The 72,089-nt window shown below is 38.9% G+C and overlaps 4 protein-coding genes and 1 long non-coding RNA gene across 6 annotated transcripts; 3 read left to right on the forward strand and 2 right to left on the reverse strand.

The window, feature by feature from the left end:
- The first annotated feature begins 9,548 nt into the window (after positions 1–9,548).
- LOC104118574 (uncharacterized) lies at positions 9,549–13,508 on the forward strand. Its single transcript, XR_001973705.3, has 2 exons — positions 9,549–9,753; positions 12,994–13,508. It is a non-coding gene; the product is annotated as an uncharacterized lncRNA (long non-coding RNA).
- A 6,739-nt stretch (positions 13,509–20,247) lies between these two features.
- Positions 20,248–21,635, reverse strand: LOC138892263 (uncharacterized). Its single transcript, XM_070175968.1, has 4 exons — positions 21,542–21,635; positions 20,968–21,056; positions 20,536–20,841; positions 20,248–20,475 (listed from the first exon to the last, which is right to left on the reverse strand). The coding sequence occupies exons 1-4, from the start codon at positions 21,633–21,635 to the stop codon at positions 20,248–20,250; spliced, it is 717 nt and encodes a 238-aa protein (XP_070032069.1).
- A 9,034-nt stretch (positions 21,636–30,669) lies between these two features.
- Positions 30,670–31,185, forward strand: LOC138892264 (uncharacterized). Its single transcript, XM_070175969.1, has one exon. The coding sequence runs from the start codon at positions 30,670–30,672 to the stop codon at positions 31,183–31,185; it is 516 nt and encodes a 171-aa protein (XP_070032070.1).
- A 10,327-nt stretch (positions 31,186–41,512) lies between these two features.
- Positions 41,513–42,105, forward strand: LOC104108818 (uncharacterized). The gene has a single exon (XM_009617945.4). It carries the CDS (start codon positions 41,652–41,654, stop codon positions 42,012–42,014), a length of 363 nt encoding a protein of 120 aa, XP_009616240.1. The 5' UTR covers positions 41,513–41,651; the 3' UTR covers positions 42,015–42,105.
- Positions 42,106–42,637: 532 nt separating this feature from the next.
- Positions 42,638–46,496, reverse strand: LOC104108817 (replication protein A 70 kDa DNA-binding subunit A). 2 transcript variants are annotated; one of them, XM_009617944.4, is made up of 3 exons: positions 45,993–46,127; positions 44,664–44,869; positions 42,638–44,572 (listed from the first exon to the last, which is right to left on the reverse strand). In XM_009617944.4, exon 3 carries the CDS (start codon positions 44,551–44,553, stop codon positions 42,916–42,918), a length of 1,638 nt encoding a protein of 545 aa, XP_009616239.1. In that variant the 5' UTR covers positions 44,554–44,572; positions 44,664–44,869; positions 45,993–46,127; the 3' UTR covers positions 42,638–42,915. The 2 variants fall into 2 exon arrangements, with proteins under 2 accessions (XP_009616239.1, XP_009616238.1); XM_009617943.4 differs by lacking the exon at positions 44,664–44,869 and having other exon boundaries at positions 45,993–46,496.
- Between the last annotated feature and the right edge of the window lie 25,593 nt (positions 46,497–72,089).

Raw genomic sequence — 72,089 nt, forward strand, 5'->3', positions numbered from 1 at the left:
TCCAACCTCTTAACATACCTTCATCGTTCACAAATATGGAGCAATCTGCCTCAAGAACCCTCTTAATCTTCAAATCCCTAGAATACTAAAATCTCCATATACGATCACAACTACACTACTTAAATAACTGACGTATTCCTCACATACGGCCAGTCCACAATAAGTACTTCCATAATTCTTTCGTGCCATAAAGCAAAATCCGGACATCAATTCTAGATTGACGATCAATTCACCAAGTTATAACAGAGGCACAAATTTGCATGTTAAAGCAACACAATAAATCACATAGAATGCATGACTCACACAAGAAACCACAATCGTTCCAACACCAATATAACAACAAATAACCAAAAACAATCAAAATGCAGATGAATGATGCCGCGTGGCTTTACGTAGTTCCCTTACAAGCAACACACACATAAGTCTCACCTTATACTGTCGCATTCACATAAACCCCATGCCTTATAGCCCCGCATACGCGTCAATATCACATCACAATAATAACTCGCACTACAAGTGACCATATATCATAATTTTCCAACAATCAATAAAATCAATGTTTTCACAATATTAGCTTATGGCTCTACCACAGCGGGTACAACAATATCAACAACAACAATGAATATAAAATGCCCAACAAGGAAGATGTTTGAACAATAATAATTTTGCCTCAACATGATAACATCCTCTACAACCTCAACACCAATAACTCAACAATGAGCTAATGTATAACCACGATATTAAATAAAAATAATTCATAATGGAAGAGATAACATATAACAATAACTTCAAATAGTGGAAATCAACAAGGAAAGAGATAACATGAACAATAACTTAAAGTAATGATAATCAAGAATAAAGGGGATAACACGAACAATAACATCAAATAATAATAATTAACAATGAAGAGATAGCATGTAATAATAAAAGAGGCATCAAGTTCAACTAAGGCATTAGAGCAATTTATCAAGTAGGATTTAGAACAAGTTTTAAACAACACAATTAAGGAATGTACGGATAGACTAATACAAACAAGAATATATTAACTAAGAAAATTTAGAACATGATATGGCATTTTAACTAAAGCATGGAAAATAGTCTAAGTATCCTAAACCGGCAAAATACCACGTACAACCTGTGTACCCACCCGTCACCTTGCGTACACGGCTTTCACATAGCACAAATGAATCATTCAATACCAATCCTAAGGGGTATCCCCCCCCCCAAAGTAAGGATAGACACTTATCTCAACTAGGACAACTCAACCCTCCGAAATAGCTTTTCCCCTAAAATTCACCTCCACACGGCTCAAATCTAACCAAAAATGACTTAATAATATCAAACAATGCAAGAGAAATCATTTACAACAAATAAAGCTATGGATTCTGAATCCAAGCTTACCTAGCGAAGCCCCAACCAATACAAGCTCATACGAATGAAATCTGACTCAATCGGAGTCTGATAGCTCAACCAATTCGCCAAAATATAGCTCTTGGTTGTTCAGAATCCAAGAGTCCAACCCACACTAGCTGGGTCCCATATCTCTCGAAATACTCTTCCAAAACTTGCCAAATTCGAATATGTTGTTCTCCTTATATAGGAGAACAAAACCCAAAAGGAATCGGTAAATAAATGCCTCTAACTCATTTTCAATTTTTAAAAATTAGAAAATAACCCTAGGTCTTGATTTAAAGAATTAAATGGGTTTTCAATTAAAATCATGGATTAAAGCTTAAACCAAGGGAATGAATCAAAGGGAAATACTTAGGTTATGGTTTAGACCCTACCCCATGAAAGAAACTTGAAGAACTTTCTTGAATTCTCCTAATCCCAAATTTTCTCGATAAGAAAACCTCCAACAACATTAATAGCCAAAAATACCTGAATATTCTACCTCGTTTCTTGTGCCAAATAATCTCGAAACTCGTTTTTGATGTCTCCAATGGAATTCGCATGAAATTTCAGTCGATCTAGACTTTTGAATCACATCATTTGTCCGTATAATAAAAGAAATATGTTGGTTTCAATATTTGGAAATAGTGTAGATTTTTAAATACGAATTCAGTGGCAATTTCGTAATTAATTTAAACAAAATCTAGCAACCCAATTCTTAGTAAAATGACCATAAGTTCCTAGTACGATTTCAAACCTTGATGATTTCAGTTGCTATGGTTCCAAAATTATTATACGGATATAATGGTTTAGTCGAAACATGAATCAAAAGTCGTTTGCTCAATATGGTAACCTTTATACTCAAATCGATGTCGAAAACAATCACCATACAACCCAAAGTTCTCCAAAACTCATCAGAATTTAACCAAACTTTGTGGATATGTCCAAAATTATCATACAATCTTATTGGAATAATTAAAACCCGATTCTGTGTTCGTTTACCTAAAAGTCAAACCTTGGCCAACACTTCTAATTTAAAGCTTCTAAAACGAGAATTATTCTTCCAAATCAAATCCCGAACCACTCAAAAACCGAAACCAACCATATACACAAGTCATAATACATAATATGAAGCTACTCAAAGTCTCAAACCACCAAATGGAACGCTAAAGCTCGAAATGACCGATCGGGTCATTACACTTAGCTCTATCATGCATGTCCCTAATTGCCCTAATGTAAGCAACCAGCACACCTTAAGCCTCCAAGCATCTCCAAAGAACATCTAGGAACCTTTTCATACGCTTTCTCTAGATCAATGAATACTATGTGCAAATCATTCGTCCTATCCCTGTACTGTTCACCAACCTCCTAATAAGGTGGATAACTTCTGTAGTAGAATGTCCCGGCATGAACTCGAACTGGTTGTCAGATATAGACACCATCCTCCTTACCCTTACTTCTACCATCCTCTACCAAAACATTCATGGTATGACTTAGTAATTTGATACCCTTATAGTTATTGCAACTCTTAATATCACCTTTGTTCTTGTACAACAGAACCATCGTACTCCACCTCCACTTATCCGGCATCCTCTTCATCCGAAAAATAATATTAAACAACCTAGTCACCCACTCCAAACCTGCACTACCCACACACCTCCAAAATTCTACCTGGATTTTGTCTGGCATGATAGCTCTACCCCTGATCATCTTACGCATAGCCCCCATGACCTCCTCAACCTTGTTGCATCTATAGTACCTAAAGTCACGGTGACTCTCGGAATGCCCCAACTCGCCTAGTACAATATCTCGATCCCCTTCTTCATTCAGACGTTTATGAAAGTAAGGTTGCCATCTCCGCTTAATCTGGGCCTCTCCCATCAATACTCTACCATCCTCGTCATTGATGCACCTCACTTGGTCCAGATCTCGAGCCTCCCTCTCTCCCGTCTTGGCCAACCGGAATAATTTCTTCTCCTCGTCTTTTGACACTAGTTCCTCATACAAATGACCAAACACCGTAGTCTTAATCTTTGTGACCGCCAGCTTTGCCTCCCTTCTAGCTACCTTATACCTCTCTCTGTCCGCTCTCCCCTCTTCCTCGCATGTGCTCCCTACTAACTTTAGGTACGTCACCTTCTTTGCTTCCACTTTACCTTGTACCACTGCTTCTACCACCAGTCACCTTATGCCCACCATAGTAACCCGTCGAGACTCCCAACACCTCTCTTGCCGCCACCCTTATACAATTCGCCATCGTCAACCATATAATGCTCGCATCCCCACTATCCTCCAAACTCCCACAATCGATAACCTCCTTCCAACTCCTGAGCTTTATTCTTAGTCAAGGCTCCCCACCTAATCCTCGGATGTCCTCGTGAAGTCCTCTTCTTCCTCCTTGTTATGATACCAACGTCCGTCACTAAGAGCCTATGATGCGTTGCAAGGGTCTCACCCGGGATAACCTTGCAATCCTTGCACATACCTTTGTCATACCTCCTAAGGAGAAGATAGTCAATCTGAGTCTTTGCCATCGTAGTTTGAAAAGTAACCAAATGCCACTTCCTCTTTGGAAAAGTAGAGTTCAAAATCACCAGCTCAAATTCTTTAGCAAAATCCAACAAAGAAGTACCTCCTACGTTCATATCCCCAAAACTGAAGCCGTAATGCACCTTGCCATAGCCAAATGAAATCAACCCAATATGTCCATTGAAATCCCCTCATATAAATAACCTCTCAGCAGGCGGAATATTACGCACAATCTCATCCAACCCCTCCCAAAAGCGCCTCTTAACCTCCTCAACCAAGCCCGTTTGCGGCGTATAAGCGCTAACGACATTTAGGTTGCACTCTCCAACCACTAACCTAATAGACATCAACCTATCATACTTACAGATTCTCTAAGTTCTATATCCACCAAAATACTTAAATCATTCTTACCCTTTAGGACTCCAAAGTAACACAGCTTATACCCGTCTACATCTGTAATGACCCAGCCGGTCGTTTTAAGTGTATTAGCCTCGATCCCCTATTTACTGCCTCCTTTATGTTATATTGTAGTTACGTGACTTGCCGAGGGTTTTGGTTTTGGTTTCGAGTGAGTTCCGGAGTGAAATGGGACACATAGTCACGAAGTTGGAAGGTTAAGTTGTAGGAGTTGATCGTAGTTTGAATTGTGTGAAGACAACTCCTAAATGGAGTTTTTATGGTTCCAATAGCTTTGTATGTTGATTTGGAGGTCCGTACATCGTTTCGGCGTGATTTGGCGAAAGTTGGAAATTGGAGGAATTTGAAAAGTTTGACCGGGAGTGGACTTTATTGATATCAGGGTCGGATCCTAATTTCAAAAATTGGAATAGGTCTGTAATGTCGTTTATGACTTGTGTGCAAAATTTGGTATCAATCGGAGTTGTTTTGGTATGAATCGACGCTGGTTTCGGAATTTGGACGTTCACAATTGCTTAAGTTTGAATTTGGGTTGCGATTCATATAATTCATGTTGTTTGATATGATTTTTGGCCTCGAGTAGGTCTGTTACATATTTTGGGACTAATTGATATATTCGGATGAAGTCTGGGGGGCCCAGGTGTGAATCGGACTAAAATCAGATCATTTTTTGACTTAATGTTCTGCTGAAGTTGGGTTGTTCTGGTGTCATCGCACCTGTAGAGGGATTGACCGTAGGTGAGGGCTCGTAAAAGCGGGTTGGGGAGCGCAGGTACAAAAATGGCCTAGCCTAGCTGGGTTCGTAGGTGTGAGGAGTGGACCGCATCTGCGCGTCCGCAAGTGCGGAGATGTGGTCGCAGATGCGGAAGAGGGGCGGCTGGTCGTCCTTCGCAGAAGCAGAGAAATATTTTGCCGGTGCGAGCAATGGTCCACAGAAGCGGAATTTTGGGACTTAAGTGTTTTCCGCACCTGCGATCGTTTTTCCACAGGTGAGGCGTCGCGAAGTGACCCATAGGCCGCAGAAGTGGAAGTCGCTGGGCAGAAAAGGGGAATACGAGAGTTTGATTTCATAATTCATTTTGGGACTTTGAGAGCTCGATTTAAGGCGTAATTCGAGGGATTTTCAAAGGAATTGTTAGGGTAAGAGTTCTTGACTCGATTTTGGTTAAATTATACTAATCTATCATTATTATTATCATGTAATTAAGGATTTGAGTTTAAACAATTGGGGAAAGAGTGTAGAAGTTCTTAGACTATTCTTTTTGAGTTTTGAAAGGCGAAATGAGATCGGATTTGAATAATTCATGTATTTTTGGACTCGATATCGAATGGGAGTTCGGTTTTTATAATTTTGGTCGGGTTTCGAGGCACGTGCCCAGGTTGACTTTTTGGGGCGATTATTCAATTCTTTGCTAAGGTTATAATTTAATTATTTAAATTAGTTTCCTATAATTATATTTATAGTATGAAATTGTTTTGGCTAGATTTGAGCTGTTCAGAGTTGGAAAATCAAAGGAAGGGCCTTCTAATTAATTGATTTAGCGTGGTTTGAGTTAAGTGACTTGTCTAACCTTGTGTGGGAGAAATTTTCCTTAGGATTTGGTTTGTTGTGATAATTGTGATATGTGGAGGCCGTGTACGCAAGGTGACAAGTGCATACACGGGCTAAATATTGAGATCTCGATTTTAGCTACGTAGTTTCCTTTTCATGCTTTAATTGAGTTACTTTAGCATGTTATAGTCACCATGTTTAGTCTAATTTCACATGTCTACTTATCTTATCTCTTATTTGCAACTTGTATTACATGTTTAGTTCAGTTACTTGCTTTCTTAATTCCGTATTCATTATTTAACTGTGAGATTCTTTACTTGAAATTTGCTATCCTTGAAATATCTTGCTGTTGAGTTTGGTGTTGAGTTGCGAAGGCCGTGGTTTCTATTGAGGCAAAGTGTAAGTTGTGAAATATAGTTTTATTGAGTTGTTATGTTTTGGCATGTGTGTTATTGTTGAGAGAATTGGTTGGTTGTTTGCACGAGGTTTCTGTTATGTTGTTGTTACTATTTACACGAGGTTTTTGCCACGTTGTTGTTACTATTGATACGCATGTGGTGGCATAAAGTCTGGGTGTTGAAATACATGCAGTGAGATAAGGTGGGCTTGATACGCGTGGCTAGTAGGGAATTACTAGATGCCATGCAGTGTGATAAGGTGGGCTACAACGCGGGGTGTTATTTCGGGTAAAATGATATTCAAAACTAAATGTAAAGGCTCTCGCGGTGATATAAGAAAAGACTGTGAGTTACTTTTATGATTTCGGACTACGAAGCGGTACCTCGGTAGGCCCCCCCGTTGATCTTCTCTATTTGCTGTATTTGTTTGGTTATTGTTTCCTTAACATGTAAAATCCTTATTTTCCTTTGGTGTTGTATTAAATGCCTTGATTCCGTGTTGTTAACTTTTCGTAGATTCTTTTTTTTTTTCACTTTCTTTGTCATTATCATTATATTCTTATGTCTTCTATCTTATTTTCTTATTATCTCCATTAGGGCCTTGACCTGACCTCGTCACTACTCTACTAAGGTTAGGCTTGGCACTTACTGGGTACCGTTGTGGTGTACTCATACTATGCTTCTACATATATTTGTGCAGATCCAGGTACATCTTATCAGTCCCGGTACTAGCGGGCTGAGCTTGATTTAGGAGACTTCAAGGTATACATGCCCGCGTCCGCAGGCCTCGAAGTCCCCTTCTATCTTGTTCATCCTTATTTCATTTTACTTTTATAGACAATGATGTATAATATTGTTTAGCACTGTACTTAGATCTTGTGACTTATATCTCACTAGGTTTTGGGAAGTGAATGTATTTAGTTTACAGATTTTATTTATGAAATTGTTGGAGTTTTGAAATTCTAAGCTTTTATTTAATGTTTATGCAGCCGACACGACATTATACGGAGGGAATTTGGGGTCGTGATAGCATCCCTCACCTTCGATCCTACCCACCTAGTCTCCTGGACACACGCTATATTAACCTTCATCTTCTGGAGGATCTTCGCCAGCTCTATAGACTTACCCGTCAATGTACCTATGTTCTATGACCCAATCCTCAACCTATAGGCTCCCTTGTGCTCCTTGCCTCCCGTCCCGCCCCCTGCTTCCTGCCCCACCCCGCCCCACTAAGTCACCCCCGAGGACATGACCTTACTCTACCATCGAGACTACAACCATTATACCTACAACAAAATAAGGAGAATCACTAACACACAATAGGCAAACAGATCAAACTAGGAGAAAACAAGTTGTAACTACAAGCACGCTAATTGTATACTTTAAACTAATACAAACTAAAAAGGCAACAATATAATTAACACAAGAAAGAGAAAACAGGAAAGCGGAAGGTACCAACTCTCGAGAATAGAACCTGGAAATTTTCTTGGTGTACACGACATTGTTGCGACACATGGCGCGTTCACGTCCAACTTTCCACCGCCCCTTACTGATACTCGCCTAGCTGCTCTTCTATGCTTACGCGTGCGCTTCTCGCTCGTCTCCACTAGCCACTGCGTATTACCTGAAAGACACACAGAATACCCAAGAACCAAACAAGGTGGTTGTCTCCGTTACCAATGGTAGAGCCCCAACAAAAGCAAATAAGAGAAAAATAAGAGAAAACTAGAGGGAAAAAAATGTTGGGGGGGGGGGGGGGGAGGGTAATTTTCGAATAGTCTAACATGCAAGTACAAAGAAGAGGAAAAGAAGTAAATAAAAGGAGAGGGACAAACAAGGAGGGGACTGCAGCCGCCGGATTGGAGGTCATCAACGGGATAACAGTCGCCGGAGTAAACAACTACTGCGAATATTGGGGGTGAAGAGGAGGGGAGAACGAAGGAGGAAGAAAGAAAGAAGGGAGAGAAAGGAGTGGTATAAGAGAGAGGAGTGAGAGAGGTGAAGGGGAAGTCGAAAATCATACCTTGTTGTTGTCGTCGGCACTGGTAGGGTTCCGGTAGAAGATGACCGTTGGGGTTGGGGTTGGGGTTGGGGTTAGTGTCGTAGAGAGGGAGAGAGAGAGAGAGAGTCGGGGAGTGCAACTTTCGTGTTCTTGCACATCAGAATTGCATCCAATTTTTATTAAAGTGCAAATATTTAATTTCAACTAACAATATTAAAATAGGATCGGATCAAGTAATAATTAAATTACAAATACCAAAAAACTGAAATGTTAAAAAACAAAATTTCAATGATTTTAAGTTTTATGAACAATGGTATAAAACAATATTTACAGTATCAAAACACTTATAAGGTAATAGAAATTAAGTTCCTATGATAATAATTAATTAATATTAATAATTTGATAAAAGTAATAGATACTAATTAACTTAAATTTAAATAACACTGATAATATTAAAAAAATTAACGTCGTGACTATATACAAGTGAAATCATTTTTTTTCAATATAAGAGCTTGTTTGACCAAGCTTCTAAAAGGTCAAAAGTATTTTTTTTTTTGCCAAAAAAATATTTATTTAAAAATATAAGGTGTTTGGCCAAAACAGAGAAGTGCTTTTAAGAACCAGCGAAAATAATTTTTCTGCTCCTTGGAAGAAGTTAGAATTCTTTTCTTCGTCTCCTGTTACTCTTTGAAATAATAAGGCTAATCACCAAATCCAAGCACTTTCTTGGTAAGGCATGATTTTTTTTATGATCTCCACTTTGTAGCTTTATTTATATATTTTCTTTGCGTGCATGCATATAATATAGTTGACATAATGCAATACTACCTAGTTTATTTTTCTCAAAAATTGATAGTATTTTTTATACAATGTAACTTGTAAGAACATGTGTTCCTACTAATATTATTGTTTTTATATACTTATATTATATATTGATTAAAATATTAATATATATTACTTTATGTTTTATGCTTTAATATAATTACATAAAAATAAAAAAATTAATTAAATTCTTTCATAATAAATATATAAGATATCTCTTTTTAAATACTACTAATGTAAACTAATCTTTATTGTCCTTTATCATAATTTAATACTCAAAAGTACTTTTTTGAAAGAGATTGGTCAAATACAATTCACTTATTAAATATCGCAAAAATACTTCTCAAATGAATTGATAAAATACAAACTGCTAATCTCTAAAAAATAACTTTTTAAATTTTTTAAAAATAAATAGTTTTTTCAGCTTGGCCAAACTATGGCCAAACGGGTCTAAGCAGGGGAAGTAGCAAATCTAGGAAACAAAAGAGAGTGGGTCGAAACCTGACTGTCAAATCTACATATTCTCTCTCTCTCCCTCTGAAGATTCGATTCAGTCGCCGATCATTATTCATCTCTGCTGTTTCAATCTCTTTCCTTTGCCTCTCTCTACCACAATAATGTTCTCAGATATTACGTTCTAGGTACGTGAAAATTGAAATTATATATAACTTTTTGTCTCTTTAAACACCATTATTATTTGGTATTTACACGTTTTCTTTTTTCTTGGTGGCTTGTGAGAAAAGAACTTACAAATATAAACAAATAATTCTTGTTTACTTTTGGAAGTTTTCTGAGTTTCCAAGATTTTAGATTAGTTAAATTTGTCATAAGCTTGAAAGTATTGATATTTATAACTTCTGGTACACTGGACTTTTTTCTATGTTCTTGTTCTTGGGAAAATTTCTAATGTAGCTTGAGACTCTGAGTACAACTCTTTCTCCCTTTTTTTTTCTTCTTGTGTGTTGGGCGTGGGTTTATCTGATATCTACCTTTTTCTTTATACTTTTTGTGGGAATTTTATGCTTTTGCAACTGTAAAAAGACTTGTCTGTAAAGTTTTCAACTTTGAATTCCTTGTCTCTGCTTAATGATTTCTTAATTCTCTCTGATAATAGAAATGTTTTTTCCTTTTCTTTTTTTTTCCTTTTGCTTTTCTTTTTTCAACCCAGCTTTTCAAGTTTTCTTATGCAGCTGCTCTTGTCCCCCCCCCCCCCCCCCCGGTGGTGATAAATTTCTGTGCATTTCTTGATTGGCAAATGGTGTCTTGAAAGGCTACTCATATGAGAATTACAGCCAAATCTGAACTGCAAAAAGTTGAGTGGTCATCTTTTTTCTAATAACATTGTCTCAAACAGTTTGTGTCGCACGTCGATTATATCATTGGTTAGTTGCGAGTCCAGTAGTTCTCCCCCTTTTAAATTTTGATTGTGAATAGAGATATAAATTCCGGCATGCTTTTTAAAATGGTTTAAGAATATTACTCGTTATACTATTGAGTTATCTATACCCCTGCAGTCATACTTTGGGTTCAAATATACCCCTCATTTAAATGGATGGACACGTGTCATCGTCCTATTGGCCAATTCTAAATAGCTCATAATTAATTAAAAAGACATATTATTTGGTATCCGAAAAGTAATTTTCTAAAGCAATTTTGTTTTTTGTAAAAACGAAAAAAAAACGGCAATATTTGTTTTCCAGTTTTTACAAAAAAACTGTTTTAAAAAAAACTGAAAAATATTTTCTAAAATAATATTTTTGTAAAAACTAAAAAAAAACAGAAAAATAATTTTCTAAAGCAATTAAAAACTGAAAAAAACATAAAAAATTTTAAATAAAAACTAAAAAAAAGAAAATATTTGTTTTTCAGTTTTTATAAAAATATTGCTTTAGAAAATTGCTTTGTAGTTTTTTTTTAGTTTTTACAAAACAAATTGCTTTAGAAATTATTTTTCAATTTTTTTTAAAATAGTTTTTTGTAAAAACTGGAAAAACAAATATTGTCGTGTTTTCCGGTTTTAGTAAAAAAATAATTCAGTTTTTAATTGATTTAGAAAATTACTTTTCAGTTTTATTTTTCAGTTTTTACAAAAATATTATTTTAGAAAATATTTTTCATTTTTTTTTAAAATAGTTTTTTTGTAAAAACTGAAAAAACAATATTGCCGTTTTTTTCAGTTTTTACAAAAAATAAAATTGCTTTAGAAAATTGCTTTTCGAGTATCAAATAATATGTCTTTTTAATTAACTATGAGCTATTTAGAATTGGCCAACAGGACGATGACACGTGTCCATCCATTTAAATGAGAGATATATTTGAACCTAAAGTATGACTCCAGGGGTATTCACGTAGAGGAGTATGGGGCACGTGAACCCATGCACCCCTAATTTGTGTATTGCACTGGTATTTTTCTGGTAAAATACTTATATTTTTATGTGGGAACCCATGCTCAAAAGAGCATTTAGTGTAGTGGTTGCATAATGCCCCTTTGATTGACCCTAGATCAAATCCATGCCCTATCTTTTAATTGAAAGCCAGTTTTCTATTTCTTTTTTTTCTTCTTTCTTTTCTATGCCCGATCTTTCTTTTTTGTTTCAGTTGAAATCCCACACCGTATCTTTCTTTTCTGTTTCTTTTTTCTTCCCTTTGTTCTTTCTCTATTTTGGTTCACTCTTTTACCTATCTTTGGATTAAATTCTTATATTTTTTTTTGTTGGCTTTCATTTCCTTTTTCTTCTTTTGTTTTTTCTTCATTTTTTTTGGTTCAATCTTTGAGTTTCAAAACTCTAAAAAGGTCTAAGTGGGCGTTTGTACATAAAGAATTGTAAAATTCTAAAAAAAGATAAAATTGTTTTTCAAGTGAAAATGATATTTGAAAATTAGAATTGTGTTTGGACATAAATATAATTTTGGGTTGTTTATGAATTTTTGTGAGTGATCTGAGTGAAAATTTTGAAAAACAGCTTTTTGGAGGTTTTCAAATTTTATAAAAATTCCAAAATTTATCTTCAAGTGAAAATTGGAAATTTTATGGCCAAACACTGATTTCGAAAAAAAGTAAAATTTTTTTGAAAAAAATAAAAAAATTCTTATGTCCAAACAGGCTATAAGTTAGTTTGAATTTTTTCAATTTCAAATTCTCTTTCTTCATTTTCCATTCTCTTTTCGAATAGCTTTTTAGTTTTATTATATAGAGCTAAGTATTTGTAACTATATCGCTATGATATTATTCTCCAGGGTAGGGAAACTATCATTGATATTCTAAAAGAGAATGGAAAAGGTTTGTAACTATATCGCTATGATATTATTCTCCAAGGTAGGAAAACTATCATTGATTTTTGTCAACGAAATGATGCGTTTTTGTAATAATAATATTGATTGTAGTTTACTTATTAAGCTATTGTCATGGCAACATTTTAGAGAATCAAATCAATTAATAGTGCACCCATCCTCCTAAAATTCGGAACACGCCTCTGCTTCAGGTCATTTAGCTAGGTATAGAATACACACTAAAAGGTTCTCTTTATGGAAATGGGATCTGCTTTTCTTGACATCTCATTATATACCTCATACAATAATAGCTAAATAATAAAATAATAATTGTATACTCCATGTTTGTTACATGATCAAAGAAACAACCTATGAGGAGGGGCAAGTCATAATTTCAAGTTCAGATGTTGTCTCTCTCCCATGTACAATTTGTCTTTAAACAATTCAAAATACCTTATCTAGTTTTGTCTCTGCCTTTTCCTTAATACCATAGAGTCAAGTACACATGGGAAGATATGATGGGGTTTCCTTACAAGTATTATAAAAATTCCAAGAAATTGTCTCTACTACTTTTCCTCATTATTGTCTTGTGTTTTCCTTTTCCTTGAAAGGGGCCAGATTCTTTCTTCACCAACATAGAGATAGAGAAAAATGGAAGGGGATTATACTGTTAATGGTGGTAGAGAGATAGATGGCAAAGTTATGAAGACATTTCAAAAGAGCTTTGTTCAAGTTCAGAACATATTGGACCAGAACAGGCTGCTAATCAATGAGATTAATCAGAACCATGAGTCCAAAATCCCTGACAATTTGAGCAGGAATGTTGGTTTAATTAGAGAACTCAACAACAACATCAGGAGAGTGGTTGACTTATATGCACATCTTTCAGGTAATTTCAACAAATCAATGGATGTTTCAACTGCTACACACAAAAGGGGTAGGCCTGTTTAAACCTCAGACCTTTCTTTTTCTTCTCTGATGTTGTAGAGAAGATGAATTATTAGATTGTATTATAAACTCTTTAGTACCTACCTCCCCATTTTACGAGAGAAAATAATGACACCCAAATTCTGTTAATGTGTACCTCCAGATCTAATTGAAAGAAGAATGTCTATATCTTCTAGTCTTTCTGCCTTTCTGGGTATATTCTTGATTATGTCCATAGTTCAAAGTCAACTGACCATAAATAGTTTGCGATTGAGGAGTAGTTGTTATTGTTATTCTTAAGCCTAATGATATATTGATATTTGATTTGGGTCTTTAGTGTCTTTACAGACTTTCTCTACCACTCTCATTTAATGGAATTTCTTCCTTCATTTCTGCTCAAAGTTTCTTTTCCATATTACCCCAGTTGTGAGAAGTGGAAGTTGTAGTGGCTGGCACTGCTTCTCTATTTCTAAAACATATGATATTCAAAAGTCACAAGCTCGATTAATCTAGATTCGCACTCACGTGTAGGTCTATTAAAGGTGAGATGTTCTCCATTAAGGATGGTAAGAAATCAAAGTTCCTCTTACGAAAAAAAAAGAAAAAATGAAAAAGTTTCAACCTGTTGATGATTTGTATGTGGAGAACTGAGCAGAGTGAAGGAGATGCATCGAAATTCTTTGGGATGAAAAGCAGCTTTAGATTACGTCTTTTTATTTCCCAATCACACAGCACTACAATGAATCTCAAACAGGAAATGATGGGTCTTTTGACCAAAATTTCAGTAAAACTTTCCCCCATTTGTTTAAGTTTATTGTTTGTTCCATCCAATGATATTATCTTGGAGAGCATTGATAGGGAAAGACATAGATAATAAATTTATGGGATGAAATAAATAAATAAAAAGCAGCTTGGAAGTTAGTTTAAAGTTTAGAGCACTAGAGTTCCAAGAGAAAGACAGATTATATTATATGAACGGACAAGGGCCCCTGGGCCCTCCTTTTAGATGGAACTCAACTTCTACATGCTTATCACCAACTCTAAGGGTGGTCTTATTGTTTAATGTGTTGTTTTAATTTTGGGATTATCAATTTTACTATTTTATCTTGGGATTATTATTTCACCTTCTAGTAAGTATAAATTATCTTAGTACTATTTTAATTATGAGATAATTTATTCCAGGATTAGTAACCAAACAAAGTATTATAAAATTTTTATCCAAAAATTATTTTTGCTTATCAATCATACCAAATGACCCCTAAGGAGTCGCTCGGTTGAGCAACAATTTATGCACGAATTATAATGCAAGAATTAGTTATGCAAAAAATAAAATTTATCGAACATTTGGTTCTTTATTCTAAAAATAGAATATAAAGGGTATGATGATGGTTTTGAGGAAAAGCATAAAGAGAGATTTTACTTTTTAGTTTTAATTCATGTATAACTTAATCCATGTATTGTTATACCAAGTTATATTAGGTATAAACTAATATACCAATTGAGGTATCACTTATAGTAGCGATGCAAGTTTCAACATACAAACCAAATATTATAAAGCAACCAATTAACCAAATTTATACCATGATTATATTATGTTATACCTCAAACCAAACGAACACCAAGTTTCTTTCTATTTGTGTTACATTTCGTTCTCTCTTTCCTTTGGTATGTACATTCGTAACGGATCCAACCATGGTTCATCGGTTCAATAAAATCTGATGTTTTAAACTCGAACTTTTATATGCATATGAAAAAACAAACATAAATAGAGTTAAATATGTGCAAAATTCAATTATGTGACTCATAATGCGGATGTAGACGTGAGACTTGATGCACAATATGAAGATTAGGAATGAAGATATTCGGGACAAGGTGGGCGTGACTCTCGTGGAGGACAAGATGCGGGAAGCGAGACTTAGATGGTTCAGATATTTGAAGAGGAGGGACAGAGATGCCCCCGTAAGGAGGTGTGAGAGGTTGGAATCGCTGGGTCTGATGAGAGGTAGAGTTAAGCAAAAGAAGTACTGCGTGGAGGTGATTAGGCAGGACATGACGCTGCTTCAGTTTATCGAGAACATGACCCTTGATAGGAGGGTGTAGAGGTCGAAAATTAGAATAGAGAGGTAATAGATAGTCATGAGCCATGTACTTTCTATTTTAGATTTCAATTCCTACTTCCCATTTCTCTTGCTTAGATTTCCTTGTTATCTTGTTGACGTCTTGTTCTGCTTCTTTTTGCATCTTTTCTTGAGCCTAGGGTCTATCGAAAGCAATCTCTATCTTCTCAACGTAGGGGTAAGGTCTGCATATACACTATCCTCCCCAGACCTCACTTGTGGGATTACACTGGATCTACTATTGTAGTTGTAAATAGAGTTAATATAGGTGAAATAGCCTAAATGGAACCTCTACTTGTTTCAGTTTGTCATGCCGGTCCCCGTACTTATGATTTTGCTAAGTGAACACTTATACTCATTCAAACCCTGTGTAATAAACACTTACGACTAGAGGTTGCGGGTATGTGTAATATAGTCTCCTACACGTAGGACTTCACCTTATTATTAGTGCCGCATAGGAAAAGAAAAGATAGAAAAATAGCACTTAACCCCAAACCCAATATTTTCCTCCATTTTACATTTTGCCGATTAGATTAGGGCTTGAAAAATCTCGAACCTTTTCCATCTGCCTCTCTTCTCCGTCGTCGTTGCCAGCATATGCAATCATCAATTGTGTCATCTAAATTTCTAGTGTAAGTTCCTTCATCTGTTCTTGAATCATTTGTCTTATTGATCTTCATTTCCCTCTTTGATTTAGGGTTTTTAGGAGAAGGCTGTATTAAATCATATTTTTTGTTTAATTTATTGAATATATGGGGCTTTTATTGTGTTTCGTTACCTTTTGAAGTGTAAAACTCTTTGATTTAGTGTCATGCATGTAATGCCATATTTGGTTTTTTTTAAGCAACTATACCACTCGGCAGCACTTACCTAGTGGCTAATATATAAATAAAATCCCAAAATGGGTCCAAAGCTTACAAGATGTCCAAACCAAAATAGAAGTTACATGAAGCTACTAGCTATTAAAAAGATAGAAAAGCTAAAATCCAATGAACTAGCTATTACAATATAATAAGTTGAATGCTTCCTTCTCCTATCAGTGTATGTGAATCCAATTGTTATTGGAAAATACCAAGCACCACCTATCAAGCTCTCACCAGGCGCCAGGGTATACTGTCCATAGGCTAAAATGAATTTCAAACATCTCCACCACAGAGTTGAAGCCAACATAGTCCTCCAAGTGTAGCTACTATATGATCTCCATATGCAGTGAACTGATTTTGTCCAAGTATTAATCATGTGCTCACTCATCAAAATAAATGTGTAGAAGAGGAGCTTGGCTTTAGGCAGGCTTTACAAGGCAAAAGCCAGGCTTGAGCTGGCTTTAGGCAGGCTTTGCAAGGCAAAAGCCAGGTATGAGCTGGCTTTAGGCCGGCTTTACAAAGCAAAAGCCAGGAATGAGCTGGCTTTAAGCAGGCTTTGCAAGGCAAAGGCCAAGCTTTGAAACTGTGCCTTTTGTGATCTTGTAAGCTCAGATCCTTCCCTACTAGAACCTTTAATGTAGACATCATTCTAAACATTGCTAAACCATCCTCAGATTGAGCATGAAAGCATGCTAATACCACTGAGAAATGATTCAACAATCTCCAGAAATACCATATGATAGGTTCAGCATTTTCCTTAACATTTAGACATATCAGAAGTAGGATAAATTATACCATCCAACACTTACTTATCGTATTTTTTCTGTACACTATCAAAGCACCCCCAGAATGAGCATGAGACCATGCTAATACCATTGGAAAGTACCTTAATAGTATACTGAATGAGACAAAGAAACATGCAGGTTCGTGCAGAGTCCAATTCTGTGAAGCCATCAGTCTGGGGTTCTTCTCTTTGCTATCCTAACCCTAAGGTTAGGTGATTGAGATTTTTCTAGATTGATCAACCTCCTCCCTGCACTAGGCAGTTCAGAGAATGAATAAAACTCAAATGTACCTACAAAAAAAACTCAATGTTAGCTATAAAATCTACCACTGAGTTGCCTTCTCTGAACACATGTTGAAAACCACATTGAAGTTGTCCTTCATCTCTATAATTTTCTTCATATCCTGTGCAATTACACAAGGAGGATCCCATTCCCTTTCTATCACCTTCTTCATCACCAACGAATCAGTCTCTAATATGACAGGGTGAAGATCATGCTCCACACAGTATTCCAACCCTTGAAGAATAGCCTTAGCTTCAGCTACCACATTAGTTGTCACTCCCAGGTCTACTGCCTAGCATATACCACATCACCTTTATCATCCCTCACACAAAAGCCTAGGGAGCTAGGTCCAGGATTGCCCTTTGAGGCTCCATCATTATTACATTTGTACCAACCATGAAAAGGAAGCTGCCACATTACTCTTGTAGTGATCAATATAGGTTTATATCCTTCAAATTATTGAATCATGTATGGCCATAACATTGGAATATTAGGCATCCAAGCATACCTCACCCTTGCCAGTTGATACAATGTCCTATTTATCTCATGAATCACCCTATTTGTGGATACTAAACTCCCATGTTTACCTGCATTTCTTCTCTTCCAAAACTCCCAAGTGATGATAGCTGGTACTGCTTGAAATAATGACTTTAATTCTGGACAACACTGAGCATACCACCAATGCCTAATAACCTGCTTCAATTGAATCAATGGCACAGTAATTCCAGCAGCCCCCATGAACAAGTTCCATACATTAGAGGCAGTAAGACTTGTGACAAATATATGCTGAATGGATTCCTCTTGGGAATGCTGACAACACCAACACCTAGACATCACCATTTGCCCTTGCCTTCTCCATATGTCATCAGTGGCTATTCTTTGCCTCAACAATCTTCACAAGAACAAGGATATCTTGAAAGGAAAACTTTTAATCCACATTAACTTGAATTCCTAATTAGGATCAGCCCTATGCCTTAATATTTGCCAAGCACTGCTAACAATGAACTTGCCTGAAGGAGTTGGCATCCAGTATGGGATATCGGACTAACACTGAACTTGCCTGAAGGAGTTGGCATCCAGTATGGCCTATCCCAATATCCCTCACTTCCTTCATATTGCACATTTAGCCTTATATGTTCTGCAATTTCCTCATTGAAAGTTTGATCTAGCAGCTGAACATCCCATGCTTCCCCTTGCCGCAGTTTTGCCATCTCCTGAAGATCTTCATTAATTTGAAAGTCTTCAGGTAATACGTGATAAAGTACACCTAATCCAGTCCAATTTTCATGCAAATATTAGTGGTTTCACTCTTCAATTCCCATACGATCTCATGTTCTACTTCTTCCCTAGCATTCAGCATTTGTCTCCAAACATGAGACCCTTCCCTAAAATACACCACTGTTGGTAGCTCCTTCTTGCAATAATTATTCTACATGAAATTAGACCACAAAGATTTTGTGGTCCTAAACCTCCACCATAGTTTAGCAAATAGTGCCCTTGAGATATCATGTAAGGACCTAAAACCTAGGCCCCCTTCCTCTGTAGGAAGGCAAAGATTTTTCCATGAAGCCCAGTATCTTCTTCTCCCTTCTTCCTTTGTGCTCCAAAAGAACCTAGCAAAAATCTTATGTAGATGCTCCAGGATGTTGTTTGGTGGATCAAGGACTGATAACATGTGAACTGGCATACTTTGCAACACACTAGAGATGAGTGTTGCCTTTCCTCCAAATGACAGCAGCTTTTCTTTCCATGAATGCAATTTAGCCTTCACCTTCTTGATAAGATCCTCAAAATAATCCTTTCTTCTTCTAGTGTAAAAAAATAGGACATCCTAGATATGTGAAGGGGAATTTTCCTCTTGCAAATCCTGTAATAGCTCCAACTGCCTGAAATAATCTAATAGCAACCTTTGAATGCATGTAGTATGAACTCTTATCTTTGTTGATCATCTGACCTGATATCTTCTCATAGTTCCCCAACACTGCCATAATCTTGCTCGAGGAGGGAGGATGAGCAGATGCAAAGATTATGGTATCATCAGCATATGCCAAGTGGTTTAAAGGATCAGACCACTTAGGCATTCCAAATCCCACAAATGACTTGTCTTCAAAGAGCTTATTCAAAGATCTGGAGAGTACCTCAGCTGACAGAATGAACAATGCTGGAGATAGGGGATCTCCTTGCTTGACACCCCTTGTAGACTTAAAGAACCCTGAGGACTGCTCATTCACCAATACTGAATACCAGTTATTTGACATCAAGTTCCACACCATGTTGATGAAGTGCTCAAAAAACCCCATCTACCTTAGCACATGAAACAAGTACTTCCATGAAACCCTATCATAGGCCTTTGCCATATCAAGCTTGATCACCACATTAGCTGGCTTTCCCCTTAACCTTATGTCAGTGACAATATTTTGAGTCAATAAGATGTTCTCAAATATACACCTACCCTTTACAAATCCGGATTGATTAGGAGATATTAGAGATGACAGAAAACTCTCCAATATGTCATGTAACACCCTAGACAAGACCTTGTTAGTGAAGTTGCTCAAACTAAAAGGTCTTAAGTCAGAGAAGGTCTCAGCTCTAGGTTTCTTTGGCAGCAACACTAGATTGGTGTGAGTGATGGATTTAGGCAATGCAGCTCCTCCATAGAAGAGTAGCACCATGTTGTGTATATCAGCACCAATAACATCCCAGCATGTTTGATAAAACAGGCCATTGAATCCATCAGGACCACTAGCACTCTCCCCACTAAGCTCAAAAACTGCTGCCCTTACTTCTTCAATTGTTGGCAATCTGCTAAGTTCCAAATTCTGATCCATAGTGACCATTGAAGGTACATTATTGAGCAAGGAAAATTCAGAAGCATTACCTTCATTTGTGAACTATTTTTGATAGAAGTCCATTGCAGATGTAGCCAATTGCTCCTGGTCTTCAATCCATACCCCACTGCCACTTTTAATCCTCTTCAGTTGTAATTTCTTTCTTTTTCCATTGACATGATTGTGAAAGAAACTTGTATTCCTATCTCCTTCAGCAAACCAAATCATCCTAGCTTTTTGCTTCCAATACTTCTCCTCAATACTCAAGTATTTCTTCAATTCAGATTGAGCCTTTTGAAGCACAATCCTATTCTCAATTGTAGGCTCTTCTTCAAACAACATTTCCTTCACCCTAACAATATCCTCCAAAATAGCCAATTGCTTGAAGATATCACCAAATGTTTCCCTACTCCATTTTGAAAGTGCTGCCTTCACCCTCTTTATATTCTGCTTGAACATAAAAAATGGATCCCCTATGAAATCAGCTTCCCAATTCTGCCTCACCACATCCATGAATGCAGTATGCTTTGTCCAAAAGTTCAAGAACCTAAAAGGCTTGACAAAATTGGTTATCTGCTCCCCACATGTCATTAGCAATGGTGCATGATCTGATCCAGTTCTGATTAGATGCTCAACTTCAATAGTTGGCAACATGTTCTGAAATGGCAAATTCACAAAAATTCTATCCAATCTCTTGAATATACACTCAGCATTAGATCTCCCATTCCACCATGTAAATGGACTTCCTTTGTACCCTTGCTCAAACAAACCACAAGAGTTTACACAAAATGCAAAATCCTCATATTCAGGAGGGTGTACTGGAAGTCCCCCTATTTTCTCATCTTTATGCAATACCACATTGAAATCCCCTCCTACCAACCATGGTAATTCCATATCACTTGCTAAGAAATACAAGTGATCTCACAATTCTAACCTCTCGATTGCTGAACATTTTGCATAAACAAATGTCATCATCATGTGCTGCTCCAGGTCATGGTGAAACACTCTCACAGTCACATGTTGCTCAGTATCCTCCACTAATTCCCATTCCACCACTACATCGAAGAACAACCATATTTGTCCATTAATATTTGCATAAGCAGTCTCCATATTCAACCTCCTTCTATATCTATCAATGAGTCCCTTCTTTTGAAAAGGCTCCATCAATGAAACTACACAAAAATTATGCTCCCTATTCATGTTGATCACCCTAGGAAAGGCATGTTGTGTATTCACAGACCTTATGTTCCATATTAATGTTTTGATCATCATCATTTAGATAGAGAAGCTGCCCTCCTAGGCATTATTCTTGAAGGTTGTGGTGGATCTTTACTCTGATTCTTCTTAGTTTTCTTACCTCCTTTAGCACTAGTTGTGGGTGATAAATCCCCTTCCCTAGCCACTTGTTTGAAGTTTTCTGCAGTTGATTCATCATCTCTTTCATCCTCCATTGGATTATGAAATCAAAACGAGCTCTCAAAGTCCCAAAATGAATTATAAAATCAAACCCTCGAATTCCCCTTTTCTGCTCAGCGACTTCCGCTTCTGCAGCCTATGGGTCGCTTCTGCGACGCCGCACCTGCGAAAAAACCATCGCAGGTGCGGAAAACACTTAAGTCCCAAAATTTCACCTCTGCGGGCCATTGCTTGCACCTGCGAGCCCGCTCCTGCGAAGTATTTCTCCGCTTCTGCAAAGGATGACCAGCCGCCCCTCTTCCGCATATGTGACAATATCTCCACATATGCGGACGCGCAGATGCGGTCCACTCCTCGCACCTGCGAACCCAGCTGGGCTAGGCTATTTTCACACATGTGCTCCCAATCTTGCTTTTACGAGTCCGCACCTGTGGTCAATCCCTCCGCAGGTGCGATGACACCGGAACAACCCAACTTCAGCAGAACATTAAGTCCAAAAATGATCCAATTTTAATCCGATTCACACCCCGGGGCCCCGGAACCCCGTCCGAATATACCAACTAGTCCCGAAACACGTAACGGACCTACTCGAGGACAAAAATCACATCAAACAATACGAATTCTACAAATCGCAACCCAAATTCAAGCCTAAGCAATTATGAACGTCCAAATTCCAAAACCAACACCGATTTATACCAAAACAACTCCGATTGACACCAAATTTTGCACACAAGTCATAAACGACATTATGGACCTATTCTAACTTTCGGAATTAGGATCCGACCCCGATATCAATAAAGTCCACTCCTGATCAAACTTCCCAAATTCCTCCAATTTCCAACTTTCGCCAAATCAAGCTGAAATGACCAATGGACCTCGAAATCAACATCCGAAAATGCTCCTATGACCAAAATCACCATGAGCTATTGGAACCATCAAAACTCCATTCCGGAGTCATCTTCACACAAGTCAAACTACTGTTAACTCTTACGACTTAACCTTCCAACTTAGGGACTATGTGTCCTATTTTACTCTGGAACTCACTCAAAATCGAAACCGAAACCGAAACCCCCTGAAAGTCACATAACTACAATATAATATAGAGGAGGCAATAAATAGAGGATCGTAGCTAATACACTCAAAACGACCGGTTGGGTCGTTATAGATGCAGACGGGTATAAGTTATGTTACTTTGGAGTCCTAAAGGGTAAAAATGGTGTGAGTATTTTGGTGGGTATGGAACTTAGAGAGTCTGTGGTTGAGGTTAGGTGGGTGAATTATAGTTAATTTCTTTTAAGTTGGTGATTGGAGAGTACACCCTAAATGTCATTAGCGCTTATACGCCACAAACGGGCTTGGTTGAGGAGGTTAAAAGGTGCTTTTGGGAGGGGTTGGATGAGATTGTGTATAATATTTCGCATGCTGAGAGGTTATTTATAGAAGGGGATTTTAATGGACATATTGGGTCTACGGCAGGTGGCTATGGCGAGGTGCATGGCGGCTTCGAATTTGGGGATAGGAACACATGAGGTACTTTGCTGTTGGATTTCGCTAAGGCATTTGAGCTGGTGAATGCGAACTCTAGTTTTTCAAATAGGGAGGATCATTTGGTTACTTTTCAACCTACAGTGGCGAAGACTCAGATTGAATGTCTTCTCCTTAGGAGGTGTGACAAAGGGATGTGCAAGGATTGCAAGGTTATCCCGGGTAAGACCCTCGTGATGCAGCATAAGCTTTTAGTGATGGACGTTGGTATCATGATGAAGAGGAAGAAGAGGACTGCACAAGGACATCCGAGGATCAGGTGGGGAGCCTTGACTAAGCATAAATCTCAGGAGTTGGAAGGGAGGTTATCGGCTGTGGGGGCCTGGAGGAGTAGTGGGGACGCGAACTTTATGTGGTCGACGACGGTGGATTGTATAAGGGAGGTGGCAAGAGAGGTGTTGGGACTCTCAACGGGTTACTCTGGCCGGAATAAGGTGACTGGTGGAAGAATGCAGTGGTACAAGGTAAAGTGGAAGCGAAGAAGGCGGCGTACCTGAAGTTAGTAGGGAGCACATACGAGGAAGAGAGGAGAGTGAACAAAGAGAGGTATAAGGTAGCTAGAAGGGAGGCGAAGCTAGCGGTCACGGAGGTTAAGACTACAGTTTTTGGTCGTTTGTACGAGGAACTAGTGACCAAAGGTGAGGAGAAGAAATTATTCTGGCTGGCCAAGACGAGAGAGAGGAAGGCTCGAGATCTGAACCAAGTGAGGTGCATCAAAGACAAGGATAGTAGAGTAATGATGGGAGAGACCCAGATTATGCGGAGATGACAGGCTTACTTTCATAAATTTCTGAATGAAGAAGGGGATCGGGATATTGTGCTAGGCGAGTTTGGGTATTCCGAGAGTTACCGTGACTTTAGGTACTATAGACGCATCAAGGTTGAGGATGTCATGGGGTCTATGCGTAAGATGAGCAGGGGCAGAGCTACCGGGCCAGACGAGATTCATGTAGAATTTTGGAGGTGTATGGGTAGTGCAGGTTTAGAGTGGCTGACTAGGTTGTTTAATATTATTTTCAGGACAAAAAGGATGTCGGATGAGTGGAGGTGGAGTACGGTGGTTCCGTTGTACAAGAACAAAGGTGATATTCAGAGTTGCAATAACTATAGAGGTATCAAATTACTGAGTCATACCATGAAAGTTTTGGTAGAGGGTGGTAGAAGCGAGGGTAAAGAGGACAGTATCTATATCTGACAACCAGTTCAGGTTCATGCCCGGTCATTCTACTACGAAAGCCATCTACCTTATTAGGAGGTTGGTGGAACAATACAGGGATAGGAAGAAGGATCTGCACATAGTGTTCATTGATTTGGATAAAGCATATGAAAAGGTTCCTATAGAGGTTCTTTAGATATGCCTAGAGGCTTAAGGTGTGCTGGTTGCTTACATTAGGGCGATTAAGGACATGTATGATAGAGCTAAGTGTAACGACCCGACCGGTCGTTTCGAGCTTTAGCATTCCATTCGGTGGTTTAAGACTTTGAGTAGCTTCATATTATGTATTATGACTTGTGTGTATGGTTGGTTTCGATTTTCGAGCGGTTCAGGATTGATTTGGAAGAATAATTCTCGTTTTAGAAGCTTTAAGTTGGAAGGGTTGATCAAGGTTTGACTTTTGGGTAAACGAACACGGAATCGGGTTTTAATTATTCCAATAAGTTTGTATGATTATTTTGGATATGTGCACAAAATTTGGTTAAATTCTGATGAGTTTTGGATAAGTTTGGGTTGTATGGTGATTGTTTTCGACGTCGATTTAAGCATAAAGGTTACCATATTGAGCAAACGGCATTCGATTCGTGTTTCAACTAAACCATTATATCCGTATAATAATTTTGGAACTATAGCAACTGAAATTATCACGTTTTGACATCGTATGAGGAATTTATGGTCATTTTACTAAGAATTGGGTTGCTAGATTTTTTTTCAATTTAATTACGAAATTGCCACTGAATTCGTATTTAAAAATCTACAGTATTTCCAAATATTGAAACCAACATATTTCCTTCACTATACGGTCAAATGGAGTGATTCAAAAGCCTAGCTCGACTGGAATTTCACAAAAAATCCATTAGAGGCATCAAAAGCGAGTTTCGAGATCGTTTGGCACAAGAAATGAGGCAGAATAGCTGGGCATTTTTGGCTATTGATGTTGTTGGAATTTTTCTCATCTTGAAAGTTTGGGATTGGGAAAATGCAAGGATGTTCTTCAAGTTTCTTCCATGGGGTAAGGTCTAACCATAACCTAAGTATTTCCCTTTGATTCATTCCCTTGGTTTAAGCTTTAATCCATGATTTTAATTGAAAACCCATTTAATTCTTTAAATCATGACCTAGGGTTATTTCCTAAATTTTAAAAATTTAAAATGAGTTAGAGGCATTTATTTCCCGATTTCTTTTGGGTTTTGTTCTCCTATATTAGAAGAACAACATATTCGAATTTGGCGAGTTTCGGAGGAGTATTTCGGGAGATATGGGACCCAACTAGTGTGGGTTGGACTCTTGGATTATGAACACTCAAGAGCGATGTTTTGGATTGGTTGAGCTATCGGACTCCGATTGAGTCGGTTTTCATTCGTGTAAGCTTGTATTGGTTCGGGCTTTACTGGGTAAGCTTGGATTCGGAATCCAAAGCAAGCCCGATGTTGACTTTTGTTGACTTGTTGGAAAAAATGTAAAGGTCATAGCCTTATTTATTGTAATTGATTTCTCTCGCATTGTTTGATGTTATTAAGTCATTTTTTGTTAGAGTTGATCCGTATGGAGGTGAATTTAGGGGAAAAGCTATTTCGCAGGGTTGAGTTAGCCTAGTTGAGGTATGTGTCTTGCCTAACTTTGTGCGGAGGAACTAACCCTTAGGATTGGTGAAGAGTGGGTACACGGGTTGTATGTGATATTTGGCCAGTTAGGATACTTAGACTATTTTCCATGCTTTAGTTGAAATGCCATATCATGTTCTAAATTCTCTTAGTTAATATATTCTTGTTTGTGTTAGTCTATCCGTACATGCCTTAATTGACATATTTAAAACTTGTTCTACATCCTACTTGATAAATTGCGCTCATGCCTTAGTTGAACTTGATGCCTCTTTTATTGTTACATGCTATCTCTTCATTGTTAATTATCATTATTTGAAGTTATTGTTCGTGTTATCCCCTTCATTCTTGATTATCATTACTTGAAGTTATTGCTCATGTTATCTCTTTCCTTGTTGATTTTCACTATTTAAAGTTATTGTTATATGCTATCTCTTCCATTGTGAGTAATTTTTATTTCATATCGTGGTTATACATTATCTCATTGTTGAGTTGTTGGTGTTGAGGTTGTGAAGGATGTTATCATGTTGAGGCAAAATTTTTATTGTTCAAACATCTTCCTTGTTGGGCATTTTACATTCATTATTGTTGTTGATATTCTTGTACCCGTTATGGTGGAGCCATAAGCTAATATTGTTGAAACATTGATTTTATTAATTATTGGCAAATTATGATATACGGGCACTTGTAGTGTGAGTTGTTATTATGATGTGATATTGACGTGCATGCGGCAGTATAAGGCATGCGGTTACTGTGCATGCGGCAGTATAAGGTGGGACTTATGTGCGTGTTGCTTGTAAGGGAACTACATGAAGCCACAGGGCGTCATAAGGTGGGCTAAAGTGCGTGTAGCTATTTCGGAAAAACTTTTTTTAAAAACCAATTTCAAATGTAAGGCTCACGCGGCAGTATAAGAAAAGATTGTGATTGAAATTGTGAAATATGAATATGAGGCGGTACCTCGGTTGTGATTTTCATTGTACATTCCATGTTGGGACAACTTGTTAATTTGAACGGTCATTGTTCTTCCTTCAATCATTCGTCCACATTTTGATTATTTTTGGTTATTTGTTGTTATCTTGGTGTTGGAATGATTGTGGTTTCTTGTGTGAGTCATGCATTTTATGTGATTTGTTGTATTGCTTTAACATGCCAATCTGCGCCTCTGTTATAACTTGGTGAATTGATTGCCATTGTGAATTTAATTATGTAGAGTCACTATATCATATTCTGTTGAGTTGTTGGTAACATAATGGTTTAAATAAAAGTATTATTAACATGCTTTATTCTATGTGCCTCTTAAGATAGAATTTGTTATCTCACTCGGTGCCTTATTTTTCTAAATGGTTGTCGCACTTTCACTATAATTAGGTCCTCAAATTGTACTCATCACCCTGTTAGATGTTTACCTTACTTGAAATTATTATCATATTTTTCTTTAACAAATTCTATATTTAATTCGTTAATTTAATTTATGTTTTGCTTTGTTTTAAAATGATACTTTTACTCAATTTTATTGATTTCTAACCTAAACCCATCTTATACTCTGTTTCGTACAAATTGTATATTATTTTACTTTACTTGATTTCTAAAATAAACTCATTATTTCTTTTGATACCTTACCTTATTCAAGATTGTTATTATGTTTTACGATGTCTAAATATATCTTTCGTTCATCTAAATTAATATTTATCACGGTTGCAAGGTACATGATAGCACGTGGGCTTTGCCGTGCGAAAGTGATTGTTATTGTGGGCACGAGGTTCTATATGTGTAAGCTTTGGAAATTGTCGCTCATGACTTATGGTTTATGAGGTGAGGTGCCTCGGGGTAATTCTTGTTATAAGTCCATGCGTTGGGAGCAGTTTTATTATTTGAGTTGTCATCCATTTTTTTTCCTTATTTGAGTTCATTTATATCTCATCAGTGTTCTGATTATGTTGTTTCTTTATTACTCGTTTACTACTTGCTGCCATTTATATTTCTATTACTTCATTGTTGATTGTAAATCAATAATATTTCCGTTGTTGGTCTTACATTGATGTTCTTTCCATTGTTAGCTTATGTATATCTTGAATAGGTTTTTATTCCTAGTAGGTGTCTTGACCTAGCCTCGTCACTACTCTATCGAGGTTAGGCTTGATACATACTGGGTACCGTTGTGGTGTACTCATGCTATGCTTCTACACATTTTTGTGCAGATCCAGGTATTCTGATTGTGCTGTTGAGAGTTGCATCTGCGCAGCAGGAGACTTCAAGGTATACCCGCTTGACGTTCGTAGGCCTCGGAATCACCATCTTACTTCATTATGCTACTATTAAATTATAATTCAAAACAATATTGTGTTTAAAAATTCTAGTGTGTTTTAGTATTGCTTATGACTCCGTACTACCGGTTTTGGGAAATGTATAACTATTGGCCACTTGCGGCTATGTATGTCATTTAATGGTTTATGATAAATGATTAAATAGTTCAATCCTGTTATTAAATCAGCATGTGTAAGGCTTACCTAGTCTTAGAGATTAGGTGCCATCAAGATATCCTAAGGTGGGAAATTGGAGTCGTTGTACTAAGACTCGGGTTAGGACAGTGGGAGGCGACTCTGAGCATTTTTCGGTTGTTATGGGGTTACACCAAGGATCTGTGCTCAACCCATTCTTATTTGCCCTGGTGATAGACGCACTGACACACCATATTCAAGGGGAGGTGCCATGGTGTATATTATTCACTGACGACATAGTTTTGATATACTAGACACGAGGCGGCGTTAATGAGAGGCTAGAGGTTTAGAGACAGGCCCTTGAGTCTAAAGGTTTCAAGTTGAACAGGACTAAGACGGAATACCTTGAGTGCAAGTTTAGTGTCGAGCCGAGAGAAGCGGGCATGGATGTGAGGCTTGGATAATACGTCATTCCCAAGAGAGGGAGTTTCAAGTACCTTGGGTCGGTTTTCTAGGGGGATGGGGAGATCGACGAGGATGTCACACACCGTATAGGGGTGGGGTGGATGAAATGGAGGTTAGCATCTGGAGTCATGTGTGACAAGAAAGTGCCATCGCTACTCAAAGGTAAGTTCTATAGAGAGGTGGTTTGGCTGACCATGTTGTATGGGGATGAGTGTTGGCCAGTTAAGAACTCACATATCCAGAATATAAAAGTAGCATAAATGAGGATGTTGAGGTGGATGTGAGGGTACTCTAGAATGGATAAGATTAGGAATGAAGATATTTGGGAGAAGGTAGGCATGGCTCCCAAGGATGACAAGATACGGGAAGCGAGGCTCAAATAGTTTGAGCACGTACAGAGAAGGAGCCCAGATGCCCCAGTAAGGAGCTGCGAGTGGTTGGCGTTGGTGGCTACGTGGAGAGGCAAAGGGCGGCCTAAGAAGTATTGGGGAGAGGTGATCATGTGGGATATGGTGAGGCTTCAGATATCCGAGGACATGGCCCTTGATAGGAAGATGTGGAGGTCGAGCATTAAGGTTGTAAGTTAGGAGGTAGTTGTGCATATTTCTAACTGGTACCAGTGTGAGGATAGTCTGATAGGATTTGGTCTTAGACTACTAGTGGTCAATATTGTGGTCACATTACTCTTCCGCTTTTATAGTATCAGGCCTTATTTACTGATCATTGTTTTTGCTTTTCATCTATTTACTAGTTCTTATGATATTATTATTTCTATGGTTTTTGTTGATGGTACTGATATATTGTCTCTTTTCATCTTCTTGAGCTGAGGGTCTATCAAAAATAACCTCTCTACTCCCTCGAGGTAGAGGTAAGGTTTGCGTACACACTACCCTCCCCAAACTCCACTTGTGAGATTTTACTGGGTCGTTGTTGTTGTTGTTGTTGTTGTTGTTGTTGTTGTTGTTGTTGTTGTAGACTATCAGATGCAGGTTAATATTTGGGATACATTATTGTTTAGACCCATATTTGTGGTGAGCCCACATGTAATATTTATTCAGTTAGCTTATCGGGTCTAGCCTTATTAATTGTAGGGACTCACATTGCATTGGACAGAGAATTCACTTCTAATTTATTTTACACTCAGTCACAAATGTCTCTCGAAACTTCTCTCAAACTCTCATGAATCCTAATTATATTCTATCAAATCTAGTGTAGAATTCGACAGTTAACATGATATCAGAGCGTAGATTCAGGTTGATCGTCTCATCCTCTTCCAATTGATATTACCCTCGATAGATTTCGTTGGTGTTTTTGATTCCTACTGTGCTCGCACTGATATGGGGTTTTCGGTGAATTTTTGGTTGTTTTAAGGATTTTCCTTGCTTATCGTTCTTGTTACTCTTCCTCATTGTTTCTCCTATTGTGTGATGGTGCTTGGATCGAATTTTGTGAATTTTACTTCGAACTAGGGTTTTGTCGCTAGTTGCTGAGTCGTCAGAATATTGTTCATAAGGTTGTTCTCTTTTCTGTTGCAAAAGAGGAGGGTAGATTTGTTCTCTTTCTCTCTTATATCAATTGCATGATTCTGTCTCTTGTTGCTAAGAGTTTTCTCAAATGACAAATGATACTCCTGTAGCTACATATTTTCCTTCTACCTATGTTACATCTTGTGCTGTTTTCACGAGGATGACTACACACATCCTTCCCACCCATTATTGGACATCCATCAGATGTGCTGGGAACCTCTTTGGTTTCTAGTCCGTTTGACGGGAGCTGCTATGGCAGTTGGAGGAGAAATATTATGGTTGCTCTCTCCATTCTTAATAAACTTGATTTCATTCATGGTACCTCTGTAAGTCCTCCACCGGGATATTCTTTGACACGACAATGGAAACGTTGTAATGATCTTGTGGTCTCATGGTTGATTAACTCTCTATCAAAGAAAATCTCTCGTTGTGCAAAATATTCTGAGTCTGCCAAGGATATCTGGTGTGAACTGGAGGAGAGGTATGGGAAGGTTTATGGTGCTAGAGTATTTGAACTTAAAAAGGAATTAGCACATATTTCTCAAGGGTCATTAGACATAGCTTCTTACTTCAATAAAATTAAACAGTTATGGGATGAAATAGCTTCTTATAAGATCATAGTTTGTACTTGTAGGGGTAAGGCTACTGAGGATGAAGAGAAAAAGGTTTATCAGTTTTTTGTGGGTTTGAATGACACTTACATGCAAACTTGCAGCAAAATTTTAATGATAAAACCCCTCCTATCTGTTGGGAATGTGTACAACATTTTGTTTTCTGATGAGAAGCAGTGATAGATGTCTTCTGCCTCTCAATTTTCTACAAACTCTGTTTCTTTTACTGTTGGGACTTCTAAGCCCAATTTTACCTCCAAAATATTTTTTGAGGCTCCCAAGTCTTATATCATATGCAGTACTGCAAGAAGCCTAGGCACACCATAGACAAATACTATAAGTTGCGTGGGTATCATCTTAGCTTCAAGTTCAGCAAATGACCTCCCCCTCGCAGAACTGTTGCATATGTTGAGGTTGACACTTCTGGTGCTTCTTCTATGCACGGTGGGTCTAATGGTTCTGCTGAGAATGACCAGTCTTCTGCTATACCTGGCCTTACCAAGGATCAATACTCCCGACTGATGATGTTACTGCAACAGTCTTAGATATTTGCTTCCCCATAGTCTCCACCTCTCTTGGGTTTTACTAACTTTATTGGTAAGCTCATGTCTTATGACGGTGTGTCTTATGGAGCTTTCATGCTACCTAGTGCGAATGGCATTGTTTGGATAATATATTCTGGAGCTACTGATCACATGACTTCCATTAAAAGTTTTCTTTTTGATATTATCGCTCTCCATGTTCCCTACCTTGTGTCTCTTCCAAATCTATCTATATAGAATTGGAGAGGCAAAATAAGGAGAGGATGACAAATGTCATCACCGGAAAAATCTCAATTTTAAAAAGAAAATAAATAAATAAAGTACTTAGCAAAATTCAAGGATAGGATGACAAGTGTCATCATAGAAAAATTTTAATTTTTAAAAAGAAAAAAAAATATATATATATATATATATATATATATATATATATATATATATATATATATATGAGAGGCAAAACAAGGAGAGGATGGCAAAAGCCATCACCAGATTAATCTCGATTTTAAAAAGTAAATAAATAAATAAAGTACTTATCAAATTTCATGGATAGGATGACAAGTGTCATCACATATAATTTGAATTTTAAAAAGTAAAATAAATAAATAAGATATTTAGAAAAATTAATAAATAAAAAACTGCATGGAACAAAACACTTAGCATAATTAAAAAATTAAAAAGGATAGGATAAGTAATACAATATTTTTTAATTATTATAAATAATAATACATCTATTTTTAAAACAATATTTATAATCTAAGATCCAATTGAAAGCTATAAGATTTCATCAAATAAGTAATATAATATTTTTTAAATTAGTGTAAAGAATAAATCTTAGAAGATATAATTAATTTTTAATTTTTATTGAATTAAAAAATCTATTTATATATAATAGGAGAGGCAAAATAAGGAGAGGATGACAAGCGTCATCACTAGAAAAATCTTAATCTATAAATAAAAATAAATAAATAAAATACTTAGTAAGATTCAAGGATAGGATGACAAGTATCATCACCAGAAAATTTTAATTTTAATAAAATATGAATAAAATATTTAGCAATATTATTAAATAAAAAACTGCATAGAATAAAACACTTAGAAAAATTAATAAATTAAAAAAGGTTAGGATAAGTAATACAATAACTTTTTTAATTAATTAGTGTAAAAAATAATAATTTATCATTGTCTTGAGCAATGCCAAGTAACTTATTATTAGGCTGTCACGTGGATTATTGTGGATACGTTTTGAATTAATTTTAAAAAATTAAGTAAATGTCACGATCCAATTTCACCTATAGGTTGTGATGGAGCCCAACACTACAGTTAGGCAAGCCAAGTGATAAATTAAACGTATATTGATTAAACTTTTAATCAAAGAAAATAATAAAATACCAAATTCTACCAATGTGTGTGCCAAGACCTGGTGTCACAGGTATATGAGCATCTAGTAGATTATACAAAACCTCAAATACTGTCTGAAATAAAAATAGACAGAATAAAAAAAAATACAAGGAGAGACACTGGTAGCTGCAGAACGGCTTAGAAAGGTAGCTCACCACTATGCCCCTGAATAACGTGGGTGTAAGACGGTAGGTCCCCCACTAGTACTTACCTCAGGTCCTACACAAAAAGTACAGCAAGCGTAGTATGAGTACGTAAATAACGTGTACCCAGTAAGTATCAAGCCTAATCTCGAAGTGGTAGAGACGAGATTGCCGACTTTGACACTCACTACGGGTCAATAATAATAATTGAAATAAAATTAGAATATATAATTCAGCATGATTCACAAAATATAACAATAATTTATTTAACCAGCATAAATAATTAAATTCCTTCAAATGCAACAATTCTCAGTATATTAACTAAATTTCTTCAATTCCAATAAATTTTCAGTTTATCAATTAATCTCATTTACAGGAATAATAATAATTCCTTAACTAACAGGGATAATAATCCTTAAATTCCAAAGATTTTTAAATTTATCAATTAGATTCACAAGCTACAATAAACTATCAAAGTATCGTGTAATTATTATTATTAAGCACGATTTCTGCTGAAGTCGTTCGACCCGATCCAGAATATTATGTACACTGCCGAGGGACGTGCGGCACAATTCATAGATGCATCTATCATGCCGAGGCGTTCGGCCCGATCCACAAGAAAGGAGGACATTTTCTTATGTACCTCCAGAATAGAGTATTTATTGTAAAATTTATTCGAGAGGATAACAATTTATTTCAACAATTAATCAATCTAAACAAAAATTAAGCATATGAAAATTTTATATTTTTCCACCTTTCATAACAATTCACAATATATACATCAAATATTTTAATTAATAAAGAATATAATTTACATAAGTAATTCATGCTTTGAGTCCTAAACTACCCGGACTTTAGCATTAAAGTAGCTACGTACGGACTCTCATCACCTCGTGCGTACGTAGCCCCCACAATTAGCAACAATTATTTAATTTAATCATCTATGGGGTAAATTTCTCCCTCATAAGATTAGACAAGAGACTTACCTCAATTTGCTCAAATTTAATCCACTAGAAGGCCCTTTCCTCGATTATCCAACTTTGATTGGCTCGAATCTAGCCATAAATAATTCGATACAATCACTAAAATTTATAGGAATCAATTCTATAAGAAATACTACATTTTCAATAAAAATCCTGAAATTAATTAAAAATTCGTCTGTGGGGTCCATATATCGGAATCCTGCGAAAGTTATGAAATCCGACAACCCATTCAATTACGAGTCCAACCATACCAGTTTCACTCAAATCCGACTCCGAATCGATACCGAAATCTTAAAAATTAATTTCTATGAGATTTCTAAAATTTATCAAATTTCAATCTCAAAACACTAATTAAATGGTAAAAATAATGATATATTTGTGTATATAGACCAAATTCGAGTTGGAATCACTTACCCCAAATGTCTTTCCTTGAAAATATGTCAAAAGTCGCCTCTACTCAAGCTCAAGTTTGTCAAAAATGGCAAATGGGTCGAATGCCTCTGTTTTTATAACTTATAGATCTGTCCAGTCCGTTTAGGGAGCTCGATCAGGGAGTCCGATCAGGGAGCTCGATCAGGGGAGTTCGATCATGGGAGCTCGATCTTGGGAGCTCGATCAGGGAGTTCGATCTTGGGAGCTCGATCAGGGAGCTCGATCAGGGAGTCCGATCAGGGAGCTCGATCAGGGGAGTTCGATCACGAGAGCTCGATCATGGGAGCTCGATCTTGGGAGATCGATTAGGGAGTTCGATCTTGGGAGCTCGATTTTGGGCTCGATCTTGGGCTCGATCACATCCCAAAATTTCCAGCAGAAGAGAAAAATTGCAGCAGCTGTTTAAGTCTAATTTTTGATCCGTTAACCATCCAAAACTCACCCAAGGCCCTCGGGACCTCAACCAAATATACCAACAAGTCCTAAACATCATACGAACTTAGTCAAATATCTAAATCACATCAAACAACGCTAAAACCACGAATCATACCCTAATTCAAGCTTAATGAAACTAAGAATTTTTAACTTCTATATTTGATGTCGGAATCTATCAAATCAAGTCCGATTGACCTCAAATTTTGCACACAAGTCATAAATGATATAACAGAGCTGTGAAAATTTTCAGAATTGGATTTCGACCCTGATATCAAAAAGTCAACTCCCCCGTCAAACTTTTAAAATTTAAATTTCTATTTTAGCCATTTCAAGCCTAATTTCACTACGGACTTCCAAATAAAATTCCGATCACGCTCCTAAGTCCAAAATCATCATACGAAGCTGTTGGAATCATAAAAAATTTATTCCGGGGTCGTTTGCACATAATTCGATATCCGATCACTATTTGAACTTAAACTTTTAATTTTTCATTAAAATTCCATATCTCGGGCTAGGGACCTCGAAATTTGATTTCGGGCATACGCCCAAGTCCCAAATCATGATACGGACCTACCAGAACTGTCAAAACACTGATCCGAGTCTGTTTGCTCAAAATATTGACCAAAGTTAACTCAGTCGAGTTTTAAAGCTCTAATTCATATTTTAATCCATTTTTCACGTAAAACTTTCTAGAAAATTTTACGGACTACGCACGCAAGTCGAGGAATGATAAATAGTGCTTTTCGAGGTCTTAGAATACAGAATTAATTATTAAATTTAAAGATGACATTTTGGGTCATCACATTCTCCACCTCTAAAACAAACGTTCGTCCTCGAACGAGTTTAGAATTATACCTGAAGTGCTGAATAAGTGTGGATATCTACTCCGCATGTTTTCCTCGGCCTCCCAAATCTCTTCCTCGACTAGCTGGCCCCTCCACCGGACTTTAACTGCAGAAATCCTCTTGGACCTCAACTGGCGAACCTGTTTATCAATAATGGCAACTGGTTCCTCTTCATAACCCAAGTTATTATCTAGCTGAACTATGCTGAAATCTAACACATGTGATAGGTCGGCATGATACTTCCAGAGCATAGATACATGAAAAACCGGATGAACTTCCGATAGGCTGGGAGGCAATGCAAGCTCATAAGCAACCTCCCCAACTCGTTTCAACGCCTCAAATGGGCCTATAAACCTTGGGCTCAATTTTTCCTTTTTCCCAAATCTCATTATTCCCTTCATCGGTGAAACTTTCAAGAGAACTTTTTCACCCATCATAAAGGATAAATTGCGCGCTTTCTGATCTGCGTAACTCTTCTGTCTGGATTGTGTTGTACGAAGTCTCTCCTTAATCAACTTTACCCTTTCTAAGGCATCTTTCACCAAATCAGTACCATATAACTTAGACTCACCGGGCTCAAACCACCCGATGGGCGAACGACATCGTCGACCATACAAAGCCTCAAATGGAGCCATCTCGATGCTGGATTGGTAACTGTTGTTATAAGCAAATTCGGCCAAAGGCAAGAAACGATCCCACTAACCTCCAAAGTCAATCACACATGCCCTGAGCATATCCTCCAAAATCTGAATTGTCCGCTCTGACTGCCCGTCGGTCTGCGGATGAAAAGCTGTGTTGAGCTCTACACCGGTCCCCAACTCACTCTGTACTGCTCTCTAGAAATGTGAAGTAAACTGAGGACCTCTATCTGATATGATGGAAATTGTCACACTGTGCAACCGAACTATCTCCTGAATATAAATTTGGGCCAACCCCTCTGAAGTATACGTAGTCACAACCAGAATGAAATGTGCTGACTTGATCAACCTGTCGACAATGACCCAAACTTCATCAAACTTCCGCAAGGTCCGCGGCAACCCAACTACAAAGTCCATAGTGATGCGTTCCTATTTCCACTCCGGTATATGCATCTGCTGAAGTAGGCCACCAGGCCTCTGGTGCTCATATTTAACTTGCTGACAATTTAGACACCTAGCTACATGCTCAACAATGTCCCTTTTCATTTGTCGCCGCCAATAATGCTACCTCAGGTCACGATACATCTTCGTAGCACCTGGATGAATAGAATACCGAGAACTGTGTGCCTCCTCTAGGATCGCTTTCCTCAGTCCATCCACATTAGGAACACATAGACGACTCTGGAGTTGTAGAACACCATTCGAACCAATAGTAACTTCCTTGGCACCACCTCGTAGTACTGTTTCACGAAGAACCATCAAGTGTGGGTCATCATACTGGCGAGCCTTGATCTGCTCAAATAGTGAAGATTGGGCCACAACACATGCAAGAACTCGGCTGCGCTCTGAAATATCCAGCCTCACAAGTTTGTTAGCCAAGGACTGAATATCCGAGGCTAATGGCCTTTCCTCTACTAAAATGAAAGCCAAACTACCCATAATTTCCACCTTTCTGCTCAAGGCATCTACAACCACATTTGCTTTGCCCGGATGATACAGGATAGTAATATCATAATTTCTACCACTTCGAGATTAGGCTGGATACTTACTGGGTACACATTATTTACGTACTCATACTATACTTGCTGCATTTTTTGTACAGGACCTGAGGCAAGTACTAGTGGGGGACCTACCGTCTTACACCCACGTTATCCAGGGGCAAAGTGGTGAGCTACCTTTCTGAGCCGTTCTACAGCTACCAATGTCTCTCCTTGTATTTTTCTTTTTCTATTCTATCTATTTTTATTTCAGACAGTATTTGAGATTTTGTATAATCTACTAGATGCTCATATACTTGTAACACCAGGTCTTAGCACACACATTGGTAGAATTTGATATTTTATTATTTTCTTGGATTAAAAATTTAATCAATATACGTTTAATTTATCAGTTGGCTTGCCTAGCTGTAGTGTTGGGCGCCATCGTGACCTATAAGTGAAATTGGGTCATGACAACACGGTATCAGAGCCCTAGGTTCACGTAGGTCTCACAAGTTATGATCAGACCTAATAGAGTCTTGCGGATCGGTACAGAGATGTCTGTACTTATCTTCGAGAGTCTATAGGGTGTTGGGAAACTACCTTTCTTCATATTCCATCGTGCTATTAATGTAATACTAAATATCCTTCTCTTATTCTCTCACAGATGGTGAGAACATGCTCTAATGAGGTTCCAGACCAGGGAAGAGCTACTCCCCCAGTTGCTAGAGGCCGAGGGAGGGCTCCAACCCATGGTAGAGGGCGAGGACGTACTAGGACTATTCCAGTTATGCTGCCAGTGGGTCCAGTAGAGAATCCCATTATTGAGAAACAGAGTGAGGTGCCTGTGGCAGAGCCAACTCCGATGGATTTCACATATGCACCAGGATTTCAAGATGTCATGGGTCGTATGCTACGGTTCATGGAAAAAATGACTCAGGCCGGTTTATTTCCGGCAGACCCAGCCATAACTCAGGCGGACGGGGGAGCACATACCCCTACCGCACAGGCCCATGGTCAGGCAACTGCTGTATATCAGACCCAGGATGCACTACCTGTGGGTGGAGCCCAGCCAGTGGCAGCAGCTACACTTGAGCCCAAGCCAACTGTAGCCGTTGACCCTCAGAAACTATTGGACAGATGGACTAGACTACATCCTCCTGTCTTTGGGGGTGAGCGACACGAGGATCCCCAGGATTTCATTGATCGGTGCAAGGATAGACTGTACAATATGAGGATATTGGAGTCTCATGGGGTAGACTTTGCTACTTTTCAGCTAGAGGGCAGAGCCCGTAGATGGTGGCAGTCTTATGTTCTTGGCAGAGCAGCAGATTCTCCTCCCATAACTTGGGACAGGTTCACCCGTATCTTCCTGGACAGGTATATTCCACCCTCCTAGAGGGAAGAGTTGAGGTTTCAGTTTGAGCAGATCCAGCAGGGTCAGATGTCAGTGACCGATTATGAGGTGAGGTTTTCTGAGTTATCTCGCCATGCACTTATGATACTCCCTACTGAGGCGGAGAGAGTGCGGAGGTTTGTTGCGGGTTTACATACTGGCATTCAGGCCACTATGGCTCGAGAGGTTGAGATGGGTATTTCTTATAAGCTAGTCATGGAGATAGCCCGCAGGATTGAGGGTGTACGTCAGCGGAGCCGAGAGCAGGGTATGAGAGATAAGCGGTTTAGGTATTCTGGAGAGTTCACCTCGAACTAGGACACCGCTTACGGAGACTTCCGATACTGCCAAGTACAAACAAAGTTTTTGTCTGTTTTTGGAGTGTGAAGTAGTGGTGGGCTTGATAGATATCGCTTTAGTTCCTCTAATTCTTGTTGGCACTCCGGGGTCCAAGCAAAATCGTTCTTCTTTTTTAGTAGAGAGAAAAATTTGTGACTTCGATCAGATGATCTTGAAATGAATCGGCCTAAGGCTGCAATCCGACCCGTTAGCCTTTGTACGGCCTTCACGCTGTCCACAACGACGATGTCTTCGATGGCCTTAATTTTATCGGGGTTAATCTCTATTCCCCGATGTGACACCATGAAGCCGAGGAACTTGCCCAAACCGATTCCGAAAGCACATTTTTCGGGGTTGAGCTTCATGTTGTATTTCCTCAAAATTTTGAACGTTTCCTGCAAATGGGACAAATGGTCCTCTACGCGCAGGGATTTAACTAGCATATCATCAATATAAACTTTTATTGATTTTTCTATTTGTTCTTCGAACATTTTATTTACTAGGCGTTGGTAAGTAGCCCCTGCATTCTTTAGCCCGAAGGGCATCACATTATAACAATACGTTCCATATTTGGTGACAAATGAAGTCTTTTCCTGGTCCTCCGGGTTCATCTGGATTTGATTATACCCGGAATAGGCATCGAGAAAAGTGAGGATCTCATGGCCGGTCGTGGCATCGATCATGCGATCGATGTTGGGTAGCGGAAAGGAATCTTTGGGGCATGCTTTGTTCAAATCCTTATAGTTCACACACATTTTAAGTTTATTCCCTTTTTTAGGCACTACAACTACGTTGGCTAACCATTCCAGATATTTTACCTCCCGAATGGACCCTACTTTGAGAAGCTTGGTTACCTCGTCCTTTATGAATGCGTGCTTTCCCTCGGACTGGGGTCTTCGCTTTTGCTTTACTGGTCTGAACCTGGGGTCCAAACTTAGCCGATACATCGTTATTTCCGGCAGGATCCCTGTTATATCCAAATGGGACCAGGCAAAACAATCGATGTTATCGATAAGAAATTGAACGAGTTTCTTCCTGAGTTCGGGGCTCAACCCCGTTCCCAAGTATACCTTTCGCTCGGGCCAGTGCTCGATTAATGTGACTTGCTCTAGTTCCTCGATTGTTGATTTGGTGGTGTCGGAGTCATCGGGAATCACGAAAGATCGAGGGACCCTTTGATCATCATCCTCTTCGATCTTCTGGTTATCTAGCTGGGTCGAAGCCGATGTCTTTGATTGCTATTTGGTGTCCCGTTCTCCTTCCGAGCCCGATCCTTTTATCGGCGAAGGTGAAGACATTGGTTTAGCTTCATCGACGGCGAACATTTTCTTTGCGGCTGGTTGTTCTCCGTACACCGTTTTGACACCTCTCGATGTCGGGAATTTGAGGGCCTGGTGTACGGTCGAAGGTACAACTCTCATGTTGTGGATTCATGGCCTTCCGAAAAGGGCGTTGTATCTCATATCGCCTTTGATCACGTGAAACTTTGTTTCCTGGATGGTTCAGGCCACGTTTATTGGTAGGATTATCTCGCCTTTGGTGGTGAGAGACAACTCTGCTAAATAGCCATGCTTGATCCCAGTGGCATACACATGATTTTAGGCCAATGGTATCAGCCTATTATCACAACTGAACTTGTATATATGTGAATTTGAATGAAGGCTCTAGAGGTTATAAGATTTTGCTTCTTGTCCGAAATTGATGTTTATTTGATATTATTTTCTAATAATGTCACTTTTTTTTAATATGTATTATACATGTTCTCTTTAAATATGTATTTGTGGATTGTTTTCAATGAAATTTTGTCGGATGACAGTACCTTGTAAATGGAGGCTCTGCGTCTTCCAGTTTCAGATCTTGCAGTGGATGGTTTACACAAGACTGCGAAATAGCTCCGTTTCCCTTGGTGGTTATTATTATTTTTTTATTTGTCCTTTTGTACTATTTTTTAATTGTGATCCCATTTAAATTTTCAGCTCTAAAGTAAATTCGTTTTTCTTTTCCTTTTTTCACTGTGACTGCCAAGCCCCTCCAAATAAACCCCCTGGTCGAGTTTAGTCACCCTCAGCCAATCTAGGCTATTAGACTATATGACCTAATGTGCAGTTCTAATTCATATATATAGAGAGAGACACACACGATAAGCTATATCCACTTTGAATCTATTAACTCTAATTTTTGAATCTGTCTCTGTTCTACTTATTTCCTCCACTCTCCCCTCTACAATCACAAATTAGAGTGGGATTACCCTCAGGTTTTGTGAATATAAAATTACAACACTTACAATCAGATAACCTTATCCAGGATAACCAAGTAGAATGCGCCACATAGGACGGAGTAGGTGGCAACGCCATTGCGTATTTCCACCTCTCATAGAAAAGCCTTTCTCCATTCTCTCAATCTAACTCGAAATTTTTCTCCTCTCCAAACCAGTCCTTACTAATACCATATTTCTCATTCAGCAAAGTTAGGGATAAAAGGAAACCGCAGAGCAAAGACCAAAAAAGAAAGGCAAATTATGGCTTCTTCTTCTGCAGTTTCCATGGCCATGCCGCTGACTTACACAAGTCAGAAGAGGCAATCAAGTGCTGTGGCTTTCTTGAAGCCATTGCCAGTAAAGCCCTCAAAGAGTAGTGCAGCATCAAAACCAGTTGCAAGGTTTGAAGTCAAGGCTTCACTTAAGGAGAAGGTTGTGACAGGATTGACAGCAGCTGCACTGACTGCTTCCATGGTGATTCCCGACATAGCCGAAGCAGCTGACGGTGTTTCGCCATCCCTCAAGAACTTCTTGCTCAGCATTGTTTCAGGAGGAGTTGTGCTTACTGCAATTGTTAGCGCTGTAATTGGTGTTTCCAACTTTGATCCTGTCAAGCGGACTTAAGAAACAAAATTCTGATATATCTCCACTCTCTTCTTGTATCTATCTAATGTTTCCCCTGATGATTTATGGAGTATAATGTTTACATAACCAATCAATGTGTTATCATAACCAATCAATGTGTTATCTCTACTTTAGCTTATTTCTTCGCATGAAGAAATTCACCTTATCAAAGGAAACATAGAACTGCAGTTTGCTGCTCTCGCACGACTGGGGAGAGCAATACAATTAATTCCGGTTAAAACGCTAGCTAATATCCCTGCCTTTTCACCAACCAAATGATTTTCAGAGAGCTGAGCATAGCAATAGCTAAGACTCAGTAAACCTGTGGATGACTCGTTTATTTACTAAAAACTGAAGAAATCCACCAATGCAAATGATAACATGCCTTATGAGCTTCTCCCGACTCAACATCCAATATTTACATATAAAATAAGAACAGCTGAAAGATTATTCCATTTTATACATCTAGAAATACGAACAACTGAAAGATTATTCCATCCAAGTTGAGTGCTCACTTACAAGAAGGGCAAAAGTGAGAAACACCACTGGCTGGACCGTGGAGAGAACGGATTAAAGGGAGGGGGGGATTACCAAATCAAAAAAAATAAAAAATGTTCTTGTGATGAAGACAAATGAGAATAATATTGTAAATTCAACTATTCAACTCATGGGACAAGAAAAATGAAAATATGCTCCTTCCAAATCAATTGGATACTAAAACTACATTAGACCATTAAGTGGGATTTCAAAGCAAGAATGCAAATAATGCACCTTCCTATGGCGAAGAGAAAAATAATCACCTGACTACAACAATGACTTTTTGCCTATATCTCTCTGAGAAAGAGAGCCAATGGGTTTCCTAAAAATGGATGCAATAAGACTCTCATCTGGCTTCCTTTGTTCAAGAAGGGCAGAATTTTGAAATTAAATCAAGGAGATATCTGCTTTCTGCAGAATGTTTCACTTTCTCTGCCTTGATAACTGTAATCTTCACCTTCTGCTCATCACCATAAAGTTCCTCTTTGATTTTAAGCCTGAATAGAAATTGTGTAAAGAGACATTTTCTAATAATTTCAGAAAATCTGTTACCATCCGCCTCTTCATTCATCATGTGTAGCTCCTTTGCGGGACAACCCAAAATCTCTTCCCCAGATTCCTGGAAAGCTGTCACCCATGTCAACCCAGTATGATCTTGAATTTGAGCTTGAAGAAGGTATCTGTAATCACATTCCTCAAACTCTTGATTGCACCTATCACATTGCCATCTCGAGTTTCCTGACCTGGTAACTTTCTTATTACATTGTCTATCTCCAATCATCAGAGGGCAAGCAGTGTAACAGAAGCTTTCGGTTTTGATGAATGTTATAGTTGCCTTAACTGTAATCCAGTCTGGTTTATCTGACCTACCAAGCCCTTCATCCTTGATCTGAGACACGGTCTTACGTATCTCACTTTTTGATCCTACAGGCATGTTTTCCCTAGATATAGATTGAGAAGCAACATCTTTTCCTCCCTGATCAAACCATTCTCTTAGAGTTTGAGCCTCTGCAAAATCTGGATCTATGAACAGTTGAGTGGAAGAAATGGTTCCAATGGATTTCCCAGTGAAGTCACTAACTTTTGCAGCTTTGACAGCTAAAACAGGGGAAAACCCAGCTTCTGCCATTTCTTGCAGCTTTTGACCTTCCCTGTTACAGAAGTCTCCCCATAGTGTCAGCTCAACACTTCGCCTAGACTGATCCTTTAGATTCAAGATTCTTCTTTGAGTTTCCATTCCATTCTTTCTCAGGATCGGAACAGAAGGATTGACAGCTATTACAATTCCAATCACATCTATGATTGAATTGCTTTCTGCACTTTCAATGTCACTAATAGGTCTAAATGAGAACTGCTGTCTTGGTATAGTGGCATCTTCATCTGGACAGACATCTACGGTTGAAGTTATCTCCAAGAATATTTCCCATTCATTCTTCAGATGGTTGAAGTTCTTCTGAGCAGGTTTCAAGCTGCCTTTTGATATCATGTACACTTTTCCAGCTTCAATTTTGTCATAAAAGCGATCAACAACCGCATTAAAGCAAGTGACACGTATTTCACCCCCATCTGAGTCAAGGAGATCAAATGAGAAGACCTTTCCATCTCCTCTGGAATTATTATAGCGACGTAGATCCCCCTTTGCAGTCACTCTAGCCTTAATAGCCCACCGACCCTGATAGGGGTTCAAAGCAGCAATTGGAATAATGCGGGCAGGTGCTTCATTCTTCATTATTGTCCCATGGCTTTTGTAATTTGGAGGAGGCTGATATGCAGGTTGAATTGCAGGTGGGTAGTTCTGCATGCTATTACCTGAATGTAGGGAGCTCAAATTGTTGCTGTTAGCAAAGCTTGTTTGGCCAGATCTTTGAGCACTCAAGTTACCATTGTTAAAGATTGCAGACCCAGAAACGCCATTAGATATAGCTTTCTGAGCTCCAAAATTAGATTCTACAAGCGCTTTAGGATTCCCAATTATTTCACATTCAGGTATAATAGTTTCCATGTTGATGACAACAATAATTCTGCAAAAGGAAAACAAGATCAACACATCCAGCCCAAGTTCCAATCAAAGGTATAATCCAGATTGATATACGGAAGAAGATAATCCATTACTTCTTATTAGCTAAAATAGACACTTGTTTGATCCCCTAATACACTGCGCCCAATGCACAAAAGTGCCACACTCTTCTAATATGGGACAGCATTTTCGGCACCCAATTCAAGATGACACACCAAGGCAAAGATGTGGCAGTGCAACAATTTCCAAGGGGAAAACTGCTTCATGTTTCTGACACAATCGTCGCGGAACACATAGAAAGCTAACACCAAATCAAAAATGAAACACAATTACCAATTATTGACAAGAAACATGTGTTTTGTTATGTTGCACTACTGCTCATGCTCAAATTATTAAGGAGTAATTCTCCACCATCGAGCCGACCAAAAAATCATTTCCTTCCATGACATTAACCTTCTAGTTAAAGCTCAAACAACAAATCAAAGCCAAATCTAACTTTATGATCGAAATGACATGCGCACACCAGAAAACTTGGACAAAACATAATGAAGTTATACATGCGTATTGCCTTTTGCATATAAAAAGAAGTGCTTATCAATATGATTAAAGGATAATTCCTTATGACGGCATTAACATTCTAGTTAAAGATCGAAACAACAAAATCCAAGCCCAATCTATCAAAGTTAAAATCGGAATGACTAATGTATGGATGATAAACACAAATGTGACCACAAGAGAAGTAGCAGAAAAAATAATGAACTAATATAACTGCATTTTTTTTTTGGGCATAATTGCACATCCAAATCAGCGAGGAGTAATTCTCTACCAAGGCATCAACATTCTAATTAAAGGTAAAACAACAAAAGCAAAGTCAAATCAATCATTTTTTACATTTGAAAGACTTTGTACATGGATAGAAAAAGTACCTTTTTGTTTTGTCTAACTTTCTAACTCTTTATTTTCTCTGAATTATTATATAGATCCCCATGTATATCTTGCCCTTAACCCAATAGAGAAAATTGCTTAATGAAATTCTGTATGACTGGTTGTCAATTTTGAGCGATGCAAAATAAATTCTTTTCTTTCTATTTTGTCTTCAAAATCCATTTTTTGTTTTAGATTTCTGAAATAAAATAAATAGGAAATAGCTGATTAAACAATTAAAATATTTAGACAATAAGTCTTATTACGAGTATCTCTTAATAGGCATTAATTAGTAATCTATTTAAAATAGCAACTAAAAATCACTGATAGCGTAAAAAAACAGTTACACAAGCACGCGCACAACAGAAAAGGAGAACACATAATAAAGCAAATATCACAAAGCTTTATATGCAATTAAAAGTAGAAGCACATGTAATCATATGCACTGTACATATAATATTTCTAACTGAAGCTTGAAGAAAATAATAATAAATTCATACTTGCGATTTTTAACAGTGGTACAAATGTACTCAATCAACTGAATGACGGAGGTTTTGCGAACGCGGCCCGTTTTGACTCGGTCATTAAGCTGAGCAGCCAGCATAGCCTGCTGACTCGACTCAGAATCTGAGATTAGGAGTCCGTACCGATCCGCTGCGGCGCCGATTAGCTTGATGTCCAATACCTGAACCACTGGCTTTGAGTTCACGTCGCCGGCGATAATAGCCGGGATCGCGTTCGCCGTCAAGTTCACAGGCATTCACGAAATTTGAAAATCTCAGTGATAAATCCGAAACAGAAATTTGAATTTGAGAGGATTTTGGGGATAGTGAAGAAATTTCTCGTGAAGACTTGAATTCGAGAATTTATAGAAGCGGGTAGTGAGAGAGTGGAAAGGGAAATGGCGGGTTTACAAACCGACCTATGAGGAAATGACAATATGAGAGTTATCCATTGTACAAAACCCAAATTTGATTTTGACATTGGCTCACTTTTTCACCTGGCCCAGTTTTCTTCATGTGATCCAATGATTATGTGTTACAGACTGTAGTACTAATTTCGATTTTTTTCTATTTTTCTTAAATAATTTCGATCAAATATATGTATCCTTCTTGTACAGGGTAAAATTGATGAGCCATGGGTGGATGCACGATGAATTGACACGTGGAAGTAAAAAATAAGTAAGGTATGAGTCAACAAATAGTTGGCACCACCACGTACACGTGACCGATGCTAAATAAGTTCCGAAGGCATTTAAACCGAGAGCAAAGACTCAAAAGGAAGATATCGTTTGGAAAGGACGGCATTCAATGAGCAGTCGTTACAAAGAATCTTTGCATTAATTCCCCACCATTATGCAGCCATCAAGAGAGGTTTTATTGACATTAAAAAAAAGTTTGATTTGGGGATCTTGCCTCCCTAGATTGAGTTATAAATAGGAGAATTTGTATTCATTGTAAGACATAAAAAATATTATTTGTACACAAAATCCAAAATTTGCTTTTATTCTATTAAATATTTTTTTCTCTTTTTGTTCGTAATATTGTTCTTATTATTGATATCGGAGAAGCTGAGCTCATAGTCAGGCTTGTATTTTCTTCAAGTTATTTTAATCAATTTACTTTTGTTCTTAGTTATTTTATATTCTTGGATCAAATTAATTCACGTTTCTATAAATCACGTTACAAATTCAATTGTACTATTTTAGGGTAAACAGTTTGGCGTCCACCGTGGGGCATAGACAATTGTGTCATTATTTTGATCCATTCATGTGTTATTAACGGATTTTGACGTTTTTTCTTTAGTAAAAATAAAATCAGATATGGCAGCTAACGATGTGAACAACTCTTTCAATGTTGGAACAAACAACGAACATGCAGATGTGTTCCAGCGTGATGATTCAACTAATGAAACTCGCAACGAATGAGATGAAACAACTCTGGTTTGCAAAGAACGAAATCCTTGGCATGTGAGAAGTCCAACTCCTGATGATATGGACGATCAACGTGTTGTTGAAACGGTCAAAGTTTTGAGAGCGCAACAAAGAAAAATTATGAATCATCTCTCAAGACAAGACCGGGTAATGACAGAGTTGAAGCAGGCTCTTTCGGCTACTTCCAATAACTCCAATTGAGGAGTTCGAGTCCCTCCTGGTGTGCCTGCAAATCAATCAACACAGAGAACTGGAAATGTCGCTTCAAGGGAGGAGTTCGGTTTTAATAAAAATGAGGCAACTGGTGCAGGTAGTGGATTCGGGAATGAAAACAACGCCAATGATCCTTTCAAAACCGAACTCATAATATTCGTGAGGGAAATGAATGAACTATTGGAGAAAAATGCTAAAGAATTCCATGCCTGGATGGATCAGATCCATGGAGCACCACCGATGTTGAAGGGACCGGATTCGAAGAAGTATACACAGTTGTCGTTCAAACCGAGTACGGCCTCGGAATTGAATCTGAAAAGATTCAAGATTCCCGATATTCCAAAGTATGATAGGAACTTTGGATTCACAAGATCATATCACAACTTACACTATAGTTGTAAAGGAAAATGATTTGGGATGCATGAGATCAAATCTTGTCTTGTTAAAGAAATTTGGCAAAACTTTAACGAAGGGTGCTTTAACATGGTATTCTCTTTTACTTGAGCATTCGATTGACTCTTTTGAAATACTTTCCGATTCTTTTATTAAGTTCATGTTGGGGCAAGGAAAGTCCAATCTAGGAAAGCAGACATATTCAGAATTACTCAAGGAGAGTCTAAATAGTTACAAGAGTTCGTAATACGGTTTCAAAAGGAGAGGATTCTAATGTCGGCAGTACCAGATGAGTGGGCAGATGAAGCGTTCACCAAAGGTCTTAATCAATTGAGCTTTGATGCCTCCAGAAAATTGAAGGAAGGACTGTTGGCATTTCAGGAAACCACATGGACAGATGTCCACAATCGTTATGAATCAAAATTAGAATTGAAGATGATCAATTGAGTTCTTCGGTGTCGTCCAAGGGTCGCAATCACGATCAGAATCAGAAAAAGTTCAAAACTGATTTCGATGCAGACTAGAGGTCTTCCATAAGTCATTTTCAGCCTTATGAAAGAGCTGAAGAGCGAGGAAATAAAGGATTTTAGACATCAGACATGTTTGTATTAGATAGAAGGACGGATCATGGTCGGAATAGTAGAGCTTTGCAGGAGAAGGAGCTATCGGGGTCCCGGGATTCAGGATAACCCTGGTTATCCGATTACAACTTCTATATCAGCTTGGTAGAGTTATTTTCTGCTATGAGAAACATCAAGGAGTGTAGATTTTCAAAGCCAATTCAGTCGGATCATAGTCAAAGGGATCCTAATCTATGGTGTGAATTTCAAGGAACACATGGCCACATGACTAGGGACTACCGCCATCTTCGGGAAGAGGTTGCAACATTGTTATAGAACGGTCATCTTAGAGAATTTTTGAGTGATCGAGCTAAAAGCGATTATGGGAGGAATCAAGATGATGTGGAACCGGCCAAACCGACTACAAGGTCACCTCACCTAACAATAAACATGATATTTGGTGGTGTTGAAGTAAATGGAGTGATTTTCAACAACAAATAAGATAAAGATAACGGTAACTCATGGAAAGAGGATCCGAGAAGCCTCAGAAGATGATGAAATCACCTTTACGGAATAATATGCTGATGGCCTTCTTTTACCACACAATGATGCTTTGGTAATATCGCTTAATGTTTTAGATTTAAAAATTAAACATGTGTTGGTTGATCCAGGTAGTTCAACCAATATCATTCAATTGAGAGTTTTAGAACAAGCAAAGTTAACAGGAAACATAATTCCGACAACAAAGCTTCTGGCCAGGTTCAACCTAACGAGTGTAATGATCCAAGGAGAGATTTTACTTTACACACATGCCGAAGGCGTAACGAAGACCACTTTGTTCGAAGTGGTGGATGGCTATATGGGATACAATGTGATTCTTGGTAGGCCTTGGATTTGCGAGATGAAGGATGTGACATCAACTTATCATTAGTTGTTAAAATTTCCAACACCAGAGGGGATCAAGCAGATCCAAGGTGATCAACCTGCAGCATGAAAATGAATATAGTGACTTTATCCAGTAGCAAGGTGGAAGGAGCAAGTAAATAGCAACTACAAGAACCAATGTCCTCTTCCATCCCGATTGAAGGTGATGGGGAAGAGGAGTCGTCGGATTTCTATCAGGTACCAAGGTCGTTTCAGGTACCGGAAGAAACAGATGCAACAAGGTCAACCGCAGAGGAGCTCGAACAAGTTGCTTTGTTCTTAGAGTTCTTAGAAAGGAAGTTTCATTTGGGAACAGGGTTGATCCCCAAACTAAGACTTAAAATTATTGATTTTCTTAAAACTAATATAGATTGCTTTGCATGGTCTCATTCAGATATGACAGGTTGGAAATGGTTGTCCACAAGTTGAGTTTGGACCCTAACTTCCCTCTGGTAAAGCAGAAGAAACGATCGATATCTAAAGTCAGGAACAAGTTTGTTAAAGAAGAGGTAATCCGATTACTGAATATAGGTTCAATTCAAGAGGTAAATTATCACGATTGGTTAGCTAACGTAGTGGTTGTTCCTAAAAAGAATAATAAATTTAGAATGTACATAGATTATAAGGATTTAAATAAGGCATGCCCTAAAGATTATTTTCCGTTGCCGAAGATCGACCAAATGATCGATGCTACGGCCGGACATGAGTTGATGAGTTTTGTTGATGCATATTCTGGGTATAACCAAATTAGGATGCACCTGGAAGATCAATAAAAAACTTTGTTCATTACAAATTTTGGCACATATTGTTATAATGCGATGCCTTTTGGGCTTAAGAATGCTGGAGCCACTTATCAAAAACTCGTTAATAAGATGTTCGAACATCAAATTGGTAAAACCATGGAAGTTTATTTTGATGATATGTTGGTTAGGTCTTTTAATGTAGGGGATCATTTCGCTCATCTACAAGAGGCCTTTGATATTCAAAGAAAATACAACATGAAGCTCAATCCTGAAATATGCGTCTTTGGAGTTGGTTTTGGGAAGTATCTTGGCTTCTTGGTTTCACAATGAGGAATTGAAGAGAATCCTAACAAGATTAAGGCCATAGAAGATATACCAGATCAATTGACAAGTGTAAAGGAAGTCTAGAGGTTGACAGGCCGGTTGGCAGCACTTAGTGGATTCATTTCAAGATCTTTAGAGAAGTGTCATAATTTCTTTTTACTCTTGAAGAATAAGAACAATTTTTCGTGGACTCCGGAATGTCAGCAAGCATTGAAAAACCTAAAATCGTGTGTAGTCCTCAGCTGTTATCAAAAACGAAGGAGGGTGAGCACTTGTTAATTTACTTAGTAGTTTAAAGTTTCGGTGAGTATAGTTCTAGTCCGGGAGGAGGAAGGTACACAATTTTCTGTTTATTATGTTAGTAAAATTTTATCGGGAGCGGAGATACATTATCCACACCTGGAAATGTTATCTCTAGCTCTCGTAGTCGGCTCTTAAAAGCTTAGACCTTACTTTCATTATCGCCCCATAACTGTTGTGACGACTTTTTTCTTGAGGAGTGTCCTTCATAAACCTGAATTATCGGGTCGGTTGGTAAATGGCAATTGAAGTTAGTGAATTCGACATTGAATTAAATCCCGGACTACAATTAAGTCATAAGTTTTGATCGACTTTGTGGCTGATTTTAGTCCTGGTATGATGCCTTTAGCTACTAAGGAAGCAATTACAGTATCAGAGACTATTTTCAGTGTATGGACCCTGTTTATGGATGGAGCCTCTAACGTAAAAGGGTCCAGTCTTGGGATAGTATTAACCTCTCCTTCAGGAGAGACCCTGAAACATGCCATTAGAATTGTTCCTTTAACTAACAAAGAAGCCGAGTATGAGGCTTTGGTTGCAGGACTTGAATTAGCCCGGGGACTAGGCTTCAAGGTGATTGAAGTAAAATGCGACTCCCAGATGGTAGCAAACCAGATATATGGAATATTTGACACCAAAGAAGATCGCATGCAGCAGTACTTGAAAAAAGTTCAAGTTTTAGTTTTTGATTTAGTGAATGGTCAGTAATTCACATCCCGAGGGAGGAGAATGTGGAAGCAGACACGTTGGTTTATTTTCTATGGAAATGAAAGGAGTTGATTCTGGTGCAGTTGCTTAGCTATTGCATTCGGTCCTGGATGTGGATGGGTATTGCAAAGTTAACTCGACCAACCTAATTCGGGATTGGCGAAACGAGTTTATAGAATATTACATGGAAATTTCCCGAAGATCCTAAAGCTTCCTGAGCATTATGAACTAAAGTTGATCGATATTGCCTTGTCGATGGAAAATTATACCGAAGGTCTTTTCAAGGTTCGTTGGCTTGGTGTTTAAGGACATTAGAGGCTGATGATGTGTTGAGAGAAGTTCACAAAGGGGTGTGCAAAAATCATTCCGGTGCGGACTCGTTGGTTCTTAAGCTAATAAGGGTTGGTTACTATTGGCCCCGAATGGAACAATCGCGAAGGCATTTTTACAAAAATATGATAAGTGTCAACGTCATTCGCAATTAGTGCATCATTCGGAAGAGCTCTTTTATTCAGAGGTGTCACCATAGCCATTCATGAAATGGGGGATGGACATAGTTGGTCCTTTGCCTCAAGGGCCCCGACAGGTAAAATTACTTTTAGTTTTAACTGACTATTTCACTAAATGGGTTGAAGCAGATGCTTACAAAAATATTGGAGAGAGAAAAGTGTTTGATTTCATTTGGGATCACATCATTTGTCGGTTTGGAGTACCAAAAGAAATTGCTTGTGACAATGGGCCACAATTTATAGGTTTCAAAGTCACAGAGTTTTTGGAAGGATTGAAGATCAAAAGGATCACATCTTCTCCATATCATCTAAGTGATAATGGAAAATCAGTGTAAACCAACAAAGTTATAATCCAAAACGTTAAAAAAAAATTAGAGGATGCTAAATGTAATTGGCCAGAAGAGCTATCAGGTGTGTTATGTGCATATCGAACAACGACAAAGCCAAGCACAGGAGAAACACCATTTTCCCTTACGTACGACGCAGAGGCTTTTTTGATTCCGGTAGAGATTAGAGAACCGACCATAAGGTATTCCTGGGAAAACAAGGAGGCAAATAATGAAGCACTATTAATTAACTTGGATTTGCTTGAAGAGCATCGAAATTTAGCGTATGTGAGGATGGTGTCACAAAAATAAGAATGGAAAGATATTATAACCATAGAGTAAATATTTGATACTTTAAAGTAGGGGATTTGATTTTGTAGAGAGCAACCCAAAGCACACAAGAAATCAATGCTGGTAAGCTAGGACCAACATGAGAAGGACCTTATCAGATTTCAGCTATAACCGGTAAAGACTCATATCAGTTAAAAAATCAAGATGGAGTAAGATTGCCAAGAAATTAGAACGTGACTCGCCTCAAAAGGTATTATTGTTGAAGATCCTTGTTGATACTGAAAGTATGTGCTGCACGTTTTTCCTTTCGTCTATTTTTTGCCCCAATTGGATTTTTGGTGCAAGATTTTTTAACGAGGCAGTAACATAAAGCATACTACAAAGAAGGATCATCGACGATATCAAGAATTCCAGTATCCGAATTCTCATACTTAGCATCCGACCACTGGGGGAAAACCATAATATATTAGAACGCTAAAAGTGTCATGAAGATCGAGGATTGTTAGAACTAGAAATTTTATTGTATCAGGACCGGGGACTACATGATCAACCCCATAGAAATAAGTTGTACAAGTTAGCCACATGTATTGGAAGATTTATTTACCTAAGCACATAAATGTTTATGAAAATATACTTTTGGAAATGGAAGGAAATAATCAAAGTCCTTTTGTTTTTTTCTTATTTCTTGTCCAAGTGATATGTTAACATATTTTTCGTTTGAAAATTAGTTAAACTTCAAATGCTTATGCCAGAATGAACAGGAAACGTCATCTTCAAGAGCACCGTAAACATAAAGTCCCTCTCTTATGAAACCCTCATAGTCAAAGGGTAGACACCGGAAGTATGAATGCCCAGGTTTAAAGTTATCGAATGCAAACAATTCCCGAACTTTATTTAATATTAAAATAAAATATTCCACACAGAAATTAGGCAAAAGATGCCTTTTAATTATTGAAAATGTCAAACTCAATAGAAGTTTTAGCATAGTTACAATATATATATATATATATATATATATATACACATATCAATTGGTTTTGCCTGCGGAGTCTAAAGGAAGAGAAGTATCTTCTGCATTTTTGTAGATGAAAGCAGTTCAACTCAAAATATATTATTGCTGAAGATCCTTGTTGGTACTGAAAGTATGTGCTGCACTCTTTTTCCCTTTGTCCACTTTTTATCCCAATCAACTTTTTTCTGGCATGGTTTTTAACAAGGCATCGATGTAAACCATACTGCGAAGGAAGGATCATCGGCAAAGGTAAGACCTTCGGTATCAAGGAACTAAAAGTTCTTCCGCCGATGGGATCGATGACCATGAGCTCATATGGCAAAACACTTGTGGATGGTTAAATAATCTTTAGTTTGACGGAAAATCTCTCCTCCAAAATCTCAAACAGATTATTTAATCATTCACAGGTTGTCTCCAACGATGAAGCAACAATATAAAGTATAAAATGAATGGAAAGGCATTCGATGAATGCAAGACTTCCAATGTTTGAATTCTCGTACTTAGCATTCGAACACTGGGGAGATAATGCATGATATGACACCAAGAGTGCCACCAAAATCGGGGACTATTAGAACCGAAATCAATGTCTTATCGGGACCGGGGACTGCGTGATCAGCTTCGTAGGAATAAGTTATACAAGTTAGCCACATGTTTTAGCAGCTTTAAGCAAATGAATATTTATGTAAGTGTACTTTTGAATTAGAAGGAATAAATTAAAGTCCTTTTGTTTTTATCCTATTTCTTATCCGAATGATAAGTCATTTTATTTTATCATTTGAGAGTTAACAAAAACTTCAAATGCTTGTGACGTAATGAACATGAGACATCATCTTCAAGAGTACCGTAAACATAAGAGACTTGTATTATGAAACCCTCATAGTAAAAGGTAGATTCTGTAAGTGTTTATTCCCGGAATCAAAAGCTATCGGATGCAAAAATGTTCCCGAAGCTTTATCAATCAAACGTAAAGAGAATCTTTTTGCACAACACTTAATCAAAATGTTCTTTTATTTATTAAAGTTCCAAACTTAGTAAGACTTTTTGGCATAATTACAAAAGATAAAAGAATTTTCTTATACATTATTCTTTTCTGCCAGAACCCGAAAGGAGAGAGGGGTCTTCATTCTCCCTGGTGGAAGAAGGTTGTTCCGCTGCCGGTTCGGGGTCTTCATCCTCTTTGGTATTCCCTTTGGTTCCCGAATACTCAGAACTAGTATTCGAGGAGTCAGTTTCAGTGGGCCGAAAAGGATGATTCTCACAAGCAGTTAACTCCAGTCTTTAGGCCTAGTCAATGCAGTCATCGATATTGGCAATGCCTTCTCTAGACTCCTCCAAAGTCTTCCTCTTCATATGATACATGGCGTAGATTTTCTCGAAGACAATGGAGTCTTCTTAGTTCTGGAGTTTTGCTCGGAGTTTGTCAATTTTGCCCTGAAGCTCTTCATTTTCAGCCTTTATTACACTGAGTCTGGAATCAAGCTCAACATTGGTGGTTGAGTGAAGTCGGATTTGCTCTATGACTCTCTTAATCGTCTCTTCCATTTTGGCCCTCCTTTTTTCGGCAGCAGTGGCCTCCTCGATTTTAGTATGTAAGCCAGCCTCCAAGTTCTTAACTTCTTCTATGAAGGCAAACTCATGCTCGGCAATAGCTGTCACAACATCGTGAAGCTCGCCCCATTTAGCCTTCGCTTCCTTGAGGTTCTTGTAAAGTTGGGCGGCTTCTTGACTATGTGCTATCATGTCTTGCTCGGACTGTTGCAATTGGGCCTCAAGCTCATCTATTTGAGCGACTTTGGTCACCAGCACCGGGAGATGCTTAGCAAGTTGATTCCTCTCAGCCAACAGTTAGTCTCGTTCCAAAGCAAGCTCTTACTTGTCTAGATTTAACCTCTGTAGGCACTCGGAGGCAAGAAAGTTGGCTTGAAGAAGGGATAAAACCAAGGTTATTACTTCGAAATGTAAATTGAAAGAAAGTGGAAAATAGCGAGATTGTTGCCTGCGCCGAGCAGTGCATGCTATTATTTATGAGGCACTCCCCCAAAAGAGAGTCCATATTCTTAAGTCTTTCGCTGAAGCCATCGGCTTCAAGTAATTGGCAAGATTCACAGGCTTGGAGAGCATATGTCACTCATTCAAAACCAAAATAGTAGCACTTCACCTTCCACGAGGATCTTGGGAAGGTGCCGAATAATTATTTCCCAAGATCCCTTAGTTAGGAGATCGTGGAGGAGTGGCATTCACATCTTATTCGGCTGATGCCAGTGGAGGAGAAGCAATCTGTACTGGTGGAGAAGGGACAACTGGTGTCTATGGATAGGAAGCCGTTGGTGTAGATGACGATGAGGCAGCTGGTACGAAGGGGGAGACAGTTATAGTCAGCTCAGTAGCCGGTGATACAGAAAGGTCATGGGCCGAATGCCTCAGACCGGGAGCATTGGCAGGGATCGAAAAATGGGAATCAACATTTTCAACCAAACCCATCTCCCCCAGAGCGCCTGAACTTCCTTTGACCATGGATTTTGAAGCTCTACCGACTGAGCACCCGGTTGTGCTGATGAAGACCTTTTTCTTCTTTGAAGAGGGGCACCTTCATCATTAGCCCTTCTTCATCATAAATAACCACTGTGACTGGTTCAATTGCTGATCTTTTCACTCTCTTCTATTGAGTCCCAGTCGAGAGGTTTGCTTCTTCTTTGATTTCATACTTTTAGACTGGGCACTCCGAGATGAGGCATCCTTACCGGAGGCTCAAGCAGATCCATGAACCCTACTTTGGTTAAGGGAATTCTAAAATACCCGCTCGGCTTCCTCGGGGTCATCGAGGGCATCGACATCAGGGCACAAGACAAAACCCCGCAAAATCCCTATGCAAACTAGAAGACAATTAGTGAATTATTCTTAAGATTTTTACATAGATAAGATTGAGAGAAAGAAGAATCTTGCTTACCATGGTTCTTGGCTCTCCACCCGTATTTGGGAGCCATTTATTTCCATTATCGGGTTTCCAGAGTAGTGATATCTAATATTTTTTGAACCCACCAGGCCATTCCTTCAACTTGTGGTGGTTCCTAATAGGTAGATGGAACGAAGAAAATAAAATGTCAGTTAAGGAGAAAGTTTTTGCACGAAGAAAGGAAAACAAATATACGAAGACTTACAAAAAGGTTTTCATGATTCGGGAACAACTGACATTGTAGACGGGATGATGTCCCCGGTAGCTATGACGACGAATCGTTCCATCCACCCACGATCATTATCATCCTCAACACTAGTGAGAAGAGCGTGGTGACCATGCTTGCTGAATTTTAGCACACCCCGCGGAAAATCTTGGTGGAGTAAAGATTCATCACGTGCGCAAGAGTCAGGGTTTCCCCAGTCTCAGAGCACAACTGGCGAAGGCAAGCCACTGTATGCCATATAGATGGGCCGACTATGCCAAGCAAACCTGGTACCGATGGCAGAACTCTAAGATTATTGGGTCGATTCCTTCACGCGACCCCAAGGTGAAGGGACCCAAAATGAAGGGGTATGTATAGATATACATGAACCTCGCTCTGGAGTAGGTAACTCGTTCAACCTAATTTGGGGCGAAGATTTCAATATTGTTGCAGTTAAAATCCTCCCTCACAACAGGGATTCTAGAAGGTGAATAGAGGAGGGGTACCTACGAACATGCCAAAACCTCCCACTTGTGGGATCTGCAAGTGCTTTTTGCTTTTGGAGATCAGACGCAGTACTAAGGTGAAGTGGAATGATGATATTTACGGTTGGAAATTCAGACTCGGCATCAACCTCTTTGGTTTTATTTTTTTTGGACCTCCACCGAAGAGAATGCCAGTATTTTCAAAGATAGCAGTGCAAGAAAACATGGTGGTAAAGATCAGTAAAGAAGTTTTTACTAAGAAAGTTAAACGTTATAGAGAATTTCTAAAGAAATTTAGAGAAGGAAAAAGAGTTGTGAAAGTAGTGAAAGTGAAGAAGTAAAAATGATGAGTAGCAGATAAGTTATATATGACAAAAATCGTGGTCATGGTTGCCTAAAACACCAGCAAAAATACATGCTGAATCCCAGGGAGACCGTTCGGGTACTTTCCCGCCAAGAAAAGAATGCTCATCTACTTCCCGATAACACTGAGTTGCGTCACCGAAAAATAGGGGGACTATCTACATGGGGTGAAATTGGTTGATAACAGGTGGTCAAATGGTGAGGTGACACGTGGAACCGAAGACAAACAAAATATAAGTCAGCAAATAACTTGCATCTGGTACGAAGTGTGTAACCGGTACAAGATCGATCTTGAAGGAAGCATAACTGATAATAAAGATTCAAAGGTTTGACATCGGATAGTATTTAATGAGCAAGTGTTACAGATAATATCTGCATTTAAAGCCAGTCGTTATATACCCATCAATGACGTTTTTATTGTCATTCAAGAGAAGCTTGATTTTAGGATCTTGTCTCCCTAAGTACATTGATAAATAGCAGGACTAACAACCATTATTGGGACGTGAAATATTCTGCACTCAAAATTTATAATTTATTATCTTGTTATGTTCGATCTAAACAGTTTCACAATTGCTTTTGCTTTTTTTACTCTCGGAATGACTGAGTTATGAGTCAGGCTTGTTATCTCTTTTAATTTCAGTCATTAATCTTATTTTTGTTCCTATTTATTTATTATTTTTGGATCAAATCGATTTGCTTGTCATAAACTACGCTATAAATTCAACTGTATCGTTTTACGGGTAAACAATAACTCCAATTGTTTTGTGAATGACATATACATGAGATGAATTCTCTCAGATCCAAGAGCATTGCAGACTACACATATTAAGCATTAAAACATCACATAATAAGCAGAGAAAGCAGAGGGGTTCAATTATGAATCAAAATCTTTGATACTGATCAAAATTTATTAACTCCTAACAGCAAGACCACGAAGGAGCTTGTAGCGATCGAAGAGATTCAACCTGTGCAATGGCACAGAGTCCCCTATTGTTAGCCTTCTCAGCATATAGCTCCACAGTGTTCTCTTTAAACTTGAAACGCTTCTGGACAACTAATATTAATTCCCTGATTCTTCGACCTTTATCACCTAACACAAAAATCAAATCAAGCAGAAACGAACTACTGACAATAAATCAAGTCATAAATGATGAATCTAGTGTTCAATCCCACAAGGATAAAAAGCTTCTCACAATAATTAGTTTATGAGAGATATTTAAAGGTTAACAACTATTGACGCAAATTGATGGTTTTAATATGATGCAGACAAGATTTTGACAAGTAAAACTTAAGCTTCTTTTTCTTTTTCTTTGTATTTCAGTTATCTCGTTAGTTCAGAACTAGTATGTATGTGTAGTGTGAGATTCGAGAATCTATAGTTTAGAGAACCCCAAATTTACCTTAGAAGACGAACTATTTGTTGGATTGTTTTTCAAAGGTTGTGAATGGGAAAAGAAAGAGATATCTCTTGGATTGCACTTCTTGATTTTACTCTTTCATTGTTTATAAATTTAGAGGTTTGGCCTTTTTTTTTTACATACAGATTAATTTGAAAACTTCTCCTCTCTTCTCTACATTGTTGCACTAATATGTTTTTCAAAACAAACATATAAGTGTCGAGTATGATTTGCTCCGTTTATTGAGTTCAATGAAATTCTGTAATTTCGATTGTCAGTATTGTATACGGTTAAAATCGGGCCCACCCGATTTTACTGTTTGATCGAGACCAAGAGTTTGCATCGAAGGATGGCTCCGAAGTAGATCGGATCAAGGCACAAAGATAAGGTATAGAGATCGGGATTCGAGGCAGCTGCCAAGATTGAGACCGACAGCAATCGAGACCGAACGAGACAGGCATCGAGCAATATCGAAGATTGCGTAATAACGAAAAGATATCCGCGACCGGTCGAAGATCATGACGGAAATCTCGGAACAAATCAAATCAAGAACGGTTATTTAGTTAATCATGGGATTTCCTTCTGTAATTAGAATTGTATCATATATAGAATTCTTCTACTATATAAAGGGGAGTTTTAACTATTTGTAGACAACTGATAAAAAAATAATATAATTTTCTTCTTCGCTCACACTCTTGTTCTTCAGCTATTTGTGTTTTTATTGTCCTTGCATCAATCAGTTTCGACGATACTCTAACTCAAGGGTTGAGTTCTACTCAAACACTGGTTTGATTTACTTTATTGTATAATTCTATCCTTAATCTTCATATCTATCAATCGGTATTAAGTGGAAGTACGTGTCCTTAAATTCACATTATAAGTTTAATTGTTATCCAATTTTGAGAGTAAATATTTTGGCACCCACCGTGGGGTAAGGATAATAGTGATTGCCTAATACTGATTCTGATAACACATATTACTTTACGCTTATTCTAGTAAATGTTTTTGTTTTCAGGAAAAAGCATGTCAAACTCACAAACAACACCTACACATGGTGACAACGGTTTCGTATTTCACGGGGAAAATGATAATATAGTTGCCCCAGGAATCGAGGTGCCTCAGGCTGATCTTGAGGGGGTACCAATTGTAAACCCCATCGACGTTAGTTCACATATCTCCCTAAATACAAAATTGGGCGATGATCCTGAAGGTAGCGTACGCAGGGAAGGTCAATCTGGTGGTCGAAGTACGCATGGTGGAGGAGATGGTAGAGTCATCCTCTAATTGATATTTGAAATGTTACAGGCTCAACAAGCCGCTATAGCACAATTACAAAATTAACATCGAGCGCCGAGTGGGGTAGAACCAGAAGTTGTCTACATGAACGAGCCACTGTCAGAAATGTCGAATGCCAATGAATCAGAGACTGACCCCTCATTATGAAAATGTTCGAGGAGCTCACTAAACAAATTGAAACAGGAGAAAAGAAAATCGAGGCAAATGACAACAAAGTAGATACATATAACTCCCGGGTTGATCAAATACCGGGAGCACCGCCAATTTTAAAAGGTATAAACTCGAAGAAGTTCGTGCAGAAGCCGTTCCCCCCGAGTGTGGCTCCGAAGCCCATTCCGAAGAAATTCTGCATGCCGGAAATCCCCAAGTACAATGGGACCACCGATCCAAATAAGCATGTCACCTCCTATACATGTACGATAAAATGAAATGATTTAGAAGATGATGAGATCAAATCAGTTCTACTAAAGAAGTTTGGAGAAATTCTATCGAAGGGGGCAATGATGTGGTATCACAATCTGCCACCTAATTGCATCGATTCCTTCGCCATGCTTGCAGACTCTTTCATAAAGGCACACGCCGGAGCAATAAAGGTTGCGACTAGGAAGTCGGATCTCTTCAAGGTAAAACAGAAAGATAACGAAATGTTAAGGGAGTTCGTATCTCGGTTTTAGATGGAACATATGGAACTACCACTAGTCACAGACGATTGGGCTATTTAAGCTTTTACTCAAGGTTTGAACGATCGAAGTTCTGTGGCCTCACGACAGCTAAAGCAGAATTTAATTGAATACCCAGTGGTAACCTGAGCCGATGTACATAATTGATACCAGTCAAAGATCAGGGTCGAGGATGATCAATTAGGGACTCCTTCCGGTTTCGCTTATCCGATCAGGCCCGTTGGAAGAACTCAGAGAGATATCGACAGAGAACCTCGGTCGAACAGAGATCGATATCAGCCATACAATGCAGATCGTAGAAACAGCGGCCCAGGATGCAATCCCATCCGAAATGATCGAAGGAACAATCGAGGACAAAGCTCTCGAGGGCTCATGAGCAAAAATGGTTTTGATAAACATGCCGATCCCACAGAGGCACCACGATTATCAGAATACAACTTCAGCATCGACGCATCAGGTATTGTGTCAGCTATTGGGAGAATCAAAGATACTAGATGGCCCAAGCCCCTACAGACCGATCCATCCCAAAGAAACCCCAATCAAATATGTAAATACCATGGTACGCATGGTCACAGAACCGAAGACTGCAGACAACTAAGGGAGGAGGTGGCCCGTCTATTCAACGAGGGTCACCTTCGAGAGTTCTTGAGCGACCGAGCTAAAAATCATTTTAGAGACAGGGATATAGACAGAAAAAACAAGCAGGAAGAACCACAGCAGGTGATTCACATGATCGTTGGTGGGATCAATATTCCACAGGGGCCCGTTTTCAAACTCACTAAGGTATCGATCACCAGGGAAAAATGAACTCGAGACTATACACCAGAAGGCACTTTATCATTCAACGATGAGGAAGCAGAAGGAATCTCACAACCCCACAATGATGCAATGGTAATCTCTATCCTTGTGAATAAAATTCAGGTTAAACGTGTTTTAATTTATCTAGGAAGCTCGACCAATATTATTCGATCGAGGGTTGTGAAGCAGCTCGGCCTACAAGACCAGATCGTGCCCGCAGCTCGAGTTCTCAATGGATTCAACATGGCAAGTGAAACGACTAAAGGAGAAATCATTTTACCAGTAAATATAGCTGGGACTATTCAAGAAACTAAGTTCCACGTGATCGAAGGCGACATGTGATACAACGCCCTATTCGTAAGACCCTGAATTCACATTATGAGAGCAGTTCCTTCAATACTTCACCAAATGCTGAAGTTCCCAACACCGGATCGAGTAAAAATGGTATACAGGGAACAACACGCTGCCAAAGAAATGTTTGCGGTCGACGAAGTGATACCGGTATCGGCACTTTTGTCAACAAAAAGATCGGAATCCAAAGGAAAACATGAAGCTAAATAGCAACCACAACTACTAACCTCGACTCAATCGGAGGAGCAGGGAACGGACGAGGACAATGACTATTGGATCCCTCGATCCTTTTTTAATCCCTAAGGATTCCGGCTCCACCAAATTGACGGTCGAGGAGCTAGAGCAGGTCGTACTGATCGGGCATCTACCCGATCAAAAGGTATACCTGGGAACGGGGTTAACCCCCGAGCTCTAGGAAAAACTCATTAAATTTCTTATCAATAATATGGATTGTTTTCTTAGTCCCATTTAGATATGACAGGGATCCCGCCGGAAATCACTGTACATTGACTGAGCTTAGACCCGAAGTTCCGCCCAGTAAAACAAAAGAGAAGACCCCAGTCCGAGGTAAAACACACATTTATCAAGGACGAGGTAACCAAACTTCTCAAGATAGGATCCATTCGGGAGGTAAAATATCCCGAATGGTTAGCAAATGTAGTCGTAGTCCCTAAAAAGGGAAATAAACTTAGGATGTGCGTAGATTATAAAGATTCAAACAAAGCATGTCCTAAAGACTCTTTTCCTTTGCTGAATATCGATCGCAAGATCGATGCCACGGCCGACCATGAGATCCTTAGTTTTCTTGATGCCTTCTCTAGGTACAATCAAATACAAATGAATCCGGAGGATCAGGAAAAGACTTCGTTCATCACTAAGTATGGTACCTATTGTTATAATGTAATGCCGTTCAGACTAAAGAATACTGGTGCCACTTATCAAAGCCTAGTAAATCGAATGTTCAAAGAACAAATAGGTAAGTCAATGGAAGTTTATATTGACGATATGCTAGTGAAGTCCCTGCGAGCAGAGGACCATTTGACACATTTGCAGGAGACCTTCGATATACTAAGGAAATACAATATGAATCTCAACCCGGAGAAGTGTGCATTCGGGGTCAGCTCGGGCAAGTTCCTCGGCTTTATGGTATTAAATCGGTGTATCAAAATCAACGCCGATAAGATCAAGGCGATCGAAGACATCACAGTCGTGGATAAAGTTAAGGCCGTGCAAAGATTAACAGGGCGCATAGCCACCCTAGGCCGATTCATCTCAAAGTCTTCAGATAGAAGTCATAAGTTTTTCTGGCTGCTCAAAAAGAAGAACAATTTTGCATGGACCCCGGAATGCCAACAAGCATTGGAAGAGTTAAAACAGTACCTCTCGAGCCCGCCGCTGCTTCATACTCCAAAAGCAGACGTGCAACTCTACTTATACTTAGCAGTCTTGAAAATCGCGGTAAGTGGAGTCCTAGTTAGAGACGCTCAAGGTACGCAATTTCCTGTTTACTATGTTAGTCAAACTCTAGGCGAGGCCGAGACCTGGTATCCACACTTAGAAAAGTTGGCACTTGCCCTAATAAGCGCCTCTAGGAAATTAAAACCATATTTTCAATGCCACCTAATTTGTGTAGTGACCACTTATCCTCTTCGCAATATTTTGCATAAGCCCGAACTCTCGGGCCGATTGGCCAAATGGGCCGTCGAAATCAGCGGGTACGATATCGAGTATCAACCCCGAACGACCATCAAGTCTCAAATCTTAGCAGACTTCGTGGCCTACTTTACGCCAGCCGTCGTACCTGAGGTCGAAAAAGAACTATTATTAAAATTGGGTACAACATCGGGTGTGTGGACCCTATTCACAGACGACGCTTCGAACGTGAAGGGGTCTGGGCTAGGCATCATTTTGAAGCCGCCCACGGGTAATACAATTAGACAGTCTATCAAAACTTCCAAGTTAACTAACAATGAGGCCGAGTATGAGGCCATGATTGCAGGTCTCGAGCTAGCTAAGAGTTTGGGAGCAGAGGTCATCGAAGCGAAATGTGAATCCTTACTTGTGGTAAACCAAGTCAACGGAACCTTCGAGGTTCGAGATGATCGAATGCAAAAATGCCTAGATAAATTACAGGTGACATTACATCGGTTTCAAGAATGGACCCTACGGCATGTACCTCGAGAGCAAAACAGCGAAGCCGATGCCCTTGCAAATTTGGGGTCATCGGTTGAAGACGATGAAATTAGCGCAGGGACTATCGTGCAAATTTCAAGGTTAGTGATTGAAGAAGGCCACGCCGAAATAAACTCCCCAAGACTGACCTGGGATTGGAGGAATAAATATATCGCGTACCTAAAGAACGGAAAAGCTTCCGTTGGATCCTAAGGAATCAACTACGTACGAAGGCCTCATGATTCACATTGACCGAAGATGGAACACTATATAGAAGGATGTTCGATGGACCACTGGCGATATGTTTGGGTCCCGGAGACACCGATTATGTCCTACGGGAAATTCACGAGGGAACTTGCAAAAATTATTCCGGTGCCGAATCATTGGTTCACAAAGTCATCAGAGCAGGATATTACTGGGCCAATATGGAAAAAGATACGAAGCAATTCATTCGAAAGTGCGACAAATGTCAAAGATATGCGCCAATGATCCACCAACCCCGGGAGAAACTCCATTTGGTCCTATCCCTATGGCCGTTCATGAAATAGGGAATGGATATCGTCGGCCCTTTACCATCGGCCCCAGGTAAAGCTAAATTTATTTTATTTATGACTGACTATTTCTCTAAATGGGTTAAAGCACAGGCCTTCGAAAAAGTCAGGGAAAAAGAAGTTATCGACTTCATCTGGGACCATATTATATGTCGATTCAGAATGCCTTCCGAGATCGTATGTGACAATGGAAGGCAATTCATCGGCAGCAAAGTAACAAAGTCTCTTGGAGACCACAAAATCTAAAGGATCTTGTCAACGCCATATCACCCCAGCGGGAACAGACAGGCAGAGTCAACGAACAAAACCATCATTCAAAATATAAAGAAAAGGTTGAACGACGCAAAGGGAAAATGGAGAGAAATGTTGCTCGAGGTCCTTTGGGCATATCAAACAACGTCAAAATTCAGTACGGGGTCAACACCATTCTATTTAGTATATGGCGCCGAAGCTCTAATCCTGGTCGAAGTCGGGAAACCTAGCGTCAGGTTTCGATATGCAACGAAAGAGTCGAATCACGAGGCTATGAATACAAGTCTTGAATTGCTAGATGAAAAATGAGAAAGCGCCCTCGTTCGAATGGCTGCACAGAAGTAACGGATCGAGAGGTACTACAACCGAAGAGCCAATTTTTGACATTTTAGAACAGGGGACTTAGTATTGAGAAACGTCACCCTCAATACTCAAAACCCAAACGAAGGAAAACTCGGCCCAAATTGGGAGGGACGGAATCAGATCCTCGATATCGTTGAAAAAGGATCTTACAAACTCGGCACGATGAACGGCGAATAATTGTCAAATAATTGGAACGTGTCACTCCTCAAACGATATTACTGCTAAGGTACAACCTTCTCCATTTTTATTTATATTTTATACTAACCGTTTGCAGGTGTTTAATAAAAGACATCAAAGGATCCTTCAAATGCAGTCCTTAGGTCTAAAAGCACGCGTTGCACTCTTTTTTTCTTAGACCGGATTTTATCCCAAATGGGTTTTTCCGGCGAAGTTTTTAATGAGGCAACCATTGTTCGTTCTAACTTAGAGCAATTCAACAGTATCCGGGGCTCCTTTACAATCAACCTCGAATACTGGGGGGCATCACCCTCGGATAGTTACAAGGAAAATCCTTCGTGTCGATAGGGTCTCGATAGGTAAAGATTGTAGAGGACCAAACGGTCAAATGAACCGTGTCCGTGTAGATTACTCGAGCCCTAATGGAAAAACATCTACGCATGTATAATTTATTGGAAGAAGTATTTTTCCTTACCAGATGCACCAAGTTTTAAAATTTATACTTTGCAATTTCATACTTATTATCTTTGGTGGAAACTGGCTTAAGGGTAGATCACAACTGAAGTTCAAACAATTTATCCGATACTCGGGACTGCCGTCCAAAAAACCGACACGATCAAATTACTAAACCTCGAGATCGTAAGACCTTAAAAAGGCAATCCTTGATTTTATAGGCCATAGAACAAGCCCAAAACGCGAATCCCAATAGGCCTTCGAATATTTTCATAAACCGGTTAGAAAAGGCTACCCTCAACAAAATTTCTAAGGGTCTCGATAGTATGACCCTCGAAAACCCTAATGGATACAAAGGTGTTCGAACTCTTGAACAAATTCTTTATTTTATGCTAAGGCACTACGAAACAGAGAGTCTCGATAATATCGACCCTTGAAATTTCTAATGGGTACGGAACCGTTCGAACTCTCGAGCAAATCCTTTATTTTGTGTTAAGGCACAACAAATATTTTTAAACCTATCAAGCCGAGAAGGGAGAGAAAGCCATTCTTTTTGCTATGTCCATATTGGCCTAATTTAAGAGCCTAAAAGGCCAGTTTATTTTTGAGTTTGAAGAAATCATCCTCACTCAATTAAAACCTAAGGAGTCACCCTATTCCGAGTTCGAGCAAGTACTTACTCGATTATAAAAACTGCACTAGTCCGGTTTCGATCAAAATGCCTAAGCCTCGAACTTATGAACAAAACTTTAACAAGGCATAAAAGAAATAAAGATAAGTCAGAAAGGAAAGAGATATTTATATATATGAATATTTACAAGGTCTGATCGGGATCCTATACAAAAAAGATAAAAAGTGAAAAATCCTAAGGTTCCTGATCTCCTCCAGGGGCAGCTTCTTCTACATCGAGGTCTTCCCCATTCTCGGACCCGCTCTTGCTGCCATCATCATCATCGTCATCGGAAGTGGCCAACGCTCCGGCTTCGGCTTCATGCTCTCTAGTCTTTGCTATCTCATTGGTAAGATCGAAACCCCAAGCGTGAATCTCCTCGAGGGTTTTCCTACGAGATTAGCATTTGGCGAGTTGAGCAATCTAATATGCTTGAGTTTGAGTGGACTCGAATGCCTCTCTTGCTTGAACTTGAGCGGCTTCAGCATCAGCTTGATAGACGGCCACGATTGCGTCCGCCTTGGCCTTTGCCTTTTTGGCTTCAGATTTGGCCTTGGCAAGTTTAGAAGCCAACCGAGCCTCGAGCTCCTCTATTTTCCTTGCTTGAGTCGAGCTCTTCTCTTTCATGCCTTGAAGTTGACTTTCGACCCATCATAATTGGGCTCGAGCATTCTCTTTTTCTGCAGCAAAGCGGTCCATACCTTCCTTCTACCCTAAGGACTCCGCCTTTATTGTAGCGACCTCCTCACGAAACTGCTCGATCCTCTCAATTTTTTGTTGCATCTGTGAGATTGAAATATTAGCCACCGTTCCCGAATCGAGCCCATGAGCTTTTAAGATTTCATTACCTGCTCGATCAGATATGTCTGATCTTGTTGAGCCTTGGCCAACTCGGCTCGAAGATCTTTGATCTCTTCCTCTTTCTGCCCACTAAGAAGTTTGAGGGCATTTCTCTCCTCCGAAAGCCCTCGGAAGTCATCCTCACATCGGCTTAGCTCCACCCGAGACTTGGAAAATGTCTCATGATGAAGAGCTAAAGCCTATATAAAAACAGAAAAAGTTAGGCAGAAAATGGAAGAATATGACATCAAAAAATGGAATCGAGACTTACCCGATTCAGGGCTCGTTGAGCCTCAAAGAAAAGACCCGATGAGTCACTCAGGCCGGCAGCATCCTCGATACCTATAAACAAATCACGGAAGGGTTCTTCTCTCTCATGAGCTATTTCTACCTCGAGGATTCCCAAAGCTCAGGCTTCCCGAATCGCCCCTTCGAAAAAATCAGGGAGAGTGGGCGAGTCTCCGATTACTATTGCCCCAAGGGAGTCACTTGGGGCGTTCTCCTCAGTTTGAAGAGCTTCAGAGCCGGTCCCTTCAGATATACCCACCGTTTGTTCATTTCGGTGGGAGACATCCTCGATCTCCAACGACTCGGGGACTTTGCCCGAGTCCTTCTCCGATATCCCCTCAGTTCGAGGCGGAGCCTCATCAACCACCATCGGTCCAGCTGTCTTTGGGGAATCGATGGTTTTCTTCACTCAGGCCACCAGTATGGAGCCATCATTTTCTTCTTCTTCTTCGTCTTCATCCCTCAGATGCCGAACAGATTCTTCGGTCAGAGGGATGGTGTTCTTCCTCGGCTTACGAGCCGTCCTTGTCTTAAGTTCTAGATCCTCGAAAGCTGAGGCACTTTTTCTCTTGTTGTCCTTTGTCGGTTTCGGAACCGGGGCCGAGGTCTCTTTTTCGCCAGACGGGGGCCTAATGACCGCATCTTTGCCCAGGCCTACACGCAGAAAAATTGGTTAAGTATAAGAAAGACATTTTTATCAAATAATCAAGGACATAGGAAAGGGGCTTACCATGAGTTTTGGCCTCCCATCGGCCCTTTGATAAATCGCGCCATGAGCGCTCAGTGTACGAAGAGGTCGAGGCCAGGTCCCGAACCCAGCTCTTGAGGTTAGGAATTGCACTGGGCATCCAAGAGACCGCTACATCACAGAAAAGGATATCAATGAGAAGAAGCAAATGGGCAAAACAATAAATAAGAATTAATACCGGAATTATACTTTCGCTTCATATTCCATTTATCGGAAATGGCATCTTCTCGGTCGGGATTAGGTCGGAAGTCCTCACTCAAATGAACTGGCCCATCCAGCCTCGGTCCTTGTCCTCGTCTATGCTCGAGAATAACACTTTGGTTGCCCGACATTGGAGTTTTATCAAGCCGCCTCGATAGAGGCGGGGGCTGTATAACCTGATAAGGTGGTTGAGGGTGAAAGGCATCCCCTTGACTTTGCTCACAAAGAATCAGAGCAGAATAACAATTCGCCAAAAAGAAGGGTGGATTTGGCCTAGGGTTATTTGTTACTGACGACAAAAATCGACGACAACGAGGTCAAGGGGGCCTAGCGTGAAAGGGTAAGTGTAAACACTTAAAATCCCTTCCACATGGGTGGTAATGTCTTCTTCCGGGGTCGGTATCACCACTTCTTTGCCTTTCCAGTTGCAGTCTTTCCTTACCTGCTTAAGGTACCTTTCAGTTATCGAGCATGTGTACCTCGACATTGGCTCACATTGACCAGGAATCGACGAGGCTTTATCGGTTTTGGAGTCAAAAGTGATAACACACCCCACGGGAACACACTCTTTAGGTCGTGGCTCCACCGGTGTTTTGTCGCCGGCCGGCCGCGATGAAGAAGCATTTTCCTTTTGAGGAACAGTCTTTGATGTTTTTTCCATTTTTGTATGGATTTGAAGTTAAGAATAGATGAAGATGATAATTTGATGTTTTGAGAAGATGGTAGCAGTGAAAATCGTAGATGTGCAGATGAAGAGGTTAAAAGATATAAAAAGCTTTGAAGATTAAGAATCTCAAAGTAAAAGTTCGAAATAGTGGAGAGAGGGGCTATTTATAAATTTTACAACGACGGTTCAATATTGGCGGTGGCCGACCATCAACTGATGCGCATTTAATGCCTAGAAAACTGTACATACGAGACGTTTCAGTCACTTCCGTCGCTTACGTCACAAGGATGATATCATGATAGGTCGAGGTAGAAAGTCGAAGGCTCAATTCGTTTCTTGTCATTACACTCCAAACAAAACGAGGGGACTATCTGTATACGGTTAAAATCGGGCCCACCCAATTTTACTGTTTGACAGAGATCAGGAGTTTGCATCAAAGGATGACTCAGAAGTAGATCGGATCGAGGCACGAAGATAAGGTATCGAGATCGGGATTCGAGGCACCTGCCAAGATCGAGGCCGACAACAATCGAGACCGAACGAGATAGGCATCAAGCAATACCGAAGATTGCGTAATAACGGAAAAACGAGATATCCGTGGTCGGTTGAAGATCATGGCGAAAATCTCGGAACAGATCAAATCAAGAACGGTTGTTTAGTTAATTATGGGATTTTCTTATGTAATTAGAATTGTATCATATATAGAATTCCTCTACTATATAAAGGGGAGTTCTAACCATTTATAGACAACTGATAAAAAAGAAATATAATTTTCTTCTTCGCTCACACTCTTGTTCTTCAACTATTTGTGTTTTTATTGTCCTTGCATCAATCAGTTTCGAGGATACTCTAACTCAAGGGTTGAGTTCTACTCAAACACTGATTTGATTTACTTTATTGTATAATTCTATCCTTAATCTTCATATTTATCAATCGGTATTAAGTGAAATCACGTGTCCTTAAATCTACATTATAAGTTTAATTGTTATCCAATTTTGAGGGTAAACAAGTATTACAAAATAGTTTTTCCGTTCTATTCTGTGTGGAGTAATCCATAATCTTGGGCAATCGTGAGGGGATTAAATTCCTTCAAAACACACAAACAACTTGTGGACTCGGAAATTATTTTATATTTTGCTTTATTGAACTAACATTTCTTTACTTCTGTCATTGTTTGATTTCGAACATAGATTACTAAGGAATTTAAATATTTGTGTGTTAGTTTTACTTTTCTGGCGGAAGGTTGGATCAATTGGTGATCTAACAATGTTCACTTCGGATACGTCACTACAAGTGATTTTCACTGGACGGAAATTTTCTTGGCCTTCTTTAATATTATTGTGTGGAACTGTGCGGTGTGATGCCACAGGAGGCTCTGGAATATTTATAAGTGCTATTTGGCATTTAATAGTGTTGATATTCCGAAAGTTTCCAATTGGAAAGAAACGATTTTGACGGCACAACTAATCAATCATTCGAAGGAACATTTTGTATTTTCTGCTTAAGGACTTGATTATTAAACATTTATATAGTGTTCAAAAGGGATAAAAGATTGGACCAACAGATCTAATGAAATTGAGGAGGAGAAATTTTGCCAAAAAAAATTGATCGACAGTGTGATAAGTGTCTCGATTATGGGATGTTTTCCTTAAAATTGTTATAAAATAAAGACCTTAAAGTAAAGACAAATATAAAGAGAAACTGATATATTATTCAACTTCAAACTTATGTACATGATACACCGAAAATTCCTCTATTTATAGAAGAAAGGAAGCAGCTGCGAGGCTTTTCAGGAAGCAGCTGCGAGACTTTTCTTGAGCTGCTTGTAAGCTGTCTGTATGAGCTGCTTGTAACCTGCCTGTTTAATAAGAAGCTGCTGCAAATCATTTCATTGAGTTTCTTGCAACCTGCCTGCATCAGCTGCTTGTAGATAAACTTCAATAAAGTACCAAACGGATAATCTTCTTCAGAAAGATTATCTATAGCGGAGTAATACATGGACATCCACATTATTATTTTCATAACACTCCTCGTCGAATGTTCATTAAAGGATATTGTGCCTCGTTAAAACCTTACTAGGAAAAACATAGTGAAAAAAATCCTAGTGAAGGAAAAAGAGTACACATATTTAGTAATACGCAATTCTAGCTGTCTCATTAAAAATCTTACAAGAAAAACCCCATGGGAAAAACCTTAGTAAGAAAAAATGAGTACAACGCGTATTTCACTCCCACTGATGAAAACCTTGTTCCAAATATTTGAGTCTCCGTATTCCAATCTTGTATACCATCTTCTCAAAAGTTGAAGTTGGCAAAGATTTAGTGAACAAATCTGCTGGATTGTCACTTGAACGGATTTATTGCACATCGATGTCACCATTTTTCTGAAGATCATGTGTGTAGAATAATTTTGGTGAAATGTGCTTCGTTCTATCTCCTTTTATAAACACTC

Source organism: Nicotiana tomentosiformis, chromosome 5 (genome assembly GCF_000390325.3).
Source record: "Nicotiana tomentosiformis chromosome 5, ASM39032v3, whole genome shotgun sequence".
Taxonomy (NCBI): domain Eukaryota; kingdom Viridiplantae; phylum Streptophyta; class Magnoliopsida; order Solanales; family Solanaceae; genus Nicotiana; species Nicotiana tomentosiformis.

Bases quoted from the DNA above. Each gene is read 5' to 3' on its own strand.
- LOC138892264 (XM_070175969.1), top strand. From the start codon at position 30,670: ATGGTTGCTCTCTCCATTCTTAATAAACTTGATTTCATTCATGGTACC.
- LOC104108817 (XM_009617943.4), bottom strand. From the start codon at position 46,252: ATGCCTGTGAACTTGACGGCGAACGCGATCCCGGCTATTATCGCCGGC. The intron at 44,573-45,992 runs GTATGAATTTAT...TTCCTTTTGCAG, and splicing joins ACCACTGTTAAAAATCGCAA to AATTATTGTTGTCATCAACA.
- LOC104108818 (XM_009617945.4), top strand. From the start codon at position 41,652: ATGGCTTCTTCTTCTGCAGTTTCCATGGCCATGCCGCTGACTTACACA.
- LOC138892263 (XM_070175968.1), bottom strand. From the start codon at position 21,635: ATGGAGGATGAAAGAGATGATGAATCAACTGCAGAAAACTTCAAACAA. The intron at 20,842-20,967 runs GTAAACTCTTGT...TTGCCATTTCAG, and splicing joins ATGAGGATTTTGCATTTTGT to AACATGTTGCCAACTATTGA. The intron at 20,476-20,535 runs GTGAAGGAAATG...GTGCTTCAAAAG, and splicing joins TTTTGGAGGATATTGTTAGG to GCTCAATCTGAATTGAAGAA.